Genomic DNA, 72089 nt, shown 5'->3' on the forward strand with positions numbered 1-72089 from the left:
GGTAATTACATAAGTTTTATTAATTCTCGCTCTCATCTAAGAAAGAGAAGCAGAGAAAGTGTTTCCAAACAGCATGTTAAAAAAAGTAAAAAAACACGCAATAAATAGTAGTAACTGGTTTTATTATGTTACCAGTAAACAAAATTATTTTTTCCTTGATTTAATTTCCAGCATTTCTTAATTAAGCTCCAGCTTCTCTATAACTGTTGACTAATGATTAATAGAGTAAATTTCACATCATATTAAATTTACAAAATTAAAACCATATTTTAACAATAAGCTAAATAATCAAGTGATGACAAGGACAACAAAAAAAAAATGTGTTTGAAATTATAAAAAAATTTAATTAGTTATTGTTGCTATAAATAGTAAAATTCATACTTTGTTTTGTTCTAAATTGTCTAAAGTAAAATCAAATTAACAGACATTAACGCTGCTTGACACTAGCAAGTAAGTTTACTGCTCGCTGAGCATCATTTCTTACATTTCAACAACGATTAATTTCATTTTGTCTAGATCTACCTCTTTCACTTGACAACAACAATTTTCAAGTTGCCTATTAGCATTCACATTAATAACTTCTTTGAGCCTAATATTATCCACTTCAATTTCACTATTATCATTAAACATATTAGCAGTAATATTACTATTGTTACAACTGAATAATAAAAAAATGTAAAAGAATCTTACAAATTGTGATCTATTCTAATCAAAGACTATATTTAAACTTAAGATTTATTGAAATCCATATCTTTTTATGTTTATATACAAATGTCGTTTTTCAAAAATATTAAACAATATTTATTTAAATCAAGCATTTTTAATTTAAAAGAAATTCTAGACTACAATGCATAAAATAATTTAAGCAAGTGATCAACAAATTACTGACTATAATTTGTTGATCACTTTCATGTCAACAAATTACAGTCAGTTTTCCATGTCAAGTACATAAAATATATATCTAATATAAAATAAATCCAATATATAAAAAAAAAGTAAACTTAATCAGTAACTCAAATCAGTACCACTTATACTGTGTGAAGTGACTAAAAAACACTCAAGTTCTTTCTAATTACACTAAAAAATAAATCAATCTTGCTTAGCTTAGTTGCCTAGTTCTTAAGAATCTGAAAACAAATAAGTAAAAAACCAAGAACAAAAGAACATTTATTTATTAAAACTACTATATTTAAACAAATTAAATTAAACAAAGAACAACATCAATCCTCCTTAGAGGCTAAGAAAAAAATTTTCAGCTCAAATTTGCTTGCAGGCCTTGCTTGAAAAACCATGTGAATAAGAAACACATTTAGAAAAGCCTAGAAACTACTTAAAAATGACATATGCAACATTGAAGTTTAGACATTGACTGGACTAATTATTAGTATATATTTTTAAATCATGCAAATTTACAATACTTTGTTCTTCTATATCACATAAATCTATCATACGATAAATCTAAAATGAAAAAATGTAACAAATAAGTATATACAAAGAAAAACATCATATATGAATCGAAAATCAATGCATCAATAGATTATTGTCGATAACAATAAGGGCATAGAAATAGTCGTTCAGGGAAGTGCTAAAAATAGTACCATATAAGCTAGCAATTCCACGGCTCAACAAAAAACATTTGACGTTTGACGGAAAACACGTAATTTTCATAAACTTTACTCTCTTTTATTTTTTGTATAGTTAAGCAAGCACCTTGAGGTTTTTTGCATCAGTTAGTATTACTCAACCTCTATCCAGCCATATACAGAAAGTACTATGGTTATTTATGGTTTCACTTAAAAATTATCCATATTCTGAAACCACTTTTGAGAAAAATACTAAAAGCGGGAACGTTTTTTTAGAACGAAGCTTTTGGAGGTTAGGTTTCCTTAGTACTAAAAAATATCCAATTTTTATAAAATTTTCCGTATATATTAAAAAAGGGATGAGGAATCTAATGGAATGTGGAGTCGTTTGAACATTCATACAAAAAATTTTAGTTCTCAGCGTCAGTGGCGTACCAACATGTTTTGGGGCCTAGGGTGGCACATATATATATATATATATATATATATATATATATATATATATATATATATATATATATATATATATATATATATATATATAGACTACATTAATGAATGTATGTATAACACATTAGCTTTCTCCACTTTCTTGAAAACGTTTGTAATAAACAAAAATTAGCAAATACCATCTTTATCATTATCTATCAGTTAATATGTTTACATATATATATCCATTAACGCCATTTTATCACTTATAGAAATTCATTTGTGTACACAAATGACTAAAACATTAGTTTTGATTATTTATTTTAAATGATAATACAATGATGTACAATGTACAGTAAAAAAAACAGATTTACAGCAAAGAGTTACCTCTAGAAACACATTAAAATGCTTTCATTAAATACATTAAAACACATTAAGAAGCCTTCAGATGCCTTCTCAGCCTCTTTACTTCAGGCAGCATTTCTTCCTTTTCTACATCATTGAAAGTTTCTGAAAACTGATGGGCATTTCTGAAATCTGATGGACATAGGTTACAATTTCTTCATCAGTTGCCTTCAAAAGATTACCTGTATGTACAACAGCAAACTTTTTATACACAGTGTTCATCGAGGTCAAACGTTTTTCTAATTCTACATGAAAGTGATCAATGCACTCGAACATAGCACGCTTCAATTCTCCCTTTGGAGTTAAACCTGCATCTTTAGCAATTTCTCCTGGCATCATCTTTTTCACTCGCTTGCGTTTTTTGCTTTCAATATCAATGCCCATTTCAGCAAAGTCTGGGTCGCATATTCTACAGCATTATGTACCAGAACTTCTCGACTCTTTACTAAAAAGGTCTTTTCAGCTTCACAACACACTTTTCCAAGCTAATACCTTAGATTTGAAGATATTTTTGGGTATGATTCACCTCGAGTAGAATGTGGTACCACAAATGCAAGAAGCAAAGGAAATTGAAATTACAAATGTTTGTCATCAACACCTCCGCTGCTCCTCTCGTATCTAGGTTTTCAGAAGCATCACAAAGCTTTTCCACAGCCTTAACCAACTTTTCGAAATGTTTGAAGATTGGTTTTACGGCATCATGATGAGCACTCCACCTGGTATCATTAAGTCTCTTCACTGTCACTCCAACGGTTTCTTTTAGGACCTCCCATCTATGTGTTGAACATGAAAAAAACGTGTACACACTTTCCAAAGTTCTAAAAAATGTGACACAAACAGAAACACTACCAAAAGTATGTACGCCACATAAATTAAGCGAATGGTTAGCACAAGGCACAAATATTGCTTTTGGATTAAATTCTTTAATTCTGGTTTGTACTCCTGTATGACATTGTCGTGGCATTTTCGTATTCTTGGCTTCGACAAAGCTTTAAATCCAAGCCGTCCTTTTCAAGAGATTGAATAATTTTCTGTGTTATGGAGTCTGCCTTTTTCCCACTTAGAGAAATAAAACATAGAAATGATTCTTTCACTCCCACGTTCCTGTTGTCAATTTTCACATACCTTATGACCTGACTCATTTGTTCAGTGTGGTATATATTTGGCGTGCTGTCAAACAATATGGTATAGAATTTAGCTTTCTTGATTTCACAGATTAATTCTTGTTTTACAGCATCGCCTAAAAGAGATACAAACTCATTTTGCACTGCAGGCGATAAATAAGAAACTGGAATCAATCCTGATTCCGATGATTGCTGAAGCCGTATGCTGTGCTCCTTTAAAACAGGATCATAGTTTGAAAGGAGGCTGACAATTTCCAAGAAATTACCACGGTTTTCAGAAGCAAAGTCTTCCCTGTGGCCTCGAAAAGGCAAATTCTGCTTTGCCAAAAAAGTTTTATATCTAAGAGACGATGCAAAATGTCTCTCCATTTCTTCTTCCATTACGTCTTGGTGAGCAGCGTCAATAGTTTTGTTTTGGAGAAGCCTTGCTTCAAGTGTTTTCCATTTGTCTAAATTGTTAATATGCAATTGAGTGTTTTTGTGATCTGATACTTTAGGATTCAATTTCCACCAGCTATTGAATCCTGTGATGAAACTTGATTTGGTCGTTGGATTATCGTTCTTATCAAACAACTTGCAACAAAAGCAAAACAGTGATTTTTTTTCATGAGAATAGACCATCCATTTCCTCAAAATCTGTTCTCCACTTGGAAGCTTCTTGTAAAACCAGCTTTTTGTCAGCTGTCTAGTTTGACCCTTTGACATTTCTCCTGGTTTATGAACTGGATCAAATGGCCCCTCCAAGTTCTGGTAAATATCACTGCCTTGTCTTATAACATCGGCTCTGAGATAATCTGGCATTGGAGTGGGCCAGTTTCCAACATCATAATTTAATGTTAAATCTTCTAATTCGTGTACTGAATTTGCGTCTGATTCAGAACGTATCGAATTGGTTATGTCTTCTTCTTCTTGCCTTTTGTATTGTTCTTCTTCTCCATTTTCTTGTTCTTCATTGCTTGTTTGTTCATTCCGTCGGCCTTAGCTTGTACTTGGGCCTTCTTAAGATTCAGGGCCCAAGCGCCCAAGGGCCAAAATAACTTGTCCACAACGTAAGATAATTTTATTTTATTTTAAGCATTTATCTTTCTTAAACAAGAATTTATTTCTTAAAGTCAGATTTTTTTTTCTTGTTTTTTAGAATTTTTTTTCTTAAAAAAAGATTTTTGTTCTTGTTTCTAGAATTTTTTTTTTTTCTTTTTAAAAAAAGTTTTTTTCTTCATTGCTTTCAGGACTTTTTATCCTAAAATACGATTTTTTTCGAGTTTCAAGAGTATAATATTTTAAAAAAAAGTTTTTCTTTTTTAAAGAATTGCTGTTAAGTTGAGTTTTTTTCTTAAAGTAATTTTTCTTCTTGTTTTACGAACTCTATTTCTTATAATTAGAATTGATTTAGTAACTTTTGTTATTTAAAAAATACTTTATTTATATTTTCAATATTTTTTTCCTTAAAGAAAAGAAAAAAAATATTTCCTTGAAGCAACGTAAAAATTTAAACATTATATTAAAATTATAATAATATTAAATAAAAAAGTTCTGAAAGAACTAAAACATTTAAACAACAGTTATAGATGAAATTAAAGACTAGTTAGTTGAATGTTGGAATGTCGATTTACTGGTTGTGTTTGTAACTGCAATAATCTTCCCATAAACTGCTCATTTGGCTCAAACATGATTCTGTTGATGTCAAGTCTTTGAATAAAATATAATGCAAAATTGTTAATACTGTTAACGAATGGTCGTCATTTTCCATGTCAATGATATAATGTATTCCAACTAGTCCAATCGCCACATTAAAAAATGAGCTCCGCTCAACTATCTTTTTACCGCACATAACGATTGCCTCATCTCTATCGTCTATTATGTATAGATAAGAATTTTTTATCTGAAAATAAAATTAACTAGCTCGAATCTATGCTATAACTATAATTTTTATCTAATAATAAAATTAACTAACTCGAATCTATGATGTAACTTTTCATAAAATTTAATAATATCCAATAAATATACAAAATATAAATAAAAATCTATGTTCTTTCATACTTAAAGTTTTTTCTAAAATAATATACCCTATTTTTCCTTTTTTTAAGTTAGTCAAGTATTTAATCAAGTGCATTGAATCAAAAAATTTCAATAATTTTTGAATCAGAAAATTTCAATACTTTTTAGTAAACAAACACATGAAAGTAAGTTCGAAATTATATGTTAGAAAAAATGTTATATGTCTTATTTACAAAAAAAGTATAATCCAAGGATTTCGGAGGAGTAAATGTATAAAAAATTTAAAAATAAATACATGTCAATATCATGATTACTACTGTCATGAAAGTAGTCATCATGAATGCATGCGTCCCCACCAGTATGTGCTTTGGGTGGTGGTGGACTAGGCACATTCAACTTGTGTATTCCAAAATTCAGGAGTATGTCAATTTCTTCAGTCAAGCTTTCTTAGGCTAAATCAACTGTTACAGAAGATTTTAACACACATGCTACCTCACTAACAATCTGAATTGAATTGAAAAAAAAGGAAGTGTAGGAACATTACAACTTTAAAATGCAGAGAAAACCTAAAGAATATTTTATCATGATAAACACCTTACATATATCAAACATAAAATTATTCCATATATTTTTTGTAATAATGGCAAGATATGAACTGCAAAAGAAATAAAATAAAATCTTATCACTTCCACATCAGAGAAACATAGATGTTTTTCCGAAATTGACACAATTCTATCAACTCTATTAACTGGACCTTTGTTTATCCAGCCTCGTCTTTGTATAAATGTCGCATTCAGACATGACGCCACTGTAATCATGTCAGTATGCTGTTTAAACCATTCATGTTTAAGCGCAGCTTCAAGTTGCAAAACCATTTCATCAGTGATTTTTGCTGTAAAAATGATTTAAATTAAGTTAAATTTAGTAACACTAATTTAATAATTGTAATGCAATTACATAACAATATAATTATTATATTTGTAATCACAGCTTGCATATATGAAATAAAAAAGCGTTGGCCATATTTAGATGCCACAATTATATTGCAACAAGTATTTACAATTTTATTAAATTTACATTATGTCCGTTTAGTATAACATAAGACTTTTACAATAAACACGTTGCGCAACTATCCGTATAATTAAGCAGTGCAGAAAAACTTTACTCTATTTTAATAAGAAAACGTAGAAGAAAAAAACCACGCACGAATGCTTTGATGTAACAATGGGAAGTTACGACGGAGAAGAAATTTACGAATTTGTAGGTTTATATATTTTAAATACCCAAGCTAAAATAATCTAAATTAATCAATTAGGTCTTTATCGCGACGACGGTTTAATGATAATGCTTAAAAAATCAGGGCCACAACTCGATAAAATTAGAAAAGATATTATAAAAGTTTTTAAAAACATTGGCTTCCAAATTGAAATAAACATAAATTTAAAAAAAGTGAATTTTCTTGATGTCTTGTTTAACCTCTCAGAAAGTTCCTTTAAGCCCTACAAATAGCCTTTTGACGAATTATTGTATAATAATGTGAATTCGAACTATCCCCATCAAATTCTAAAACAAATTCCAATTTCAATTCAAGAAATAGAAACATAATTTGGTTCAACCCACCGTACAGCAAAAATGTTTCAACAAATATAGGTAAAATTTTTCTAAGATTAGTAGACAAACATTTTCCTCTCTCTAATAAATTATATAAGATTTTTAACATAAATACCATTAAAGTAAGTTATAGTTGTACAAAAAATTTAGAAAGAATTATAAAAGGCCACAACTACGCGTGAATTAATAAAAATGAACATATAAAAGAAAAAAAACGCTGATTATTGCAATTGTAAACAAAAAATAGATTGCCCTCTAAATGGAAAACGCCTTTTGAAAAATGTAATTTACAAGTGCATTGTTTCCTCACAAAATAACCCTGATAAACAATATATTGGCTTAACCAAGGGGCAATGGAAAAAACGTTATGCCAACTACAAACAATCGTTTAAACACAAAAATATTCTAAAGATACTATGCTGTCAAAAAAAATTTTAATTTACAATGGTCTATTCCAAAATCTGCCCCTGCCTATAATAACATTTCCAAAAAATGTATGCTATGTTTGCAAGAAAAATCTGAAATAATTACTCATTTAAATCAGGAAAATTTATTAAATAAAAAATCTTAATTAATTTCTAAATGTAGGCACGAAAATAAGTACCTCTTTAAAAATTATAAAAACAAATGACTAAATTAAACTATTCCCATTCCAAAGAAATTTATTTAATAATTACTTTCTGTAACTTCCCGTTAAAAAATATAGTAGGGGAGATGGGGGCGCATTGATCGCCGTAGCAGTGTTTTGAAAATTGCGCAGAACCTGAAAGAGATGTAAAAACTTATTAACTACGAAACACATGTAGAACTATCTGGCTTTTGGAATATATAAATATTTTGATTTAAAAAAATGATAAACATGAATAATTTTAACTTTTAAACAACCCTCTCAAAAGATCAATGTACCCCAAACTATGGGGTACTATGATCTCCGACTTGGGGCACATTGATCTTATATGCGTAATATTATGTAAACGTTTAACACTTCTATAACTAAATCTTGTAAATAATTTAGTCAAAGGGTAATATTGTATAACATATAATACATCTAAATTTTTTAATTATTTTTTAAATATAGCAGTTAAACCCACTAGTCTAATTTTTAATTAAAAAATGTATAAATCACAGCAGCTATAAGCTACCCGCTTTATATACGTTTAAAACTTTACAACAGCTTGAAATTTATAAGAACTGAAATATAAAGACTGAAATAAGAATACAACTTTTAAGTTTACAAAACTTGTTAAAAGTACAATATTTTGATTAAGAATATTTCATCATTTGTGAAAGTCAAGTTGTGAAGCAGCTTTTGGTTTACATTGTTTTTTATTCCTAAGCAAGTAATTCTTAGTTTCTTTCTTATCTTTTGTGGAGACTTTTTGTTGATTTTTGGTTTGCTTCAAAATTTTCTTTTCTTTTGACAAACGAATTTCATTTCTGACAGGAGTATCAGTCAAGATCCTTGTTTTTAACTGCCTACTTTTAACTTTTTTTTTTCTGGCAGATGCTTTTGGGTAAGGTTTTAAAAACTCAGGTGAGATTATAGAAGCAACACTTGTTGACACTTTGTTTAAAATACTTGTTTCAATATTTACTATAGTTATTTCAGACTCTATGTGATTAACATGTGCTGGTATCATTTCAGATTCCATGTTGTTGACAGGAGTGATAGTAACTGTATCTGGAGCAGCTCTATCTGTAACTGATGATGGTAAATATTCGTCATCTTTGAAAATTTCAGAATTGAATGGCTCAATGCCAGCTACTCTAAATCCTGTCTGTATTTTAGATGGTGAGAAAGCTTTTGTATACGGTTCTCGAACTATTGAAACAATATCATAAATGGTCATTGGTCTTGGGTTTGAAACCATTCAATTATCACATGCAGAATTGTAAAACCTTTTCAATGGTTCAAAAACAGTTCTATCTAATGGCTGCAATTTATGGCTGCAATGGGGAGGAAAACTTATCATTGTAATTCCGTGTTGAATTGCAAGCTCCAAGCCTTTAACAGAAATATGACTTTCATGACTGTCGAGAAGTAACAAAACTGGAGATTCCTGAGAACAGTTTGAATATTTAACAAAATGTTTAATCCATTCTATGAAAATTTCTGAGTTCATCCAAACAGAAGGATTTGCAAATCCCACACATCCAGGAGGTCCTTCCTTAATCATGTAATCATGAAACTTTACCCTAGGAAAAATAAATAATGGAGGAATGGAATTTCCAATAGCATTAGAGGCACAACATGCAGTTACCAATGTTCCTCGTTCTGCAGATGTGATTCTTCCAACTTGTTTGCTTCCTCTACCAGCTAAAACCTTTACCGGCTTTTGAACGGTTGTTAAACCAGTTTCATCAACATTATATATACAGTTAGGATTATATTTATATCGATTTCTTACCGTTTTAAGATTTTGAAAAAACTCTCTTACAGTGTGTTTGTTAAAAGCTGTTGATCGAGTGAAGCTCGTTGCTTCAGGTGTTCGTAGAGACAACTCTGGTTGTCTTTTCATAAAACCTTGCAACCAATCAATGCCTGCAATTTTATTTTTGATCCACGATGATGGGCATATCTTATTGTTTTTTAAAGCAAATTCATATGCCAATAATTGCGTTGACCTAGTTGAAAGGCCATAGTTCATTTTTGATGCAATTAGTAAATAACTTGATAAACTTTTTTCATCTTCTGCTGTAAAAACTTGTCTATTGTTGTAGTTAGGCTTGAAAGCTTCATTTGGATTAAGCCTCTTTTTACGACAATATCTTTTTAAAGTCATTCTATCTATGTTAAACTGACGTGCTACAACATTCAGTTGTGTTCCTTCTAAAACTTTATTAACAGCTACTTTCATTGTTTCACTTGGTATAGCAACTTTATTTGTTTTTTTAATTCTATTTCTAACCATTTTAAGGTCTGTAAAAAAATATATCAATAAAAACATATGTTTTTAATAAATGCTAATATTTAACATAATAATATTATGTTAAATATTTTTTAATTATTATGTTAAATATTATTCTTTTGATATTATAAAATAATAGTATTATTATTACTAGCTTATAACATAAGTAGATTTAAAAAATGAAATGCTAAAAGCTATTGTTTGTTTATATATAGTTTTTTTTTAAATTATAAATACAATTCCATTCGTTTAACTGTATTGCTTATAAACAAAAACATGGGGCACTTCGTCTTCTATGGGGCACTTTGATCCTCCGATCAATGGGCCCCGCATAGTCAAAGATCAATGTACCCCAATAGGTATAGGTAACATATTGATAGCAATATCTACTGTATAAATTGCAGCCAAATAAAAATTATATATTATATTATACACCTAACACTTACAAATTTAAAATAAAATTGTTGTTAACCCATACAGACATCTAAATAAAAATATATTTGAATTATAGTACGATTTAAAAAAATCACTTTTTATGACGAAAAACAATAATTTCTTTATTTTTTTTGACGCTGATAACCTTATGAAAAAATATTACGAATAATCAATTAGGGAAGCATAATGCTTAATTAAATTGCAACCTCACTTCTAGTAAGGCAAAAATGAACGAGTAAAAGCCAAAAGATCATACTGCCCCGGCGATCAATGCGCCCCCATCTACCCTAATTAAAATTTTTTTATAATAATTTATAACTTCCTGTAAAATATTTTTTTCTATAATTCGAATTTTTTTTTAGATTTAGTAATTCTTCCCGATGATCCAGCAATGGTGAAACTTCAAGTTGAAGGAAAAAGTTAGATAAGTGTTTTTTACTAATTTATATATATATATATATATATATATATATATATATATATATATATATATATATATATATATATATATATATATATATATATATATATATGTATATTATATATATAGTTTTTCTATTTTTATTTATATGCATATTTTTGTGTTTTTTTATTTTATAAAATTTTGTGCTTTTTGGTTTTATATTTTTTTTTATTTTTTACCAATTGTGCGAAGAGATATCAAGAATTAGGTAAGGTTTAAAGTATTACTATAATTAAAGATAATGTTCAAGATTAGTTAGGAGTGTTTTGTAAAGAAAAATTTATTAAAGAAAATATAAATAAAAAAATTACAGGGCTTTTACACAAACACCACGTTACAATTGCTACAGTTACCACTTATATGTTGAAATTATATATCAAATTACCCTGATCACAACTATTGGCTCAATTTTTATATTGCTAAACATGTGGTGGCATCTGCTGTTTCATATTGCACTCATGATGGTTTGAGTGAGTGCCAACAGCAGTTGTTAAATTAGGTTCTTTTCCGATAGACTTGCTGTTTCAATTGAGAAGATCGAATTTATCGGAAAAAATTTTTTTTGGGGTGTCAAGGAGTTATATACATGTTTAAAATACTCCCATAATTTAACAGATGGAGGACAGTAGGCAAAGATATGAATGTTTTCCTCAATTTTACCACAAGTTTTGCATTTGTTGTTTTTAACGATCTGTTGCCTTGTGCTTTTGGCAAACAAGGACGCTGAAAGTAGACTTTTGAGTAAAAAACGAAAGAGGATATTTTGTTTTGGTCCGCATGCGTGAGAGGTAAAGTTTTTTTTCCAAATTTGGGTCCACGGCATTGTTGTTTTTTTTATACCGTTTCAGAAAATTTTTGCTTGCACAACTGCCTTTTTGTTTTTCTGCCAAATTTTTTTGTTATTTTTAGGGTGATGTTAAACAGGGAGCCGTTTTTGTCCAACATTTTAATTATTGTTTTGCATTAATGAGACGTTTTGTTGTCCCAATGTTTTGTCTTAAAAAGTTCCAGTTTTGGTTGTGGTTCGTAAATTTTTTAATTGAACTTGCCAACCAATACTTTGTAAAGTAGTAATAACCGTGAGTTTCATCCTCTCAGCATTCTTTCAGTTGAAAGAGCCTTTTAAGACTAAGTGCAAGAATTTGCTCCTTCGGAGATTAAATTCCGAGACCCCCGCTTTTGACGGGTATAAAAAAATGCATCTTTCTTGACCGAATTGAAATTGATATTTTGCCACAGATTTTCAAAAATGGCTCTATGCAATCGTTCTATTACCAAATCGGGAAAGGGCAACACGTTTGCCAGAAACCACACTTTTGACATTGCTAGCGTATTTATCAGCATAGTCTTTCCCCGAAGTGACAAAATAAGTAGTCACAGAAACTTGAGTTTTTTCTCAATTTTCTTTAAAGTTACTCTTCTCTATTTTCTTTAGAGCTACTAGTTTATCTGTTTTATTATTCGAAAAATTCAAATTAAAATCACCCAACAAAGAAACGTGTTTTTTTACGAGCTTTGGTAACATGTACTTTAAGTGGTTTTCAAACTGATTGTAATTAGATTGTAAGACTGGTTGATTGATATTGATTAATAGAATTAGTAAGAATTGTAATTATCATTTGGCGGTCTATATAATGCTGTTATAAATGTATTTTTGTTTATTTTATTAATTATTGCAATGGTAAATGACTCACAATCAACGTCATTTACTTTGAGGTTATCTACATGCTTAAAGTCAAAGAGTTTTGGACAAAAATAGATACGCCCGCGCCAATACCGTTTACTTTCGGTTGATGGTTGGGTTTATATCCTGATAAATGAAAGTTAGATTTAATCGTGTCTCGAATACACTAAATTTCTATTAGACAAATAAGGCTAAACTTGTTATTTATATTATTTAACATTAATTTTAAATTTTCAAAGTTTTTATTAATGTTACTAATGTTTAAATGCAATAATGAGAAAGAAGATGATGAACAATGAAGAACGTGTTTAACGTCGTGAACATTGTAAAAAGCCGTTTCTACTGAAATTTCGTCAAAAAAGTTAATGTTTTTATCATCGTCATTAATTACGTTTAGGGGAGACCGGGGCTAGTTGGCTCGGTTTTTACTCTATGAGCTCTGTAGCCCTAACAGTACATTTTTTTAAAAATATTAAAGTGTAGTCTTAAAGAGTATGGATTAGGGTATCTTATAAAATTTGCACTCATTTACAAAAAAAAATTCTTAGGGCCTTTCCGGGCCCTCAAAAAAAAAAAAAATTTGCGCCAACTTACCCCACCACGGGGTAAGTTATTGCAAACTATAAAAATGACTTTTAATGCACTATTAAGTGCAAAATTAATAGAAATTTTTTTTAAATTAATTTTTGCAACAATTTTATCTCAAAATTTAATATTACCTTTAGCTGGTACCAAATATTAGTCCGTATAAAAGCCAAACAGTAGCCCACCTTTTATCTGTGGAAAAAAAAACTAAAAAATTTTTTTTTTTAATTTTTTCGTAAGAATAAATATTTTCAATATTGTTAAAAATTAAAAAAAAAAATAATAATAGTTTTATAAAAATAAATATTTTTTTCCATAGTAAATGCTATGAGCCAACGTACCCCGTGAAAAATTTGTCAACTTACCCCGAAAGCTTTTTTTTTTAATAAACAGTCTATAGATCCTGAAAAACGGCAGCTTTGAAAAAAAAGTTTAACTGGATATAGTAAACCAATTGTGACTGGAACTTTTACAATTTTTTTTTCATACGATATAACATTTTCTTTGTAAAGTAAAAAAGAAGCGATGTTCTAAAAGTTACGTTTTTGTCCAAAAAACGCATAAATCTCAATATCTCCCATGCGCATGCGCGAACCCTGACAAAACTACAGTGAATGATGAAATTGTCAATAAGGAAGTTTCTGAGTAATTTTTGTCACTTTCTGATGAAAGGCTCTAAAAATAAACGCAGTTCGTCAACTTACCCCTGCGGCCAACTAGCCCCGGTTTCCCCTAGTGTGTTTTTTCTTCCTGTTATGTCAAAAACATTAATTATGTTGGCTTCCTCCTTTTTAATAATAACAACTAGAAATGTTATTTAAAACACAAAAATACCAAAGGAAAATAAACTCTAAACACTCTTATGCTATTTTTTTAAAATCTTTAACTACTAATTTATCATAAATGACGACAGAATATTTAACGTTGTTCCTGTGATTTCGCATTTCTTCAAAAAAGTTTTTCCATAGGGTTAGGATATGTAAAGAGTAGTCCTCATTTATAAATATAACTGTTTCTTTTTACTTTTGTGAGTTCTTTAATAGTTTTTATAATTCAATAGTTTTTTTACGGTTGATCGAGGTTTACTTTGTCCAGTGTTTCCTGTCCTATGTATCCTTTAAATAACTACGTCGCTTACATTTAGTTTGTTTTCAAAAATACTTAAAAATTTTTCTTCACTTAATTCTCGGATTTGTGGCTGCTCATCTAATTTCATTGCCAGAAGAATATTTTCTTGATGACCTAAGAATTCATTTGTTTGAATAACTTTGTCTACTACCTTAGGTAATGCATCTGACTGATACTGTGATTTGACCATTGTACTGCATAGACGCCTGCTGCCATGAAAAATAAAAGATTCCTTCTTGATGATGAACCACATAAGGGCATAAACGAGCATAATGTATATTGCTATAGTTACTAAATTTGATGAAGGACTGGTGGTAGAAATATATAATCTGAGGACCCTGTTGGCTGTAGTAAGCCATCTAGAATGAGCCAGTTCTCCAGTGCTATTCCAGATTGACAGAACAGGTGCCACTTAGTACAGCTGGCAGATGTCAAAAAGTAAAGCTGATCTGTACTGAGCACTTATCTGTCTACTTCTGGCATTTCTACGTTTTGATTTATTTGTTGAAAATCAACAACCCTAAAGATCTTACAAATTTCAGAGGACTTTCCAATAGAACCTGAATAGTATCTAAGATCAGATGTTGATTCATCCAATTCTGAAAACAAATGACTTATTGGAAGCTCATTTGCATGTAAAAAATGAATTACCCATTGTAGAGGGTCTGGTCTTTTATGCCATTAAAATACAACGCCTTTACTTTGACTTCACTAACTTTCGAGTTATCCTTGACTCCTTATCTTGCTCCGTTCAATAATAATTTTTTGTCATCATTTGAAATAAATGTTAATATCTTCAAGTACAACTAATGCCAAAGCTGCAACAGATCTGTCACGAGTCCATGGCGGTCGCAGACTAATAAAAGATAAGGAAGAGACAATCGCATTTGTTTTCCTGATGATAACTATGATGGTGGAGTTTTTTTATCTATAGCAGGCCGTTTTAAAATACTGGGTATGGCAGTAACGAAAGAATCAAGTTGCACTGCATCATTAAGGTTTGAAATCTGTTTGCTCAGGGTATACTGGATTTTAGTAACTTTTTCTCAGTTGATCCAATATCCATTTTACGTTCAATCCTTTGATCTTCCAGAAAAGTGTGCTTCATAGCTGGTACCATATTAACTTTGGCATAGTAGTACTTTTCTAGATCTTTTCATTGGCAAAGAGTTTGTCCTAATGAAACTGAATGCTATTTTTTTCATTTTCTCTGTCAGCAATTGGAATTTATTGCAGCTTTTTGCTGTGCTCAAATAGGTTATAAGCTCTCTTTGTCGACACTGTAAATGATGACACGGTAGGTATGTTGCGTTTTAACCAAATTTTTATCCCCTGCATTGCTGTTGAAGCTGCTTCATTCTTTTTGTTGGTTAGTAAAATTTCATTATATATTTAACTTTAATATTATTTGAAAAAATGAAATTTAGCATAGTTAGCTTACATTTTGTCGCAAAAACATCATATGTCGCATCACATCTAGTCCTGTTGGCAGTCGCACCTCAGAAAGCGGCTTTAAAAAACCAAAAGAATGGATGTTCTGTTTTAAATCTTAACATTTTATTTACTGATATATATTTAGAAAAGTTTTATTATATTGTAGTATTATCATAGTATAAGTAAACATTGCAAAGTATTAACCTCTATTTAGAAACATGTCAACACAAGCAATATTCAATTAATATAATATAATAAAAATATTCTTAATAAATATATTATACATTATAACGAATTTATTATTCAATTATAAACAGTATTATTATTTACAAACAAAATATTCTTATTAACATTTAAAAATATGGTTTGTATTGAAACTTCGAGTAGAGCATGTATTTTAGTAAATTTTTTGCCTAATATTCAATTTCTTCAATTGAAATATCTTTCTTTAAACGTGTATTAAAAAATTTAAATAGCTTTTTTAATACAAAAGTGATTATTTTGGTCATAATACTAATGAATAATTCAAACATATCTAGTATGTTTTCACTTTGTAACTTCTACTTATAATAATACATTTTTATGTAAAATTATAAGTCAAAAATTAATGCAGGAGGAAATTCTTGTCCAATTTTGCTCATTTCGGTCTCGTTTTTGTGATTTTCTTAAAGCTTATATAAAAATCAGGGATAACTTCCAAAAAATGTTGTTTTCACTCCACCCTATCCAGGAATGTTTCTCTTTTAATAGGTTCCGCATAACAATCCGGACTTACAGTAAGATATTCGGATAATAATCGCAGCAACAGTGTAATACGAGAAAGCTTTAACTTAGTCAATAAATAGGCGTGAGGAGTAGGTACAAACGGCGGGGCGGAGCGGATCAGCGGGGCGGATCATTTAAACGGTACAAACGGCGGGGCGGATCATTTAAACGGTACTTAAGCGAATCATATTTCATAAAATAAACACAAAAAATACAATTTAGATATAGTTTAATTTCATTAAAAAATATAATATTTAGAAGATTTTTCCATATTATAATTTTATTAAACTTTATTATATTTTATAAATTTTATGAACTCAAAAAACAAAGTGACCCTCCAATTTATATCCGCACAATTATATTAAGTGATCCGCCTAATATTTTAATTGTTTGTATCAAATTCTAAAAACTATAATGATTGTAGTACCAAAAAACAACGTGATCCGCCAATTTGTATCAAGTGATCCGCCAAACTTTATGAAGTGATCCACGGAATACTTTCATTGCTTGAATCGAATTCTATAAATTTTAATGGTTGTTCTACAAATAAAACAACATGATCCGCCAAATTATATTAAGTGATCCGGCAAATATTTTGATTGTTTGAATCAAACTCCTTTAATTTTAATGATTGTTCTACCAAACAACAACGTGATCCGCCAATTTGTATCAAATGATCCGCCAAATTTTATGAAGTGATCCACCTAATATTATGATTGTTTGAATAAAATTCTATAAATTTTTATGGTTGTTCTACAAAAAAACAACGTGATCCGCCAATATGAATCAAGTGATCCGCCAAATTTTATGAAGCAATCCGTCTATTATTTTAGACGTTTGAATCAAATTCTATAAATTTTAATGGTTGTTCTACAAGAAAACAATATCATCAGCAAATTTATATCAAGTGATCCGCCATAGTTTATGAAGTGATCAGCCTAATCTTTTGATTATTTGAATCAAACTCTATAAGTGGTAATGGTTGTTCTACAAAAAAACAACATGATCCGCCAAGTTATATCAAGTGATCCGCCAAATTTTATGAAGTGATCCGCATAATATTTTGATTGTTTGAATCAAACTCTATAAGTGGTAATGGTTATTCTACAAAAAAACAACATGATCCGCCAAATTATATCAAGTGATCCGCCATATTTTATAAAGTGATCAGCCTAATATTTTGATTTTTTGAATCAAACTCCTTTAATTTTAATGATTGTTCTACCAAAAAACAACGTGATCCGCCAATTATATCAAGTGATCCGCAAAATTTTATGAAGTGATCCGTCTAATATTTTGATTATTTGAATCAAACTCTATAAGTGGTAATGGTTGTTCTACAAAAAAACAACATGATCCGCCAATTTATATCAAGTGATTCGCCAAATTTTATGAAGTGATCCGCATAATATTTTGATTGTTTGAATCAAATTCTATAAATTTTTATGGTTGTTCTACAAAAAACAACGTGATCCGCCGATTTGTATTAAGAGATCCGCCTAATATTTTGATAATTTGAATCAAGCTCTATAAATTTTAATGATTGTAGTACCGAAAAACAACGTGATCCGCCAATTTATATCAAGTGATCCGCCTAATATTTTGATTGTTTGAATCAAACTCCTTTAAGTTTAATGATTATTCTACCGAAAAACAACGTCTATTATTTTGGACCTTTAAATCAAATTCTATAAATTTTAATGGTTGTTCTACAAAAAAGCAACATGATCAGCAAATTTATATCAAGTAATCCGTCATATTTTATGAAGTGATCAGCCTAATCTTTTGATAATTTGAATCAAACTCTATAAGCAGTAATGGTTATTCTACAAAAAAACAACATGATCCGCCAATTATATCAAGTGATCCGCCAAATTTTATGAAATGATCCGCCTAATATTTTGATTGTTTGAATCAAACTCTATAAGTGGTAATGGTTATTCTACAAAAAAACAACATGATCCGCCAATTTATATCAAGTGATCCGCCATATTTTATAAAGTGATCAGCCTAATATTTTGATTTTTTGAATCAAACTCCTTTAATTTTAATGATTGTTCTACCAAAAAACAACGTGATCCGCCAATTATATCAAGTGATCCGCCAAATTTTATGAAGTGATCCGCATAATATTTTGATTGTTTGAATCAAATTCTATAAATTTTTATGGTTGTTCTACAAAAAACAACGTGATCCGCCAATATGTATCAAGTGATCCGACAAATTTTATGAAGTGATCAGCCTAATATTTTGATTGCTTGAATCAAATTCTATAAATTTTTATGGTTGTTCTACAAAAAACAACGTGATCCGCCAATTTGTATTAAGAGATCCGCCTAATATTTTGATTATTTGAATCAAGCTCTATAAATTTTAATGATTGTAGTACCGAAAAACAACGTGATCCGCCAATTTATATCAAGTGATCCGCCTAATATTTTGATTGTTTGAATCAAACTCCTTTAAGTTTAATGATTATTCTACCGAAAAACAATGTGATCCGCCAATTATATCAAGTGATCCGCCAAATTTTATGAAGTGATCCGCCTAATATTTTGATTGTTTGAATCAAACTCTATAAGTGGTAATGGTTATTCTACAAAAAAACAACATGATCCGCCAAATTATATCAAGTGATCCGCCATATTTTATGAAGTGATCAGCCTAATATTTTGATTTTTTGAATCAAACTCCTTTAATTTTAATGGTTGTTCTAAAAAAAAACAACGTGATCCGCCAATATGTATCAAGTGATCCGCCAAATTTTATGAAGCGATCCGTCTATTATTTTGGACCATTGAATCAAATTCTATATATTTTAATGGTTGTTCTACAAAAAAGCAACATGATCAGCAAATTTATATCAAGTGATCCGTCATATTTTATGAAGTGATCAGCCTAATCTTTTGATTATTTGAATCAAACTCTATAAGCAGTAATGGTTATTCTACAAAAAAACAACATGATCCGCCAATTATATCAAGTGATCCGCCAAATTTTATGAAATGATCCGCCTAATATTTTGATTATTTGAATCAAACTCTATAAGTGGTAATGGTTATTCTACAAAAAAACAACATGATCCGCCAGTTTATATCAAGTGATCCGCCATATTTTATAAAGTGATCAGCCTAATATTTTGATTTTTTGAATCAAACTCCTTTAATTTTAATGATTGTTCTACCAAAAACTAACGTGATCCGCCAATTATATCAAGTGATCCGCCAAATTTTATGAAGTGATCAGCCTAATATTTTGATTTTTTGAATCAAACTCCTTTAATTTTAATGGTTGTTCTAAAAAAAAACAACGTGATCCGCCAATATGTATCAAGTGATCCGCCAAATTTTATGAAGCGATCCGTCTATTATTTTGGACCTTTGAATCAAATTCTATATATTTTAATGGTTGTTCTACAAAAAAGCAACATGATCAGCAAATTTATATCAAGTGATCCGTCATATTTTATGAAGTGATCAGCCTAATCTTTTGATTATTTGAATCAAACTCTATAAGTGGTTATGGTTGTTCTACAAAAAAACAACATGATCCGCCAATTTATATCAAGTGAGCCGCCAAATTTTATGAAGTGATCCACCTAATATTATGATTGTTTGAATAAAATTCTATAAATTTTTATGGTTGTTCTACAAAAAAACAACGTGATCCGCCAATATGAATCAAGTGATCCGCCAAATTTTATGAAGCAATCCGTCTATTATTTTAGACGTTTGAATCAAATTCTATAAATTTTAATGGTTGTTCTACAAGAAAACAATATCATCAGCAAATTTATATCAAGTGATCCGCCATAGTTTATGAAGTGATCAGCCTAATCTTTTGATTATTTGAATCAAACTCTATAAGTGGTAATGGTTGTTCTACAAAAAAACAACATGATCCGCCAATTTATATCAAGTGATCCGCCAAATTTTATGAAGTGATCCGCATAATATTTTGATTGTTTGAATCAAACTCTATAAATTTTTATGGTTGTTCTACAAAAAACAACGTGATCCGCTAATTTGTATTAAGAGATCCGCCTAATATTTTGATTATTTGAATCAAGCTCTATAAATTTTAATGATTGTAGTACCGAAAAACAACGTGATCCGCCAATTTATATCAAGTGATCCGCCTAATATTTTGATTGTTTGAATCAAACTCCTTTAAGTTTAATGATTATTCTACCGAAAAACAACGTCTATTATTTTGGACCTTTAAATCAAATTCTATAAATTTTAATGGTTGTTCTACAAAAAAGCAACATAATCAGCAAATTTATATCAAGTGATCCGTCATATTTTATGAAGTGATCAGCCTAATCTTTTGATTATTTGAATCAAACTCTATAAGCAGTAATGGTTATTCTACAAAAAAACAACATGATCCGCCAATTATATCAAGTGATCCGCCAAATTTTATGAAATGATCCGCCTAATATTTTGATTGTTTGAATCAAACTATATAAGTGGTAATGGTTATTCTACAAGAAAACAACATGATCCGCCAATTTATATCAAGTGATCCGCCATATTTTATAAAGTGATCAGCCTAATATTTTGATTTTTTGAATCAAACTCCTTTAATTTTAATGATTGTTCTACCAAAAAACAACGTGATCCGCCAATTATATGAAGTGATCCGCCAAATTTTATGAAGTGATCCGTCTAATATTTTGATTATTTGAATCAAACTCTATAAGTGGTAATGGTTGTTTTACAAAAAAACAACACGATCCGCCAATTTATATCAAGTGATCCGCCAAATTTTATGAAGTGATCCGCATAATATTTTGATTGTTTGAATCAAATTCTATAAATTTTTATGGTTGTTCTACAAAAAACAACGTGATCCGCCAATTTGAATTAAGAGATCCGCCTAATATTTTGATTATTTGAATCAAGCTCTATAAATTTTAATGATTGTAGTACCGAAAAACAACGTGATCCGCCAATTTATATCAAGTGATCCGCCTAATATTTTGATTGTTTGAATCAAACTCCTTTAAGTTTAATGATTATTCTACCGAAAAACAATGTGATCCGCCAATTATATCAAGTGATCCGCCAAATTTTATGAAGTGATCTGCCTAATATTTTGATTGTTTGAATCAAACTCTATAAGTGGTAATGGTTATTCTACAAAAAAACAACATGATCCGCAAAATTATATCAAGTGATCCGCCATATTTTATGAAGTGATCAGCCTAATATTTTGATTTTTTGAATCAAACTCCTTTAATTTTAATGGTTGTTCTAAAAAAAAACAACGTGATCCGCCAATATGTATCAAGTGATCCGCCAAATTTTATGAAGCGATCCGTCTATTATTTTGGACCTTTGAATCAAATTCTATATATTTTAATGGTTGTTCTACAAAAAAGCAACATGATCAGCAAATTTATATCAAGTGATCCGTCATATTTTATGAAGTGATCAGCCTAATCTTTTGATTATTTGAATCAAACTCTATAAGCAGTAATGGTTATTCTACAAAAAAACAACATGATCCGCCAATTATATCAAGTGATCCGCCAAATTTTATGAAATGATCCGCCTAATATTTTGATTATTTGAATCAAACTCTATAAGTGGTAATGGTTATTCTACAAAAAAACAACATGATCCGCCAATTTATATCAAGTGATCCGCCATATTTTATAAAGTGATCAGCCTAATTATTTGATTTTTTGAATCAAACTCCTTTAATTTTAATGATTGTTCTACCAAAAACTAACGTGATCCGCAAATTATATCAAGTGATCCGCCAAATTTTATGAAGTGATCAGCCTAATATTTTGATTATTTGAATCAAACTCCTTTAATTTTAATGGTTGTTCTAAAAAAAAAAAACGTGATCCGCCAATATGTATCAAGTGATCCGACAAATTTTATGAAGTGATCCGCATAATATTTTGATTGTTTGAATCAAATTCTATAAATTTTTATGGTTGTTCTACAAAAAACAACGTGATCCGCCAATTTGTATTAAGAGATCCGCCTAATATTTTGATTATTTGAATCAAACTCTATAAATTTTAATGATTGTAGTACCAAAAAACAACGTGATCCGCCAATTTATATCAAGTGATCCGCCTAATATTTTGATTGTTTGAATCAAACTCCTTTAAGTTTAATGATTATTCTACCGAAAAACAATGTGATCCGCCAATTATATCAAGTGATCCGCCAAATTTTATGAAGTGATCCGCCTAATATTTTGATTGTTTGAATCAAACTCTATAAGTGGTAATGGTTATTCTACAAAAAAACAACATGATCCGCCAAATTATATCAAGTGATCCGCCATAGTTTATGAAGTGATCAGCCTAATATTTTGATTGTTTGAATCAAACTCCTTTAAGTTTAATGATTATTCTACCGAAAAACAATGTGATCCGCCAATTATATCAAGTGATCCGCCATATTTTATGAAGTGATCAGCCTAATATTTTGATTTTTTGAATCAAACTCCTTTAATTTTAATGGTTGTTCTAAAAAAAAACAACGTGATCCGCCAATATGTATCAAGTGATCCGCCAAATTTTATGAAGCGATCCGTCTATTATTTTGGACCTTTGAATCAAATTCTATATATTTTAATGGTTGTTCTACAAAAAAGCAACATGATCAGCAAATTTATATCAAGTGATCCGTCATATTTTATGAAGTGATCAGCCTAATCTTTTGATTATTTGAATCAAACTCTATAAGCAGTAATGGTTATTCTACAAAAAAACAACATGATCCGCCAATTATATCAAGTGATCCGCCAAATTTTATGAAATGATCCGCCTAATATTTTGATTATTTGAATCAAACTCTATAAGTGGTAATGGTTATTCTACAAAAAAACAACATGATCCGCCAATTTATATCAAGTGATCCGCCATATTTTATAAAGTGATCAGCCTAATTATTTGATTTTTTGAATCAAACTCCTTTAATTTTAATGATTGTTCTACAAAAAACTAACGTGATCCGCCAATTATATCAAGTGATCCGCCAAATTTTATGAAGTGATCAGCCTAATATTTTGATTATTTGAATCAAACTCCTTTAATTTTAATGGTTGTTCTAAAAAAAAAAAACGTGATCCACCAATATGTATCAAGTGATCCGACAAATTTTATGAAGTGATCCGCATAATATTTTGATTGTTTAAATCAAATTCTATAAATTTTCATGGTTGTTCTACAAAAAACAACGTGATCCGCCAATTTGTATTAAGAGATCCGCCTAATATTTTGATTATTTGAATCAAGCTCTATAAATTTTAATGATTGTAGTACCAAAAAACAACGTGATCCGCCAATTTATATCAAGTGATCCGCCTAATATTTTGATTGTTTGAATCAAACTCCTTTAAGTTTAATGATTATTCTACCGAAAAACAATGTGATCCGCCAATTATATAAAGTGATCCGCCAAATTTTATGAAGTTATCCGCCTAATATTTTGATTGTTTGAATCAAACTCTATAAGTGGTAATGGTTATTCTACAAAAAAACAACATGATCCGCCAAATTATATCAAGTGATCCGCCATAGTTTATGAAGTGATCAGCCTAATATTTTGATTGTTTGAATCAAACTCCTTTAAGTTTAATGATTATTCTACCGAAAAACAATGTGATCCGCCAATTATATCAAGTGATCCGCCATATTTTATGAAGTGATCAGCCTAATATTTTGATTTTTTGAATCAAACTCCTTTAATTTTAATGGTTGTTCTAAAAAAAAACAACGTGATCCGCCAATATGTATCAAGTGATCCGCCAAATTTTATGAAGCGATCCGTCTATTATTTTGGACCTTTGAATCAAATTCTATATATTTTAATGGTTGTTCTACAAAAAAGCAACATGATCAGCAAATTTATATCAAGTGATCCGTCATATTTTATGAAGTGATCATCCTAATCTTTTGATTATTTGAATCAAACTCTATAAGCAGTAATGGTTATTCTACAAAAAAACAACATGATCCGCCAATTTATATCAAGTGATCCGCCATATTTTATAAAGTGATCAGCCTAATATTTTGATTTTTTGAATCAAACTCCTTTAATTTTAATGATTGTTCTACCAAAAACTAACGTGATCCGCCAATTATATCAAGTGATCCGCCATATTTTATGAAGTGATCAGCCTAATATTTTGATTATTTGAATCAAACTCCTTTAATTTTAATGGTTGTTCTAAAAAAAAAAACCGTGATCCGCCAATATGTATCAAGTGATCCGCCAAATTTTATGAAGCGATCCGTCTATTATTTTGGACCTTTGAATCAAATTCTATATATTTTAATGGTTGTTCTACAAAAAAGCAACATGATCAGCAAATTTATATCAAGTGATCCGTCATATTTTATGAAGTGATCAGCCTAATCTTTTGATTATTTGAATCAAACTCTATAAGCAGTAATGGTTATTCTTCAAAAAAACAACATGATCCGCCAATTATATCAAGTGATCCGCCAAATTTTATGAAATGATCCGCCTAATATTTTGATTATTTGAATCAAACTCTATAAGTGGTAATGGTTATTCTACAAAAAAACAACATGATCCGCCAATTTATATCAAGTGATCCGCCATATTTTATAAAGTGATCAGCCTAATATTTTGATTTTTTGAATCAAACTCCTTTAATTTTAATGATTGTTCTACCAAAGACTAACGTGATCCGCCAATTATATCAAGTGATCCGCCAAATTTTATGAAGTGATCAGCCTAATATTTTGATTATTTGAATCAAACTCCTTTAATTTTAATGGTTGTTCTAAAAAAAAAAACCGTGATCCGCCAATATGTATTAAGTGATCCGACAAATTTTATGAAGTGATCCGCATAATATTTTGATTGTTTGAATCAAACTCTATAAATTTTTATGGTTGTTCTACAAAAAACAATGTGATCCGCCAATTTGTATTAAGAGATCCGCCTAATATTTTGATTATTTGAATCAAGCTCTATAAATTTTAATGATTGTAGTACCGAAAAACAACGTGATCCGCCAATTTATATCAAGTGATCCGCCTAATATTTTGATTGTTTGAATCAAACTCCTTCAAGTTTAATGATTATTCTACCGAAAAACAATGTGATCCGCCAATTATATCAAGTGATCCGCCAAATTTTATGAAGTGATCCGCCTAATATTTTGATTGTTTGAATCAAACTCTATAAGTGGTAATGGTTATTCTACAAAAAAACAACATGATCCGCCAAATTATATCAAGTGATCCGCCATAGTTTATGAAGTGATCAGCCTAATATTTTGATTGTTTGAATCAAACTCCTTTAAGTTTAATGATTATTCTACCGAAAAACAATGTGATCCGCCAATTATATCAAGTGATCCGCCATATTTTATGAAGTGATCAGCCTAATATTTTGATTATTTGAATCAAACTCCTTTAATTTTAATGGTTGTTCTAAAAAAAAAAACCGCGATCCGCCAATATGTATCAAGTGATCCGCCAAATTTTATGAAGCGATCCGTCTATTATTTTGGACCTTTGAATCAAATTCTATATATTTTAATGGTTGTTCTACAAAAAAGCAACATGATCAGCAAATTTATATCAAGTGATCCGTCATATTTTATGAAGTGATCAGCCTAATCTTTTGATTATTTGAATCAAACTCTATAAGCAGTAATGGTTATTCTACAAAAAAACAACATGATCCGCCAATTATATCAAGTGATCCGCCAAATTTTATGAAATGATCCGCCTAATATTTTGATTATTTGAATCAAACTCTATAAGTGGTAATGGTTATTCTACAAAAAAACAACATGATCCGCCAATTTATATCAAGTGATCCGCCATATTTTATAAAGTGATCAGCCTAATATTTTGATTTTTTGAATCAAACTCCTTTAATTTTAATGATTGTTCTACCAAAGACTAACGTGATCCGCCAATTATATCAAGTGATCCGCCAAATTTTATGAAGTGATCAGCCTAATATTTTGATTATTTGAATCAAACTCCTTTAATTTTAATGGTTGTTCTAAAAAAAAAAACCGTGATCCGCCAATATGTATCAAGTGATCCGACAAATTTCATGAAGTGATCCGCATAATATTTTGATTGTTTGAATCAAATTCTATAAATTTTTATGGTTGTTCTACAAAAAACAATGTGATCCGCCAATTTGTATTAAGAGATCCGCCTAATATTTTGATTATTTGAATCAAGCTCTATAAATTTTAATGATTGTAGTACCGAAAAACAACGTGATCCGCCAATTTATATCAAGTGATCCGCCTAATATTTTGATTGTTTGAATCAAACTCCTTCAAGTTTAATGATTATTCTACCGAAAAACAATGTGATCCGCCAATTATATCAAGTGATCCGCCAAATTTTATGAAGTGATCCGCCTAATATTTTGATTGTTTGAATCAAACTCTATAAGTGGTAATGGTTATTCTACAAAAAAACAACATGATCCGCCAAATTATATCAAGTGATCCGCCATAGTTTATGAAGTGATCAGCCTAATATTTTGATTGTTTGAATCAAACTCCTTTAAGTTTAATGATTATTCTACCGAAAAACAATGTGATCCGCCAATTATATCAAGTGATCCGCCATATTTTATGAAGTGATCAGCCTAATATTTTGATTATTTGAATCAAACTCCTTTAATTTTAATGGTTGTTCTAAAAAAAAAAACCGCGATCCGCCAATATGTATCAAGTGATCCGCCAAATTTTATGAAGCGATCCGTCTATTATTTTGGACCTTTGAATCAAATTCTATATATTTTAATGGTTGTTCTACAAAAAAGCAACATGATCAGCAAATTTATATCAAGTGATCCGTCATATTTTATGAAGTGATCAGCCTAATCTTTTGATTATTTGAATCAAACTCTATAAGCAGTAATGGTTATTCTACAAAAAAACAACATGATCCGCCAATTATATCAAGTGATCCGCCAAATTTTATGAAATGATCCGCCTAATATTTTGATTATTTGAATCAAACTCTATAAGTGGTAATGGTTATTCTACAAAAAAACAACATGATCCGCCAATTTATATCAAGTGATCCGCCATATTTTATAAAGTGATCAGCCTAATTATTTGATTTTTTGAATCAAACTCCTTTAATTTTAATGATTGTTCTACAAAAAACTAACGTGATCCGCCAATTATATCAAGTGATCCGCCAAATTTTATGAAGTGATCAGCCTAATATTTTGATTATTTGAATCAAACTCCTTTAATTTTAATGGTTGTTCTAAAAAAAAAAACCGTGATCCGCCAATATGTATTAAGTGATCCGACAAATTTTATGAAGTGATCCGCATAATATTTTGATTGTTTGAATCAAATTCTATAAATTTTTATGGTTGTTCTACAAAAAACAATGTGATCCGCCAATTTGTATTAAGAGATCCGCCTAATATTTTGATTATTTGAATCAAGCTCTATAAATTTTAATGATTGTAGTACCGAAAAACAACGTGATCCACCAATTTATATCAAGTGATCCGCCTAATATTTTGATTGTTTGAATCAAACTCCTTTAAGTTTAATGATTATTCTACCGAAAAACAATGTGATCCGCCAATTATATCAAGTGATCCGCCAAATTTTATGAAGTGATCCGCCTAATATTTTGATTGTTTGAATCAAACTCTATAAGTGGTAATGGTTATTCTACAAAAAAACAACATGATCCGCCAAATTATATCAAGTGATCCGCCATATTTTATGAAGTGATCAGCCTAATATTTTGATTTTTTGAATCAAACTCCTTTAATTTTAATGGTTGTTCTAAAAAAAAACAACGTGATCCGCCAATATGTATCAAGTGATCCGCCAAATTTTATGAAGCGATCCGTCTATTATTTTGGACCATTGAATCAAATTCTATATATTTTAATGGTTGTTCTACAAAAAAGCAACATGATCAGCAAATTTATATCAAGTGATCCGTCATATTTTATGAAGTGATCAGCCTAATCTTTTGATTATTTGAATCAAACTCTATAAGCAGTAATGGTTATTCTACAAAAAAACAACATGATCCGCCAATTATATCAAGTGATCCGCCAAATTTTATGAAATGATCCGCCTAATATTTTGATTGTTTGAATCAAACAATATAAGTGGTAATGGTTATTCTACAAGAAAACAACATGATCCGCCAATTTATATCAAGTGATCCGCCATATTTTATAAAGTGATCAGCCTAATATTTTGATTTTTTGAATCAAACTCCTTTAATTTTAATGATTGTTCTACCAAAAAACAACGTGATCCGCCAATTATATCAAGTGATCCGCCAAATTTTATGAAGTGATCCACCTAATATTATGATTGTTTGAATAAAATTCTATAAATTTTTATGGTTGTTCTACAAAAAAACAACGTGATCCGCCAATATGAATCAAGTGATCCGCCAAATTTTATGAAGCAATCCGTCTATTATTTTAGACGTTTGAATCAAATTCTATAAATTTTAATGGTTGTTCTACAAGAAAACAATATCATCAGCAAATTTATATCAAGTGATCCGCCATAGTTTATGAAGTGATCAGCCTAATCTTTTGATTATTTGAATCAAACTCTATAAGTGGTAATGGTTGTTCTACAAAAAAACAATATGATCCGCCAATTTATATCAAGTGATCCGCCAAATTTTATGAAGTGATCCGCATAATATTTTGATTGTTTGAATCAAACTCTATAAATTTTTATGGTTGTTCTACAAAAAACAACGTGATCCGCCAATTTGTATTAAGAGATCCGCCTAATATTTTGATTATTTGAATCAAGCTCTATAAATTTTAATGATTGTAGTACCGAAAAACAACGTGATCCGCCAATTTATATCAAGTGATCCGCCTAATATTTTGATTGTTTGAATCAAACTCCTTTAAGTTTAATGATTATTCTACCGAAAAACAATGTGATCCGCCAATTATATCAAGTGATCCGCCAAATTTTATGAAGTGATCCGCCTAATATTTTGATTGTTTGAATCAAACTCTATAAGTGGTAATGGTTATTCTACAAAAAAACAACATGATCCGCCAAATTATATCAAGTGATCCGCCATAGTTTATGAAGTGATCAGCCTAATATTTTGATTGTTTGAATCAAACTCCTTTAAGTTTAATGATTATTCTACCGAAAAACAATGTGATCCGCCAATTATATCAAGTGATCCGCCAAATTTTATGAAGTGATCCGCCTAATATTTTGATTGTTTGAATCAAACTCTATAAGTGGTAATGGTTATTCTACAAAAAAACAACATGATCCGCCAAATTATATCAAGTGATCCGCCATATTTTATGAAGTGATCCGCCTAATATTTTGATTTTTTGAATCAAACTCCTTTAATTTTAATGGTTGTTCTAAAAAAAAACAACGTGATCCGCCAATATGTATCAAGTGATCCGCCAAATTTTATGAAGCGATCCGTCTATTATTTTGGACCATTGAATCAAATTCTATATATTTTAATGGTTGTTCTACAAAAAAGCAACATGATCAGCAAATTTATATCAAGTGATCAGTCATATTTTATGAAGTGATCAGCCTAATCTTTTGATTATTTGAATCAAACTCTATAAGCAGTAATGGTTATTCTACAAAAAAACAACATGATCCGCCAATTATATCAAGTGATCCGCCAAATTTTATGAAATGATCCGCCTAATATTTTGATTGTTTGAATCAAACTATATAAGTGGTAATGGTTATTCTACAAGAAAACAACATGATCCGCCAATTTATATCAAGTGATCCGCCATATTTTATAAAGTGATCAGCCTAATATTTTGATTTTTTGAATCAAACTCCTTTAATTTTAATGATTGTTCTACCAAAAAACAACGTGATCCGCCAATTATATCAAGTGATCCGCCAAATTTTATGAAGTGATCCACCTAATATTATGATTGTTTGAATAAAATTCTATAAATTTTTATGGTTGTTCTACAAAAAAACAACGTGATCCGCCAATATGAATCAAGTGATCCGCCAAATTTTATGAAGCAATCCGTCTATTATTTTAGACGTTTGAATCAAATTCTATAAATTTTAATGGTTGTTCTACAAGAAAACAATATCATCAGCAAATTTATATCAAGTGATCCGCCATAGTTTATGAAGTGATCAGCCTAATCTTTTGATTATTTGAATCAAACTCAATAAGTGGTAATGGTTGTTCTACAAAAAAACAACATGATCCGCCAATTTATATCAAGTGATCCGCCAAATTTTATGAAGTGATCCGCATAATATTTTGATTGTTTGAATCAAACTCTATAAATTTTTATTGTTGTTCTACAAAAAACAACGTGATCCGCCAATTTGTATTAAGAGATCCGCCTAATATTTTGATTATTTGAATCAAGCTCTATAAATTTTAATGATTGTAGTACCGAAAAACAACGTGATCCGCCAATTTATATCAAGTGATCCGCCTAATATTTTGATTGTTTGAATCAAACTCCTTTAAGTTTAATGATTATTCTACCGAAAAACAATGTGATCCGCCAATTATATGAAGTGATCCGCCAAATTTTATGAAGTGATCCGCCTAATATTTTGATTGTTTGAATCAAACTCTATAAGTGGTAATGGTTATTCTACAAAAAAACAACATGATCCGCCAAATTATATCAAGTGATCCGCCATATTTTATGAAGTGATCAGCCTAATATTTTGATTTTTTGAATCAAACTCCTTTAATTTTAATGATTGTTCTACCAAAAAACAACGTGTTTAGCCAATTATATCAAGTGATCCGCCTAACATTTTGATTGTTTGAATCAAACTCTTCAAAGTTGAATGATTGTTTTACAAAAAAAAAACAAAAAAAAAACGTGATCCGCCGATTTATATCAGGCGATCTACCTACGCCAATTTTCAATTTTAAACAATGAGGTGGCATACCTGAAGGAGTTAAGCTGTTTCATAACTCAACAGGAAAATAATTTCTTTCATTAAGGTCTTCAGTATCAATTTGATCAACATTTTGATAAATTTTGACCTCACCCGGCAGATATTGAAGCACAACTTCATTGATTGATAATGCAGATTTAATGTTTATTGCTTAAAAACAAAATGTGTCTTGACAATACAAAAAAAAAAAAAAACGCAATGTATTAAAACCATATAGAAATAATATTAAAGTTTACCTTTTATAAATATTACCCGTAAAGAAAATTATTCTTATCTTAATTGTTTTGAATTGGATTTCATGTCACAAACTGTTAGAATATGATCAATAAAGTAAATTTCAAATCTTGATAATTTACTAAATTTAAACCATACTTCATCAGTTGGCAAACTAAACCAAAGTAATGATGCAAGGTAGAAGAACGCGGTAGAACTAAAGAAATAAATATTATAATATTATAAAATAATATTATAAAAAGTAGATTGTGAAATAGATACATGACATGATAAAATATATAACCAGTAAAATATATTTCTACCAGCTTCGGATGACTAAAGCAAAACTAAATAACTGTTAAATACATACATATATATATATATATATATATATATATATATATATATATATATATATATATATATATATATATATATATATATATATATATATATATATATATATATATATATTAGTAGAAAATCACTTAACAAATATTTTTTTTTCTTTTTCCATTTTACACTGTGTTTCATCAACAAAGATTCATCAGAAATGTTTTTTTCTTTGTTGATGAAACACAGTGTAAAATGGAAAAAAAATTTTGTTAAGTGATTTTCTACTAATATATAATTGCTCTGTTCTTTTAAGAACATTGAGCACTCTATTGTATAGAATACTTTTTAAAGTTGTTTTAATATATATATATATATATATATATATATATATATATATATATATATATATATATATATATATATATATATATATAAATATAATGTTAGTGTATTCTACAAATAGAGTGCTTAATGTTCTTAAAGAACAGAGCAATAATAAATTAGTAAAAACACTTATCTACTTTTCTACAACAATTTGTTTTGTCATCGGTAGGCTCATCTGATGGTGATACAAATTGTTGAAGAAAATTATGTCAGTGTTTTTACTTATTTATATATATATATATATATAATGTATATATATATATATATTTAATAAATATATATGTATATATTATATATATATTTATATATATATTTATATATATATTATATATATATATATATATATATATATATATATATATATATATATATATATATATATATATATATATATATATATATATATATATAAATATATATATATATATATATATATATATATATATATATATATATATATATATATATATATATATAGGGTAAAGGAAGGTATGTTCGTGATAAACTAACTAGATGTGTAATTACAAAGTCAATTTCAGTAATTTTACTTAATTACTTTAATTGTTTGATGTACATAGAGTAAAGTTACTAGAATCTATGCAGTTTTGGGATTTTAAGTCCTTTGATAAGTTTTTATAAAAGCTCAAAAGTCATTGAGAAAAGTTAGGTAATTTTGTGATATGATATTTAATTTCGTGATAGTGGTTAGGTAATTTCGTGAATACACAATAATATTTAAATTTTTCTATATTAATTAAGTATAACATCTGGTATAATATAACAAAAAATATCAACACTTGTTTTGAATTCATAACTATTCAATCAGACTTTAAGTTCATAAAATATAAATATAGTCAGGCTTATAAGTTAACAAAATTATAATAATACTTTCATTACTTTATATTTATATATAAAAAAAATATACTTTTAACATAGGTAGCTTAGAAAATAAAATAACAGACCTACAAAAAACTCTTAATATAATAACTATAATATTAACCATACTTATATCTGATTAACTTATTTTTCTAAATCACATTCTTGTTGACAACATGTATCACACATAAATACTTCACCAATGTCCTCATATGTTTGACAACTCTCATGATAAGGTACTAAACAATAGGAACACTGCACCCATTTTTTTCCATTTTTTTTTTTTACATCACTGTTGTAACTTTTTTTACAAACACCGCACTCCCAATCATCATCTTTTGAAGCATTTTTATTTTTTTTACTTTTTTTAGAACATACAGGAATAGAATCCTTTGAAGTTAATGGAATAGGTTGATCAGGAGGAGTCAGACACTTTGCACTTGAATCCCTTTTTGGCCTATTAGGGTTAGGTGTGGTTGGCTCTACAGATGGAATAGTTAACAATGTTTGTATAGCAGTATTACTGTGTGGTTGAATGATTAAAAATGTAAATTCATTTGAGGTGAAAACGTTAAGAAAATGTGTAACTGCGATAAGGAATCATAAGTTATAGGAAGTTAATAAAAAAACAAAAGTTTTACCATTAAATCAAGCATCTTTTCTAGTTTAATATTTAATAAAAATAATTTACTTACCTTAAAACACAAGTCTGGAAATAAAAATGTTGGACAAGTACTCCAAACAAATGTGCTGAACGCACGTTAAATAATGCTAAAGAATGTAAAAACTGATAGTAAACAATTGACGTATCACACGCACCCAACGACTATTTGTGAATCGACAGTAGTACCCCGGGGTACCATTTGACGCAATTTCGATGTTTTTGACTAATAGGTATGTTCGCTACAAATGCCGAGCGAAATATCACGAAATTACATATATCACGAACATACCTTCCTTTACCCTATATATATATATATATATATATATATATATATATATATATATATATATATATATATATATATATATATATATATAATATATATTCAAGGATTTATTGGGCATTAGGTGGAGGCAGTAAAGGTCTTGACATATCAAAGGTTTTCCATAAAGAATTGCACGCTTCTTCATAAGCTTTCATCATATGTTGCTTTTGAGAAAGTTTTTTAAATCATTGAAAAATGTGAATTTTAAGTTATCCTTGAAGGTCAACAGATCTTTCTCTTTTCCAATAACCTCTGGGGTTCCACAACTTTTTATGCTCGGTCCAGCATTATTTCTTTTTTCTTCTTTATCAATGATCTTTTGGACAATTAAATAAAAATTTAAAGTGGCTATATTTGCTGATGATCTTGCCTTTCAACAATGTCGCATCCTATAACATCCATTATCATATATAACTCTCAACACTGTGTTAACTCTAAACACTGTTTTTACTCTAAACACAGTTATAACTCCAAACAATATTATAACTCTCAACACTGTTCTTACTCTTAACATTATTCCAACTCTAAATATTGTTATAACTCTAAACACAGATCAAACTCTCAACACTGTTTTAACTCTAAACACTATCCCAAATCTAAACATTATTCTAACTCTAAACATTATTCTAACTCTAAACACTGTTTTAACTATAAACACAGTTATAACTCTAAACACTATTATAACTCTAAACACTGTTCTTACTCTAAACATTATTCCAACTCTAAATATTGTTATAACTCTCAACACTGTTTTAACTCTAAACACTATCCCAAATCTAAACATTATTCTAACTCTAAACATTATTATAACTCAAAACATTATTTTAACTCTAAACATTATTCTAACTCTAAACACTGTTCTAACTATAAACACAGTTATAACTCTAAACACTATTATAACTCTAAACACTGTTCTTACTCTAAACATTATTCCAACTCTAAATATTGTTATAACTCTTAACACTGTTTTAACTATAAACACTGTTCTAACTCTAAACACTATGCTAACTCTAAAAATTATTTGAACTCTAAATACTGCTTTAACTGTCAACACTTCTATAACTCTAAACACTTTTCTAACTCTAAACACTCTCCTAACTCTTAACACTGTTCTAACTCTAATTACTGTTCTAACTCTGAACACTGTTCTAACTCTAAACACAAATATAACTCTAAACACTATTATAACTCTAAACACTGTTCTTACTCTAAACATTATTCCAACTCTAAATATTGTTCTAACTCTAAACACTGTTCTAACTATAAACACTATGCTAACTCTAAAAATTATTTGAACTCTAAATACTGCTTTTACTATCAACACTTCTATAACTCTAAACACTTTTCTAACTCTAAACACTATCCTAACTCTAAACGCAGTTATAACTCTAAACATTATTCGTACTCTAAACATTGTTCTAACTCTAAACACTGTTCTAACTCTAAATACTATTCTAACTCATCTAGTCATTCTAGTTAAAATTTCAACTAGTTTTTTCAATATATTAAAATTTACATTAACAAATATCTTAAAGAAAAGTTGAAAGAATCTGAAAAAGTTTTCTACAAACATTTAATGCATTTGTAAACTTTGCGCAGACTTGCCTTGTACTCTGTAAACATTGATTCGGATAGACCTACACAAGAAGAATGAAACCATTCATTACAATTTAAACACTGAATCATTGAGTCTGTCGATTTAAAAATGCTACGACACACACAATACAAAGAATATTTTGAGGTTCGAACTACATTTTTTCTAACAGTTCTATAGCTATCAACAGGGAACTGTGTTATTCTGTAATTTTCAAGACACGTCAGCAAATGTTGGCGCATCAAGTCCTCCCTGTATCTAAAGTTACAAGGATCTTTTCCTAAACACAGAGTAACACAATTTGCTATTGCGTAAAAGCCACACAAAAGATCTTTCTGACGGACTACATTGCTTATGTTAAGCTCTATTTCAACAGACTGTAAGCAGGCAAATTTAGAAATTGAGTAAATGCAGTCTTTACTCGGAATGAGTTGCAGACTACAATAAATGTTGATTTGACTATCTTTACAATAGTGGTTAGAGGCAGTTACCCAATGTCCTATTGTTGAATCATTAAAAATTTGAACAAAAGCCCTGCTAGAAGCATTACATAGACCAGCAAAGCACAGAATCGGGTCTTCAAGACCTTTAATATCTGGAAATTGGCGCTTACACAATAACATTGCTGCAAAAATAATTTTATCATTGAGAAGCCCCATTGGATTTAAAATAAGGCTTCGATCAGCATTGGTGAGATTCAAATTTTCAAATTGAAGCCATGTCTGCACATCTGCAGTAACCATTGAATTTGTATCATCACAAATTAAAATAGGTGTTTCAAGTGTAGTTGGTTTCATATCTGTATTCATAACTGATGATAAAAATGGAAAATTTGATAGAGAATCTTCAGGCGTTGGGACACAGTTGTCATCAAATTTCACTCTCTTTTGCATCCTTTTTAATACAAACAAAATAATAGAAGAATAGTAGAAATGTAGGTAACATTGTTTACAAATATAATAGAAGATAAAAAAAGATGGATAACACCTAAAAAGTTAAAATGCAAATAAAGTTATTTACATTTCATTTTGAGATAACGGAATCTCCGTACTTAAACTTGCTGCAGAGGAAAGGATACCAACATGCAAAGTTTGAGACGCTAAGTCAACACTTTGATTCATGCTCCAACCATTTAAATTTCTAATGTCAAGATTGGCAGTTGCATCTGGTGCAGGGATAAAACTTAAATCGCCTTTTCTTGGCATCTTACATCCTGATTTTTTGTCACCTTTTTTACTAAAAATAATAAAAATTTTAAAAACTGACATTCTAGTGTAGATAAGATGTTACCTTATTGCATTCTCTTTTCTGGGATGTAACCCGAAAGACAAATCAGTCTATCATTTGAGAATTTAAGTCACTTGTTCCTTCTTATATATCTATAAACATATACAAGCATATATAATATATATATATATATATATATATACATATATATATAAATATATATATATATATATATATATATATATATATATATATATACATATATATATATAAATATATATAAATATATATATATATATATAAACATAAATTTATGTATGTATGTATGTACGTATATATATATATATATATATATATATATATATATATATATATATATATATATATATATATATATATGTTTGCATACATAAATAAATTATTATATAATTAAAAGTTTAAAGATAAATAGGACAAGTATATATATTAAAAATAATATCAGAGCTCCAGGCTTTAACTCCTAGTGACCTTATAGTTTTGCCAGGATCACTTACTTATTTAATCAAGTTAGATATTAAGATAAATCACATTTGTTTGAAACATATAACCCAAAATGTCATCAATGATTAGAATTTATACTTGATTGTATATTTTTAACTACTAACATTGTACTCGGAGATGCCAAATATTAAATATTTATTTAAATTTTTACCCCATTTATCCAGACCTTATTTAGACCGCCTCATGTTGAATAATATTGCAGATTCTTTACTTATATTCTTAAAATGTTTCCTCGTTTATTAGGATTATTTATTTATTAGGCACCTCAGAGTAATTTAATGTACCGTGAGTTACACCGCAATTTGGTCAAATTTATGATTTTTCGTTCACTACATTCAACTCCAATACTGCGTTTAACAGCTAGTATGTGACAACACATTGTTGAAGAAGGACACGTGCAGTTTTCCTTTGGATACAGCTTCACAACATGGGCATTTCCGTCAGGTGCAGAGACTGTAAAAACTTTAAGGCTTGGAATTTGTACAACATTAAATGTATTAGAAAGCACACATATTGATGGAGGTATGAGTTGCTGGATTGGTATATTGGCAGCTGCTTGCAGCTCTGCAATAACAAGCTCTGGATTCTCTACTTTTGGTATGTCATCTGTGTTATCTAAATTATTTAAATTTTCAATTTAAAACATCATTATTTACTTGTGAGAATATCGCACATTTGTAAATATTTACTAAATAATTATAAAATCCAAGGAAAAAATAATTACAAATAAGGTTTTAAGCAAACAAGTATATATATGCGACATACTGATTAGGAGACTGCTGTCAATGAGAGTGTAGGGTCCAAAACCACTACAACTCCGCTTAATTTCTGTCAAATAGAAGGTCTGAAGGCGATGCATTGCAACAACCATTGAATCAACAGGCGCTTCTTTCCAATCCTGAAACTTTTTAATAACAGCATTTAGTGATTCCGATACATTATTTGTAATTATATTATCTGTTAGACCAACAAATCTGAGGTAACCAATATAAGATAATAAAATACGTGAGTGTAAGTGGTCAGAAAAATAAATTGAGAATGCTTCGCTCCAAGAAGGTCTTAATGTATCAATTTTAACTTTTAAACAGATCTCACTTTCACATCTGAGAAGTTCCTGCATTTGAGATTTGTAAATAACTATTTCTGCATGACAAGCACTGCGTTTTTTTAACCAAACCTCAATATCAGACAAAATGTGATTGGAGCAAGATACCAGATTCCATTTTGGTAATACTTTTTTTATTGCTTTGCTAATCCCACTCTCACCGTCTGTTACAATCACAACCTGATTTAGAACTGGTAATTTTTTTTTTAAAGATTTGAAGAAACTTTTATGCACAGTATCAAACTTCCTGTCATGTAAAACAAATGCTACAGGCATGCAAGGCTTCTCAACAAAACAACTTATTTTAGCCACTAGAATGGATAAATAAAAATCTCCTAAATTAAATGTTGTATCATATGAAAAAAAATTTTGAGAGCACATGGCAAGTTGACTAATTAAATTTTGCATTCCAAACAAAACCGACAAGTCAGGATAAGTGGATATGGACCACACAAAGCCTGGAATCATATATGCCAGTTCATGTAAAGTTAAAAAAGATTCAGTGCCTAGTTTCATACTAGCGGCTTTTACACTACGCATGTACTTAAACTGTCTTGAATTTCTTGGTTGAAATTGGACCTGGCTATCCTTGCAATCGAGAAGAAGGTCCTTGTAACTGTGGGAATCAGCAATAGCATCTCGCACAGAAGAAGCTGTTGGTAAGAACTTGATTGGTTTTCTGGAATTACCTGAAATATATATACATGTACACACACACATATAAATATATATGTATATATATATATATATATATATATATATAAATATATATATATATATATATATATATATATATATTTGTATGTGTGTGTATACACTGGCGTATGAAGCATAAAACAGGGGAAGGGGGGGGGGGACTGAACCAGACAAAGTTTAGAATGAAAAAGAGAAGGGGCTACACAACATGAATTTTAATTAAAAATATTATTAAAGTAGGTTTTATTTAGTAGTAAACTTACCTAAACCTTTTAAAATAAAAACAAAAACCATTATCAAAATGCAAGATATATATTTACCATGAGGAACTAAAATTGCAAGGTCATGGTTACCGATGTAATGGATAACAACAAGATCTGTCCGACTCAGATCACAGTACACAAACTTCTGGAAATCATTTGAAATTCCTGTTGGTGTAACTGTGGCAAAATGGATCTTTGTGTAAAGTGGTAAACCCCGAGGAATTTTACTGGACCCATTTTGCTTCCACCTATACCCATCTGCTCGCCAATCATCTAAAAAATAATATAAATATATATATATATATATATATATATATATATATATATATATATATATATATATATATATATATTTGCATATACAATAAACAACCACAATATTTACATGCAATATTACTTGGCAACAAATAAGGAGAATTTAAACTTTTGTGTGAATTAAAAAGAGCAAGTGTAGCGAGAATCACCAAAACATAGTTTAACAACTCATTAATTGTACAGTTAGAAGGTTCCACAGTATAAAATAAAAATAGATTTGGCAGGCAAAAGGGTTGAAATTGCTGGAATTATTGGAATTCATCATTTCAATTAAGTGACAGTAATCAGGACAACCAAAATTGTTGAGTTAAAAGAACAAAAATATGCGCAAACAAACAAAGTTTAAAACATGCAGAGGTAACAATAAAAAATACAGCTGAGAACAAACCAAGTTTATACTGAGATAATAATTCATTATAAACAGAATAGAAAATTTATGGAACATATTCAGGTTGTCAGCTAGCCTAATCATTAGCCAAATGACAATGAGTATACTGTAGAAATATTAATGGTCCCAAAATTTAATATCTTTTTTTTTTAGTAGTTGTAGTAGTAGTAGTAGTAGTAGTAGTAGTAGTAGTAGTAGTAGTAGTAGTAGCAGTAGTAGTAGTAGCAGTAGTAGTAGTAGTAATCCTGGGTGCCCTCTTTTTAAGAAATTGCCAAGCTCTGGTGCTACAAACTTTGCCTTCATGTTACAATATTGCCCGCGTAACAATATTATGTTGCACGGAATGCTCTCATCTTACTCATGTTAAGTTACATAGTAACATGAGGGCATTTGTCATAAAACATATTTATTTTAAAATAAACGATTAAGCGAGCAAATTGGTCAATTTAAAAATGGCAAAGTTTGATGTATTAGTAGAACGATTAAGATTGATATAGTAATAAATTTAGATTGATAATAAAGTTAAAACGATAACATACTAACAAAAATATATTTATGTTGAACATACATGCAATAATATTTAAAATAAATTGAATAATGATATTGACAATATATTAATTAATTAAGATTAATAATAAAGTTAACTAATACCTTAATCTAACTTTGTTATCAACAATAAACACAAATTTATTGCTACCTAGGTAGCAATTACTCTGTGTTTATTGTTAAATCAACAATGTTATTGTTATAATGTTATAAACTTTTTGTCGGGTAATTATACTAATTAATAATACATTTGAGTTCCTCAATGATGTAAGATCTATGCTTTTTTTGGTACTCTAATTAAAAGAGATTTATAGAGATAAAGAATAGAATCAGGAGTAATAAAGTGGCAAGCATGATAAAGAGATACAAAGATCAAAAGTAAGATCTGATCCTAGAAGATAAAGGGTAGATGACTCATTACGTACATTACTGTTCATAAATGTAGGAAGATCTAGATTTTTGTGATAAGGATTTGCTGAAAAAATTTAGTCTTATCTGAATTAGAGATGATTCTTTCTCAAAAATAAGAAAAAAATATTATTATTTTATTTTAATTGAAAAACCATAAGTTTAATTTTATAAAATTATAACTTTGAAAATATGTCTCACCCATTTTAGCCCTTGATGTTTGGGTTACATGAGGGCTCCAAACCGGGACTATAGATATATTCTTGTTTATTATAAAATATATTCCTGGCTAACACCCCAACATTGCCACAAGTCAGCAAATGTAAACAGTTTCAAGAACAAATTAGACAAATAATTAGTATTAAAAAAATTAACTTAATAAGTTTTAATAGTAATAAAATTTTTTAATACAAAAAGTATAAAAAATTTAAACAAAAATTACTTTTGGACTTTTAACCCTTCTAAGTCTTAAGTCTTCTAAGTAGTTTTTGTTTAAATTTTTATTATTTTTATTAGTATATACCTACATTGTCAAAAGTGAGTTGTCAAAGTGAGTTTCTAATTCATTCGCTGTTAACACATAGCTAAATTTTATATACTACTACTAATAACTGTTTTTAAGCAAGTACAATGAAAGTACATTGGTGCTCACATTTAAAAATCATAACAAAGATACTTTTAAATAGCATGTATAAAGGTCATTTAAAAATCTGCAGACTTTTTTAATATTATGTTATACATAGCATAATATAAAAAAGACATAAGCATGTAAGTTTGCTATTTCACAATAATAAATAAATCTTCAAATAAATTATAATAGGAAAGACAATTTTTACCTTCAAAAATATATTGCATATTAAATGATATCTTGAAAATATTCAACATAATATTAAATGACATTTAGATGTCCATTCAAATTTATCAATAAGATATCTTGCTATACTGTAGCATAGCCTTAAGTAAAGGATAAACAATGCCTAAGTAAAGTTGGATATTACTTTAAAAATATTTAAAAAATAAAAATATATACAGTCTTGTAGGCTACATGTAGGTCTACATTGTAGATTACAAGTATAATTACTTTAAATGTGTTTAAAGTAAAATCTAACTTTACTTAAGGCATAGTAATTGATTTTCACTAGTATAACCCAATAGCTATGCTATATACTACATTATGCTATTTTAGTATACAAATATATTTACAAAATACAAATACTATAAAAGTATACTAAAATACTGCTGCCTAACCTTTACCATGATTCACTTGTATGACATAAACTTCGCCTGCCTTAGGATTATTGAGAGTAGTTGGTCTACCTTCATTATTGCTCTTGGCAATAAGATTTGCAATAAAATCTATCTTAAGATGATTTAAGCAACCTGTCAAAACTGGAGTAGTCATTTCTTTAAAAAAAAATTTAGCAATATGTTTGCTAAGGTTGAATTCGATTGCAGAAATCTAACTATTAAAAGTGCCGTGTTACTTGAATGATCCGCCCCGCTGATCCGCCCCGCCCCGCCGATTGTACCTACTCGGCGTGAGACACTGTTTTAAAGTAAAATAACTGAAGTGATTTAAAATATAGTATAATAGACTTTCAGCCTTATTTAAAATTTTCTTTTTGCATCCGGTACCAACAAAAATTGGAGTTAAACAAGTATGTCTTTATTTTAAGGATTGTGAATTTTGAACATTTCTAAATTTTCATTTAATGTTAACAAACAATTTGTTTGTTAACATTAAATGAATATTTAGAAATGTTCAATATATATATATATATATATATATATATATATATATATATATATATATATATATATATATATATATATATATATATATATATATATATATATATATATATATATGTATATATATATGTATATATATATATATTTCTATACAAATTAAATACCTAACATATTATGTTAGGTATTTAATTTGTATAGAAATATATATATATATATATATATATATATATATATATATATATATATATATATATATATATATATATGTATATATATATCTATACATATATATATATATATATGTATATATATATACATATATATATACATATATATATATATACATATATATGTATATATATATATATGTATATATATATATACATATATATATATATACATATATATATATATATATATATATATACCTAACATAATATATATATATATATTATGTTAGGTATTTAATTTGTATAGAAATATATATATATATATATATATATATATATATATATATATATGTATATATATATCTATACATATATATATATATATATGTATATATATATACATATATATATACATATATATATATATACATATATATATATATATATATATATATAAATATATATATATATATAAATATATATATATATATATATATATATATATATATGTATATATATATATATATATATATATATATATATATATATATATATATATATATATATATATATATATATATATATATATATATATATAGTACTTATTTTAATATCACATGAGTAACACTTAATGCACATTATCATTTAGTCAGATCTTTTTTCAAGTAAGAAATGGTATAAATTCTCTCAGCTTTTCTTTTGTTTACTTTTTCTACTCTCTCGTATACATGATTACACATTTATACACGACTGACTTGGTATTATCAGAATTTGATTATTTATGGCAGAGTTTTTTTACCAACAATTATTTCAGAAAGTGAACCATTCAAGTAAGGTCATCATTTAAGTTGAACCATCTAATTCAGATCATTCTAAATCATCTAAGTGTTTATAAAAATTTTTTATTTTATTTAAAGTTAGTACATGCAGCTCTCGCTCAAACTTTCTTTTTTCTTTTTTATCTATTTTTTGCCTTTAGCATGTCTTTTTTTTTGAAATTTCTGCTCTCAATACAGTGTGGTTCAGTCAATTTATATTTTTTTTTTGCAAGCCTTGTGAATCGAACATATAAGTGACTTTTTTTAGAGAACTTGTATATATATATAATGGGGGTTGCTTAGGCCCATTTTAAAAACAAGTAAAATTCTATTTAAGTCATTTTATTTAAAAATTGTCATAATTTGTCATAAATTTAAGTTTGTTCAATTTTTTTTACATTCTCATGCATCAAATGAGAATGTAAAAAATAATTACGAAAAAAAATTGTGATTGGAGCCTAGGAACAAAAATACCACAAAAAGTTAGCACTTCAAAATACTTTTAGCAGATTTAATACTTAAAGACCTTCCAGGTCTTTAAGTATTAAATCTGCTACAACTCCTTCCTGGCTTATGTCAATATCTTCAGCTTCATCTTCATTGACTTTCCAATATCTTATTGTGTATGTAAATGATTTTTTCTTTGTTGCTAACTTTTGATTAATAATCCTACCGAAAAATAAATTTATATTTCCATCATCAAGCTCCCATTTATGGCTTAAAAGCTGCCCTATCAAAGTTTCATTCTTCAAAATTCTACCTCAAAATTGTTTTTGTTTTTCATCAATATTATTAAAAAGAGTATGTGTTATTTTTACATGACCAGCTATTGCTTTTTTAACATCCTTCTCTAGTTGCTTTCTTTCTAGTAGTTCTTTTTTTAAATTAGTTTTGGCACATCTTTTTCCTATTTCTTCATACAAAAGATTATTAAAATTTTTAGAGGCTTGACACTTTAAAAGTTTTAAAGCTCCTCTCTGAATTGCAAACTGAATGAGGTCTTCTTGTTCTGGCAATGTTTTTTTGTCAATCCATGTTAATGTTTTGTTTACTCTGGCTTTTATTTTTGAATCCAGGAAGCTAAAAGTAGCATTAGGAGCGTGACATAAAAAAAAATTAAGCATGCCCAAGATCTATTCATTCTCCTTTGTATGTGGTGGAGCAGATAGTGTTGTTTTTATTATTTCTTTAGATGGATTTGAGAGATTACCAGTCAAATACCTGGCCATTTGTCTTTTAATAACTGTCTGTGTGGAGTTTATCAAAGCTGATAAAATCTTTACCAAAATTTTTTTATTTTTAATGACACAAAGGGATTGGTGTACCTTATCTTCTTTAATATTCAATATTTGACTAAATACATCCACTTCTGTATAAAGAATTGATTCTGGATTACTTTCAAAGCTGGATAATTTCTTTATTGCTTTCTGGAAAATGTCCCCCTAACAAAAAAAGATTAAATTTTTATACATTGTTTTAAATTCCTTTATTACTTTATTAAGAAACATTAAAAACTTACCAACTCAAGATTACTTTTTCCTGTTGCATTTTTATAAACCAGACTCATGGCCCAGTTATTATTTTTCCACAAGTGTCGTATCGTTACTTATGTCTTAAAGCTAGAGTTTGCAAATTTTATTTTTAGTGTTGCTGAAATAACGGGAAAAAAAAATTCATGTATAATACAAAGTTGTAATGGAATTCTATTTAACTTTATATTCATCTAAAAAAATATGTACCTTTCAAGAAAGTTTTTTATAAGTTTTTCATGTGTAACAACAATCCCTGACATATGGAACAAGACATGAAATCTGTTACCAACATATCGAAGGAATAGGCCTGGAGCAACATTGTTTTTTTAAAGATAGCTTTTGAATGCAACAGGATCTCCTTTGAAACTATACCTGATTTTCAGAGAGAAAAAAATTACAATTTCATATTTTCAAAACAATTTGTGAAACAATAAAGAGAAAAAAAAATGTTTTTAAAATTATTACTGAATATTTTATAAAGTTATACATATAAAAAATAGCTATTACCTTTGCTTCAAAATATTTTTGGGGACTGTTACGGCAATCCCATAAGTTCCTTTAGCTGGTTTTACCTTCATCTCGTTATCTATTGTTCTAAGAGCTGATAATGCCTCTAAAGCGATAGATTCCAGTGGATGAACATTGTAGTGTAGTTGTATTAATTCAATGTCCATCTCCTCCTAAAGCAGGTTACTCACACAACTATTAACAGGTGCTCTGTCTGACAGACAACTTTTGATTTTTTGAGTGAATATGTCTAAAACTTCTATTGCTGGCATTTTTTTGAACTCTGCAAATGTATTAGCAAGTACTTTTAACACACTAACTATATGAGTAGTACAGTCAAATCCTGTACCCCCATCAAGTTTAGCGGTTGATAAGGAATAAGATCTCTGTAGAGGATAGGTACTGATATGAAACGCGTTGACATGTTTGTTTAAAATGGTGGTCGCGTCGAACACCAATGTTACACATTCACAATGAAAAAGTGCCTCACCAGCTTGAACCAATGCTAAAACACCTGGCTCAAATGGCATTCTTTTTACTGTGGATAAGTGGGGTGTTTCCTGTAGTTCTGTCTTGTGTAATGTTTCAGAGATTTTTTCCAACAAAAATGATACACTTTCCACTGGCACATTGTTAACAATTGCAGCATAAACACATTTTTTAATAAGCAATAGTTTAAGTAGGAGAGGTAATATTACTAGAGGTAGGAGACATTTTGGTAGAACAGGATAAAAATTTATGTTCAAGTGATTAAGCTTTAATTGTTGGTATGTCTATTGAAATTTCCCTTGATTGACAAGCTACACCAGGCTCTGTATTTAAATCACTAGTGATTAGGTGAATATTTACATTGGATTTATTTATTTTTCTTTCATATTTAAATGGCTGTTGCAAAGTATTAACAATAGCAGTCTATGACTGGGTAGGGTTTCTTTTTAAGATTTTTATCGTTTTATGCAAGTGTCTTATATTGTTAGTGAATATCTTAAAATCAGATGCATTTTTAGGTTCAATGTTAAGTTTTTTTAGTTTCAGACAGGTTTTTGATCATTTGAATTTATTTTTAGAAAAAATGTTGTAAATGTTACCATTTAGCACAGACTTGGATTGCCATTTATATAAGTTAATTAAAAGGCAAATATCTTCTGTAGTCTTTTCGTCCATATTAAAATAAGAAAAAAATTAGCAATAAAAAGATACAGAGTTTTGTAAGACAAAATCGCGCTCTCGAAAATAAGTCGTTTTGTTGGGAGCAACTGTAAGCAACATTTTTAAACACAAAGGAGATTTTTACATATTGAATGTTTTATATCAAATGAAAGATCTATAAATAATTTATTTGAGCATGTTAATTTCATTTAGGAGCATTTGTATTGGTGTAATAAATTTTTCATATGAAAATTATCTATTTTTGCAAGATTCGTTAACAGTGAAAATCTCGAAATTAAAAAAAAAATTAGCATTTTGATCAAAATTTGTAAATTTAGAAAATATTATTTTTATTTTCTTCTTGTCCAAAATATAAATAAACTTAATGATGAATTATAATCCAAATAACTTATTAACTTTTACACCTTTGATTGCTTTATATTATCTTTATTATTATGTACAATGAGCATGTGATTACTAAAAATTTATTTGACGACATGTTTCAACTTAATATCTTCCCTATTATCAACAAACTACTAGGGTAACTTCCAAATCTATTACTGCTTTTGATAACATTTTAACAAATTTAATACAAGATACTTCCCTAAAATCAGCAATAATAAAACAGATATTTTTGATCACTTTCCAATATACTTCTTTTTGTCACTAAATTCCACAAAAATTAATAATTCAAATATCTTATGTTATAAAAGAATTATCGATGAAACATCTACTCTAAAATTTAAGGACTTGCTATCGGCAACAAATTGGCAAAAGGTCTACCAATAATGTAAACTAGGAAACACAAACTCTGCCTACATCCACTTTATAGATTTATTTATTCTACAATATAATAAAGGTTTTCCAATTCAAGAAAAAGAAATTGATGCAAAACCTAAAATTTTATATTATTCTAATCAAATAAAAAAATTTGAAAGAGTCTTATAAAAGACATGGGATATTACGAAGGAAATATTTGGTAAAAGTAAATCTAATTTTAACAAAATGCCTTCTAGAGTAATAATTAGTGAAGGTGAATAAACAATTAGTGAGATATTTCCAATGAATTTAACAACTACTTTGCCAGCATTGGTGCTGATCTTGCATCAAAAAATCAATACGCAAATAATACATTTAAAAGTTAATTAACAGGCTCATGCTGCTTTAAATTTCAATGAAATAAATCAAGACAAAATTGAAATAGCTATAAAATTACTTAAAATTAAGTCCCTTGGGATTGATGACATAGCTTGCTAAGTAGTGTCAGATGTTTTTTGAGATATGTAATCCAATTTACCAAGTATTTAATTCATCAGTTACAACAGGTGTAGCATCTGATAAACTAAAAATCTCTAAAATTATCTCAATCTATAAATCAGGAGAAACCAATACTTTACACAATTATAGACCAATCTCAATCGTTTCGGTATTCTTGAAACGTCTAGAATGAATAATCTATAAAAAATTAAATGAATATTTAAAAACTAACAAAATTATCAATAAAAGTCAATATGGTTTTTATAAAATGGTTTTTAAAAGCTACACTCAACTGAGCATGCAATCCTTGACCTCTTAAATAGGATAAGTATATCATTTAAAAAAAAAAATTCACATTAGGGATCTTTATTGATTTGTCAAAGGCATTTGACATCGTCAACCATGAGATTTTACTAACAAAAATTAAAAAGTATGGTATAAAAAATTTAGCTTAAATTGGTTAAATTTAAGCTTAAATTTAAAAACAACCTTAATAACAGAAAGTGTGTTATTATAGATAGAACTAGTAAATCAAAAAAAATTAATTTTTCAAATCCATGCTTTATGCAAGCAGAATTCTATTGGGCCAAGAAATTCTTTTTTTGTTATCTTTTGTAGAAGGAAAAGTTACTGTTTTTGTTTTTTTTAAATTTAAAAATTACTGTTTTTGCTAAATTTTTGTTTTTTAACTTAATAACTTAAGACTTAAAAAACAATAGGTTTTGAATCGCTGCGCTTTAATGTCTTCGAAACTGCAAATAATTTGCAAATCAATGAATTTTGTGACGTAATACGCAATTCATATCAAATAAATAAAATGTATGGGAAAATACAAATTAAGTTTTTGTTAACTTAATTAACTTTTTTTGGTCAAATTTTTCCATTTCCTTATATTGTCATCGAAAATAATTAAGTGTGCAAAATTTGAGCAAAATTGGTTGAGAAAAAAGCTTTCAAAAATTGATTTCAAATTTTGTGGCGCACAAACATATATAGAAAGTAACCTTATATAAAGCATAGAAAAAGCAACTCAAATTTACTAAAAACAAAATGTGGTGTACCCCAAGGTTCCATTCTTACTCCTCTTTTGTTTCTTATTTATATAAACAATCTTCCAAATGCCTCTAATATCTTTAAAACTATAATGTTTGCTGATGATACAAACTTATTTTACTCATCAAAGACAATTGAAGACCTCTTTGAACAAATGCTGAACTAAAAAAATTAATATATGGTTTAAATCAAATAAACTGTCACTTAATATACAAAAAACTAGTATATACTATTCCACTCTAATCAACAAATTAAAAAAATATCCCTGAACCTACCAACAACTAATAAAGAAAATATAACCATCAAAAGAGCTCTGAATACAAAGTTTTTAGGAGTTCTAATTGATTAACACATCTCCTAGTTCTAATTGATGAAATTAGAACTCCTAAAACTTTTTGTTCATTAACAAAAATATCAAAGAACATAGGTTTACTTTACAAGGCAAGAGCATTTTTGTCATAAAAAAGTCTAAAACATATCTACTTTGCATTCATTCATAGCTATCTAGTCTAAGCCAATTTAGCATGGGATGGTACCCATAAATCTAAATTTGAACCACTTTACTTACATCAAAAACACGCTTTACTTACATCAAAAAAACGTTTTACTTACATCAAAAAAACGACTAATATACAACAATTACAAGTTTACTCATGCTCAACCCTTACTGAAACAAATAAACACACTAAATATTTTTCAAAATATACTTTTTATGTTTAAATATAGTATAGTTCCAGAACATTTACAACACACTTTTTTTAAAACAATATAAATAAATACAATACCAGAGCAACAGGAAACTTTAAGATAACGTTCGAAACTCTCAAAATTCTCAATTACATATCTTAGTCCCTATTTATTTAACAAATAAGTTTCCAGAAACGAATCACTATCAAACTTAAAAAATGAAGACTCTCTGAAAATGGAGCTAAAACCTACATTAATAAAATTAAACAACTAAAAGGAATTTTTTTAATTTTAAATAAAAAAAATAAATGTAACTGAACTTTTAGTACAAATTGATAAAAAAAAATTATAATAACAATAAAAAGGTATATATATATTTAGCACATAGATATATATCACGTATGCAACTGATTTTTTATGTGTATTACATGACTCGGAAAAAGGTACTCGATGACAAGAATGACTTAAGTCTTCTGCCAGCTTTCTATAACTACATACAAGTAATTCTTTTTATCAATCTACACATATACACAAATTTCGTTTTTATCATATTTATACACAAACATTATTTTCAAATGTGGTAAATAAACATATAGCGAAACATCTAAACAATAAAAAATGTTGCTGGAGGTATATTTAAAATAATTTATTATTCTATATGAAGAGTAGGTAAAAATGATGTCAAACAAACTTTTTGACTTAGGCTCTATGATTTTTTTAATTATTACTAGGCATGATTGTTTTAATGACTAATAAACTTGGTTAGTTTGTACATTGTTGCTAATAAATCTCCTAAGATTGCAACATATGATTGCAACATAAGATTGCAACATTTTATATTTTTTTAAAATATTATGAAGTATACTATTTGATTTAATTTTGAGTTTTGTTTTTTAGTATAAATGGATAAAGTTCTACAATATCCTCAATTTCAAATTAAGTTGTCTAAACTACTTGTTCAAGATTGGTTTGAGATTGGTATTTACTTAAAAGTCAAACCGTATATTTTAGAAGCAATAAGAAATGATTCTATAAATTTATCAAAACAAGAATACAAAGCATGTGAAATGATAAAAAAATGGTTCAATTTTGATGAAAAACCCACGTTTGAAAAGTTAAAACTTGCCATTTTAAATATTCCAAAAAAAGATCTATTGAAGGAGGTGGAGGTTCTTGCAAGTACACATTTTTTTTTTTAATTATTTGTATTATATAAATTTTTCAGATTGTCGTTTGTCACTCTCATTATATGTTTATTTTTTTGGTATTATTTTAACTTCCTCATCAAATTCTTTGCTTTCAGAAAAATTTGATTATGATGATGATGATGATGATGATGATGATGATGATGATGATGATGATGATGATGATGATGATGATGATGATGATGATGATGATGATGATGATGATGATGATGTTGTTTTATTTTTTATAAATTTGGTTATTTTAGATTTTTGTAAATTGACTATTAAGTTAAATATTTTTGTATATTTTATTAGATACGTTTTTAAATGATTCTTCAAATTCACCAAGTAATATTAGAGAAAGAAATAATTCTTTAAACAGTGGTAAGTATACAATATGTACTATAATAGCATGTTGATGATGATGCGGAAGTATTTTTTGGTTATTAATTTAAATTCCTCATCAAATTCTCTGCTTTCAGAAAATTTGAATGATAATGATGATGTTGACGATAATAATTACAGAAATACTATTCATTAAAGTTTAATCATAAATTTTAGAATAAATATAAAAGACAAAATTTTAAATTTAAAATTAACATTTTAAATCTGCTCACACAAAAAAAAAATTAATTATTATAGTTGTTGATGACAATGACAATGATTATAATTTTTTAATAAAATATTATATTATAAAATTTTTTTTATACTTTGAGTTTTTGAATAGTGTTATACCAATTAAAAATATATTTATGTTTATTTAACCAGGTAGGTTTTCCACAATGATTTCAGTATTACCAGAAGTTTCTTTGAATACAATTAAGTCTTAATTAAATAAATAAAGAAAACAAACGATGAAAATAGTAATGATAAGAATTACCATGAGTATGTTGAAAAACATGATCAAAATGATGATGATTGCAATGGTCATGATGATTACGTTGATTATCATGTTAGGTTAAATATTTAATATAAAACTAAATAATAAAACATTTGCATGAAATTACGTTTAAATATAAGTTCATAAATTTTATGTTTAAAAAGTTCGAGAATTGAACTTATAATTAAACATATTTAAATTATCTTATTTGAATTTATCAAGTTTTTTTGTCATACAATCCAGTTTTAAGATCTCTAAATATTTTATATTTAGAGATTTTAAAAGTATATTTGGTATGGTTAGTCTTTTAAAAACTAAAATAACAAATACATATTTTTATGTATAGTTAAATAATTTCATACAGAAGAATGATTTTCATCGGTTAAATAAAAATGAATAGAAAATGGAGTATTGGCATTAAATACTAATTAACATATAATTTTTTTTTTTACTTTACTATTGAAAAGTTATCAATCAAAAAATCGTCAAGTGTTTTTAATAAATTGACATTACTGAACAATATAGTAGAACTTATTAAAAACATGTTGTAACATTGTTAGTCTTTAATAGCTATCAATTTATTTATTAATTTATTTATTAACACACACCCTGTCTTATGGCTCTTGGTTGAGTAAAGGCTAGAGATAGTGTCTTGATAAAAATACTCATCTTTTGGGCAGATATATATGCATCCGGCTACTGTCTTGTAGACTGATGACCTTCACACCCCTTCTTAATATATTAGGCTGTTGTAGTATGTATTCATAATACGTTGTTTCCAGTTTAGGATTTTGAATGTTGGATCTTTCTGACTTAATACCTAAGTTTTGCTTGTGTCTCATTCTATTATCTCCTACTAAGTTTTAGATCTGCACCCTAAGTGCAGGTCTAAAACTCAGTTTTATGGTTTCTGAGGCACGTTGGTTGTCAGGTTTCCTGATCTCTGTGGTAGCTCTCAGAGAGGCTGAATTCATTGACAGCTGTAAGATATCAGGTTACTAACAGTGCCATATTGTGCATGTCTGGTGTCCCTGTTCTTACTTTCAGTGTGCATTGTCCATGCCACTCTTGAAGCCCTTTGTTACAGCTTTAATAATAGTAATGAGGCAATTGCATAGACTATTAAATAGTATACTGAATACTATATGTTCTAAAAGTCAAATTCTTTAACAAATCCAAAATTGACTAAAGTACCAAAAACTATAATACCATAACATAATAATACCTATAGCATTCAAAACCATTGCTATCACTGAGTTCTCTAAATTTATAATTCACAAATATTTGTGGTCTTCAAAGTAACTCTTCTTCTGTTGAGTGTTGTCTCTTGCAAAGTTTACCAGACCTACTTGCTCTTTGTGAGACTAATTTGAGTTTAGCTGTCTCATATGGTAATCTTCCTTTAATTGAGTTTAGCTGTCTCATATGGTAATCTTCCTTTAATTTGTGGAGACTAATAGTCACATTCATGACCTTGGCATTTACATTTGTAACAATTCACCCATTTATTGGAATATATATATATATATATATATATATATATATATATATATATATATATATATATATATATATATATATATATATATATATATATATATATATATATTCACCCATTTATTGGAATATATTCATCCATTTATTGGAATATATATATATATATATATATATATATATATATATATATATATATATATATATATATATATATATATATATATATATATATATATATATATATATATATATATATACAGTAGTGGCCAAAAAATTAAGGCACATCATAAAAAATAACTCAAAATTTGTAGTGTAAATTTTTTATTAAATAAACACAATAGAAAATGTTAAAAAAATAAACAAAAATAGATAAAAATTATCAAAAGTTGTTAATATTCAATAAAATAATAGTTATAGCACCAAATTATAGCAATAGTACAGTTTAAATGACTTGAATGTTCTAATTCAATACTTTGTCGGATGTCCCTTATTATCAAGCACAGCTTGTATTCTTCTTGGGATTCTATGTACTAATGTTTTACAAAACTCTCGAGTGATTTCATTAGTCCACACTTCTTTAACTTTTTGAAGATGTTCTTCAGATTTTGGCTGATGTGCTGCAACTTTCTGCTTCATTATATTCCAGCAGTTCTCGATAACATTAAAATCGGGTAAACTTGAGGGCCAATTAGATAATAATTTAATTTTTATCATCAGTAAACCACTTCTTAACTGTTTTAGCTGTATGACAAGGTGCTGAATCTTGCTGGAAAATGCTGGTTTTAGTAATTTCCGTGTGCAGTTTCACTTTATCTTTCGATACACTTAGATACTTTGGTGCATTTACCTTTTCACCTTTTTTAAAGATGTGCGACCCGCATCGGTCTTGCGCTGTGATTGCTCCCCATACCATGACTAAAGGAGGATGTTTTACTGTTTTTATGGTATACTTTGGATTCAGGCGTTCTCCCACAGGTCTTCTAACATAATTATAGCCCGTGCTTCTAATCTGTTAAAACGTACTTTTGTCTGTAAACATTACGCGTTCCCACCATTCCGGTGTCTTGTCTTTTAAACTCTTACAAAATTTAATCCTAGCTTGAAATTGAGATGGAGTTAATAAAGATTTTTTAGCTGGTCTTTTTGCAACTAGACCAAAGTCATAACACAACCTTCTTCTAATTGTTCTCGAACTAATAGTAAGTCCCCTTTTAATAGCAAGTTGTGATAACCTTGCAGATGTTGTGTGGGGCTCACTATTAACAACATTCTTTAAAAAATGGTCTTCTCGTGATGTACTCACACATTTTCTACCATAATTTTTGCGATTTGAATAGTCTTGAACACAAGTAAAGCATTTTGCACGAGACATCTTGATATTTTTAATTGTTTTGCTATACTTCTTTAAGAATAGCCCTCCGAAAACAGTGCATTTATTTTACCTTTAACAATGTTATTAATATCACGCTTTTTACCCATAATATCACAACTATGGCAACCTGACGGTGTAAAATAAATCAAAATATCTTCAAAAATTAAAATATAATAAAAAAGTTATTTGTATCCAAGGTAATAATGCCATAAATAAAAAATAAGTTAAAAAAGTTTAAAAAACGTAGCCTGCCTTAATTTTTTGGCCACTACTATATATATATATATATATATATATATATATATATATATATATATATATATATATATATATATATATATATATATATATATATATATATATATATATATATATATATATAGATATAGATATATATATATATACGTATATATATATATACGTATATATATATATATATATATATATATATGTATATATATATATATGTATATATATATATATGTATATATATATATGTATATATATATATATATATATATATATATATATATATATATATATATATATATATATGTATATATATATATATATGTATATATATATATATATGTATATATATATATATATATATATATATATATATGTATATATATATTCCGGTTTAACTGGAATATATGTATATATATATATATATATATTCCGGTATATATATATATATATATATATATAACCGGAATATATATATATATTCCGGTTAAACCGGAATATATATATATAAATATATATATATATATATTTTTTTAAAACCGGTATAACCGGTTTTTAAAAAAAATTTAATCCTGTATTATGATACAAAATTATACAAATTATTTAACATATATATTTTTAATAACAAATTCACTTTTAATAATGTTGAAATGTTTTATAAGTTGGTAGTTAACAGAAAACAAAGAAAAAATTTGAACAAGAAAATGGTTGAGACTTTAAAAAATTGTAAACTAAATAAGTAAAGAAAACAAAATGACAAGAAGTATTGTGTTTATATTCTAAAGTATTTAAGATGTAAGATGTAAAGATGTAACCAAATGACAAATGGGACAGAACCACAAACTAGGGAGCTAGAGCAATTCTAACTGCATTTACAATGATTTTGAATTAAGTTTAAGTGAAAATGAGTATAATTGGAAGAGCCATCCTAAGTATGACAACAGTATTCAATACAAGGATGAATACGAGATTTATAGAGCTATATAATGGAATGAGGTGTAAATAAACAGGAGCTATCTTAGAAGAGAGATCACATTCAAGATCGGCTGCTTTTTTGAAGTATTTAAAATCTCATAACTTTTTTGAGCAAGGTATTATATTGTCATATTAAGCAAGCAGAGCCACTTTAGTGGTAACAAAATTTTAAAGATCATTCATATAGTTGAGAAACACAAGAGTGTGGTGGTTCTATAAGCTATTCAAGATTCTTGCATACTTTACTTTTTATTTGATTATGGGCCTTTTACTACTTTTTTCTGAAAAAAAATCCATTTTTATATTTACTTTTTTTTTTATTTTTATTGAAAGGTGTTTTAGTATTAGTCTTTTAAATTTAATTTCAATTTGATTTGAGATTTCATGATTTGAGATTTCATGATTTGAGATTTCATGACCTGAGAATAGCAGGTTTTGGCGTTAGACAAAACCTTTTTACAATTGTTTCTAGTAATACACAGACATCTTTTTTCAGGAGAATTGTCAGCTTTACTGTAGTTGTAAGAGGTACGATAATAGGGGGATTCAGGTGATGAAGAAGAATGAGGTATCAGTTTTAGAGAGATCAATTATTAAAGTTCCATTCTTTGAAAAAACTTACAACAGTGTTGCTTGAGATGTATTACTTTTGCAACAGTCAACAGCTGCTTTTCACTCAAACTAGAGACTATGACAGGGAGTTGCTCAACATAAGTTTTAATTGTCGATCTTGCATCAGCTTGCAATTCCAATTAACAACTATGGGAGCATCTTCTTTAAAATCAGATTTCAGTTTTTTAACAATCTAGGTGCAGTGATTTGTGCACATTATGATTTATCATAAAAAATACATATTTATATAAGTAAAAAAAAGCAACAGTTTATTAATACTTATTATAAAAATTCATTAGAAGTTTTTTGTTACTTCATTAAAAACCGTTTTGATAATAGAAAAGCATTTAAGATCAAACTTATTTAATTGTAACAGCTTTCTGAAACATTTGTCTTTTTTTTTTCTACGAAATTTTGTTTATCTTTTCAAATGTATTAATTTTAATTGTTATTATTATTATATTAAAATTTCGTTAAAGAGACTTTCGTTGTCGTAGAATGTGATTGAAAAAGAATTTATTTTTAAATAAATAATTTTTTAATAACAACTATTATAAAAATGCACTCAAACAATTTAAACAATTTATATATTAGTAATTAAAAAAATATATACAACTGCCAATTCTACTTAGAAAAAAACAACCATTATCAGTAAATTGTTTAAAAAAAGTGTTTCGCTAATACAAAAACATTTGTTAAGAAGTTTTTATGTCATTTAATTCACTCAAGCGTTTTCGCTAATATAAAAATATTTGTTAAGAAGTTTTGATGTTATTTATTTCACATTAAAAAAATTTTTCGATCAGCTTTTAAAATGTTTTTTAAAATTGCTGCAGTCAAAGTAAAATATAATTTGCCCGGTCATATAAAGACAAGAGATTGCACGTCTTCCTGTGAAAGACTGAATGGGTATATTTCTTGTAGCGCTTTTTTGCTTTATTGGATTTGGAACTATATCTCCAGGGAAAGCACCAGAATTCTCTTCACATAATTCCTTGTTACTAGTACCACTGTCAGACGTTTCCAACTGGACTAATGCAGAAGGTGTAATGCTTCTTCAGCTTTGTAGGTGTACCAAGTTTCAGTGCGCCAATTCCAGAGTTTCCGAGCTTTTTCTTTGCTCAATTAGTGCTTTTTAGCAGCAAGGATCTTGTCCATTGATTCCATTACTCCTATTTTACCAGTTTCTCTGTGCAAGAAGAAAATCCTTGTCTTCTGTTCCTTTACTTGTAATTACAGTTACATCATTTACACCAGCTATATCAAACGGATTTTTTAGATCTTTATTGAAAGTTTTTCCTTGACAATTCGGTACATCTTTTAAAAGATGCTTAGAAACTAGTTGAATTTTTATGAAAGTAGGTGCCATCATTTTTATGAAAGTAGGTGCCATCATTTTTATGAAAGTAGGTGCCATCATTGCCAGGATTTTGCTTTTTGTAACTTTTTTTGATTTTGCTGTCCATTTTTGCTTAAGTTCATCGTCATTTGCTAATTCAAAGCTTTTCAACTAGATTCCACTTACAGGTACCCAGTAACTCTCGATTACACACTACTTAATGCAGTTTCAAGGATTTACATCTTTCAGGATGGTTTTGATTCCATGTTGATTGTACAAATCTATTTTCTTTTTGGAGTAGTACATCGTTACTAATTGCTGCCAAAAGATATCTGCCTTGCTGTGTTTTTATATAATAATATGTTACCTATCAATTCTAATTAAAGAATCCAGGATTTTTTGATGGAAATTTTTTTTATTGATAAAGACTATTTTTGGATTTTTTCGGCACCAAACAAACTTTTTTCGCCTTGGATATTAAAGCAAAATTTGTTTTAATCATGGCCTACTTAAACACACAGACTTCTAAATCCTCTCAAAACCTTTTAAAAAACAAATTTTATACTTAAAAATAAAATTGTGGCCTTTTTTTAGTAATGGATAACCCTTAAGTTATAACCCTTTCAGTTATTATGGTTAATAACTTTTTAAAACAAATATTTGAGAAAGTTTAGATTTTGTTTAGATTTGTCAGTAGTAGTTTTTAAAATTCAAAGTACTGTAGAAAAAATTAAAATTCACAAGTTTTTAAAAAGAAGTTTTAAAACTAAAAAAAAATCCAATCAACTGATTAAAAATATGAAAGGAAATATTTTTATTTTTTTAAGTTCAACAATTTTATCTTCAAGATTACACGCTGCTTAGTGCAGTGTTAAGGATTTACATCTTTCTGGATGGTTGTGATGCCATTTTGATTGTACAAATCTATTTTCTTTTTGGAGTAGTGCATTGTTATTAATTGCTGTCAAAACATATCTGCCTTGCTGTGCTTTTATATAATAATAGGTTTAAACCTATCAATTCTAAAAGAAAGATCCAGAATTTTTTGGTGGAAGAGGGGGAGGGGGTGAATAGTGATAATGTATCAACAAAGATACTGTGGGAGGGGACTATGAGCTTTTGTTCCTCAATATAACGAAATACATTTTTACCCTCAACTTTTTAGACTAGACTATTTTTGGATTTATTTGGTACCAAACAAACTTTTTTTGCCCAGGATATTATAGCAAAATTTGTTTTAATCAAGTACTATTTATACACACAGACTTCTAAATTCTCTCAAAACTTTTTAAAAAAACAAATTTTATACTTAAAAATAATATTGTGGCCTTTTTTTAGTAATGGATAAAACCCTTTTTGTAATTATGGTTAATAATATATAGTAATTATGGTTAATAATTGCCTTTTTTTAAAACAAATGTTTGAGAAAGGTTTTTGGAATTTCAAGTACTGAAGAAAAAATTAGAATTCACGGGTTTTTAAAAATAAGTTTCAAAACTAAAAAAAGTTCAATCAACTGATTAAAAATATGAAACAAAATATTTTTATTTTTTTAAGTTCAACAATGTTATGTTCAAGCATAGTTGATGTGCCCTTATAATCTTGATCAACTAAGTAATAAAGGTTTGAGATTTTCTTTTTCAAACAATATCACTTTTTTTTATCACCTATCACTTTGCCACTTAGATCATTAGTTTTCTTAAAATTAATTTTTTTTTTTTGTATGTAGATAATTTTAACCCTCATAAATGAGAAAATTCATTTGATCAGCTATCCCCCTGATTGATTCATTTGCTGAAAAAATACTTTTAACTACTTTAATTATTTTGTCTGTTATAATTTGTTTAAAATGCAACTTGCTCTCATTCCTGAACTTTTTAAATGGTGTTCTATATCTTTGTTTCCAGCATACACTCAGTAAAATAATAACCTGTTTAAGCTTTTATCTGCTTTTATAAAACCATCATTTCAAGACTTCCATTGTCATCATTCTTTCTGCCTCATTATGCGATCCCAGGTCTACCACATAACGTAACACTTTTGATAATAGAAACCAAATATTCTACAGATTCTATGAATGTAGCTTTGTACTGTGTTTTTACACTCACATCTGATTTCATAAACTGTAAAAAAAATTATCAAACAGAATTTTTGTGGTATTGGTTATATAAATGGTTATTTAAATTTGCTCAAGTTTTTTTAGAATATCAGTTTTTTGAGTTTTGTAAGTTTTATTTTTTATTGTTCTGGTTTAGCTACGATTACGATTACGATTTTGACTCAATTTTATTCACAAATAAAACACAAATGATACATAGTTTCAAATAGACACTATTGAACCGAATATGTGTTGGAAACCTGAATATTCGAAAGAATTCTTTCTGCGTCTCGATATTTCTGACCCCCAAAAAAATGCATGTAGTACCACTAATGGTGGATGACAATAATCTTTAAATGCCTTGGTAATGGATTCTTCAAACATAACATAAATAGGTACATGTAAGAGATCGTGGGTGGTTGTTAGTTGGTTCAATCAGCTTTGTAATGCTGCAATCAGATATAAAAATCTACATATAATACAGGGTTATAGATGTGCAAGGTGAATCATTAAAGCTCTAGAAAGTTTTTTTGTTAAAAATTGTAATTTTTATTAGAAAATTATTTTTTTAAGTTTTTTAGTTAATAATCACATAAAATGAGAAAAAAAAAGTACTTAACGTATATTATTAGCTTATAATAATACTATAACATATACTATTAACATATATAATACTATATGTTATAATATACTTTATGTGTATTACAACGTGTAGTATTAACACATCTTTTTTTATTTACGGAATGAAATGATTAAAAAATTAATGAAATGTTAAGCTGTTGTTGTATGTAAGATTTTTAGATAACACTGGTTAATATAATAACTGCAAATCTTTTTGTGTTTTGAATGCATGGTAAGAGCCTGGCTGTTATTTTATAAGTATTAGTTGTTGTTAACTAACAAATTTGAAAACTTCATACCAGTACCACATAAAATATTAAGAAAACTTGGATAAGGCTTTCAGCCTTGTTGGAAGTGAATTAGTATATAAAAAATATTTTTTTTATGTTAGTTTAAGTTAATTCTGCAAAAGCCTCGATTGCATAGTATACATTTAAAAATAAAGTTATCAAAATAGTAACATATATTTGTTACTGAATCTTTTAGGCTTTAGTAAAAAATTAACTTTATCATTACCATAGTTATATTATATTTAGTAAATAGTTTAAAAATATTGTTGAATATGTAAGCTTTTATTTAAATATAGTTTTGAATGTGTTTATGAAAATATAGAGTAGAGATATTTTTAGTTTTTGATATTTACCATGTTTACCATAGATACATAGAGATGGGTGTGGTTTTTGATATATACCATAGATACATGGAGATACAAAAATATTACCATACTCACAAAAACCAGAAAAAAAGTTGTATAGAAGTTTTTAAACAATCATGTTTTGGATTTAGATCAGCCAAGACTTGTTTTGTAAATATTTTATTGGCCACATCATTTAACTCAGTTTATTATGCCATACTAAATGCTACTAAATGCAGATCTAGGCATTATCATCAATTTGAATATTGTCAAGTAGTGTTTTTGGTTAAGTCATTTGTTTAAAGACAGTTGTCATTTTTTAGATTTTAAGCAACATGAAATAAAACAAGATTTAAGCGTTTATCTCCTTATCTTTACCAAGAATTTTAATTTTCTTTTTCTTACTAAGCATTTATTACAAACTTAGCATTTATGTTTCTTTAGTTTTATTATTATTTTGTGCAAAACTGTAACTTATTTAATTAATATTAGCTATTAATAACTAATTAATCAAAAAAAAATTATTATTTTTGAACAACTTCGTTATAAGTACCATATATTATATTATTAAGAAAATTGTTTTGTTTGATATTATTTTGTTCAAAAATTATTTATATTATTTTATATAACTTATTTATATTATTATATAAATAAGTTACATAAATAATAGTAAATTAATAATATATATTATTAAGAAAATTACACAGCTTCATTTGAATTGGAACTATTTTAATTCAAAGTAAAGGCTTTATTACCACTGTTCTTTTGTTAAGTTTTACCACTGTTCTTTTGTTAAGTTTTTGTGTTCCTTTGCTTACAAAAAAGATTTTTTTCCCCCTACGGCCTGTGGGCTAACTTTTTTGTTCCTGGATAGTTCTCTCATGAATTCTGCAGGATCTACAAAAGAACTATCTATAAAATGCTATTTTGGTTTAAATGACTTTGGAAATACAATATCCCAAAGTGTTTTATGTTGATGCCTTTTTTTTTTCTTTGAATGCCTTTCTTATCTAAAATATAAACTTTAACATTTTAGATAGTGACAATAGGCCCAACAGTCTTAGTCTTTAATCTTTTTCTATGTGAGAGTTTTTGTTTGTTAGGTAATTACTTTAATATATCATTTAGAAACTTCAAATTTACCAGAAAGTGCTTACAGAATTTCTGTCAATAAAGGTAATTGTAATGTTTACTTTATTTAAAAGGCTCAACATTTACTGAAATTTCCAAAATATTTGTTTACAATTGAGTTTCAGTGTGGTTTGTTTACTTAAAAAGTACAATAGAAATGGTGACAGATTTTATTTCAGTGATTATTTATTTTTAGTATGATTTTTATTACATTGTGGAAGAATGATGATGATGATGAATTAAATTTATTATTTTTAAATCAAAGTTTTTATAGAAATTAATTTTTTCAAAAGTGTTTTCTATAAAATTTGAAATCTTAAAAATTCAACTTTTTTCATTATGAATCTTAGTAAGCTTAGTTTTAATTTTTTTTTTTTTTTTTTCATCGTAAGTACATTTTTTGATCATTTTTTTCTGCGTTATTTATTTTTTAAGCTGATTGCATAACACAATTAGCTTTAACTTATAAAATACTCGCTCAATAGTGTTGAAAATTTGTAACTATATTTTAAGGATGATGATGGCTAAAACACTAAAAAATTAAAGCTTCTATATAAAAACTCAATTTCAAAATGGTGTAACACTTTTTATAAGTTTTCTGATGCTCCGTACAAAAGAAGTATGTCTTTAGATGCCTAAAAGGTATGATTTTGAAATTTTTTCCTTTATTTCTATATATACCAAATTCCTTGTTACAAAAAAACTGCAAGGGTTTTTCAATGCAAATAAATCAGATTCAAAAAAGAAAAACCATGCAGTTTTTTTGGATTATGTTTGTTATATATAGAACATTAGGAAAAAATTTCAGAATCATATCTTTTAGGCATCTCAAGATAAACTTTTATTTGTATGTGGTGTCAAAAAAGTATTACACTGTTTTAAATTTGATTTTTTATTTAGAAGCATTCAATTAGCAATCAAAAAGGAGATTGGGACTGAGTATAGATATCTCTGAAACCTTAAGGAGTCAGACATTAAATTTTAGTGAAGTTTTCTTTCATAAATCATTAAAATCCGAGATGTGATGTTGCTGAAAATAATTTTTTGGATTGATTAGACACGAATTGACTTAAATCTCCTCGGTAGTACCTTGCTCAGTTTGTTTATCTGTGCAGAGACCGTTGTTTGAGTTTTATGAGTTTGTGCTTTAGAGCTATAGGTTTAAAATAGGGTTGTATCAACAATAGAAGTATAATTTAAAAATGAATTAAGTATCCTATTTATGGTAGCGGTCACCTTGTTGACCTTGCATTGGTGATGATTATTGGTTGGAGTTGAGGTTAGGCATTTGGTAAGCTATTGAGTTGGTGAATACAAAAAAAAGTAAAAAGTATGTTATAATTCATAAATGTAGTAATATCACACTTTTGTTCATGTGATTAACCATTCAAAGGTTTTTAAATTTTTTGTATTAAAATAAATTGATAAAATAACCTTATATAAATTTATGAATACATGTATAGCAACTTATAAATAATTAAAATACTGTCAATAGATGGTAATTTTAAATTGCTCCTCATTTATTTCTATCATCTTATAATATTTGGTGTTAAATGCATAACCCATCTTAAACTTTGATTAATGATTTTTTTATTAAAGTATTAAGTTTTGAATAGCTCATTAAAGCATTATTGAATATTTTGAATTTTGCATATAGCTCTGTCATATCCATATATATAATCATACACTAAAGTGGTTATCTTGGAAACCATTATAACCATTGAACCACTTTTTTACAAACTGTTATTTTCCACTACATTAGGACTGCAGTTACAAAGATGTAATGTTGAAAAACAGACAGTATTTTTTAATTAACAAAGACATAAGTTCATAGTTTAAAGACCTGATAAATTTCAATAGACATAAAAAGTTTTTGTTTTATAAAACATAACAGCTTTAACTACACAAAATCATTTCATCTGTTTTCAGCTAAACAATATCTTTTACAACAAAAAATGTTTTGATTTTTTATTTAAAAAAAAATTGTAAAAAGAACTAAAATGAATATTATTTGTTTTAATATCAATGTGCATTGAAATCAATTTTAAAGAAAAACTGCAGTTCTTATATTTTATTGTTTCTTTAAAAAAGTATATATATAATTTTTTAACATCTTTGCTTCCATCAATGCTGTTAGCAACCACTATTAGAGTTAGAAGTTGCTGGAAGAGAAAAGATAAAGTTTATAGAGCGAGATAACGATTGACAGACAACTTAAAAGCTTGCAAGTTATATGAATCAGGAAAGCAAGTTGAAGGAAGCAAATTTCAAAGAACTGATGTTCGAGGAAAAAAAACTAGACAAATAAGAGTTTTTTGAACACTTAAGAACAATCACAGTAAAAGGATTAGACTTAGCTCTTTAGAGCAGTCCCCATTATAGTATTTGTAGAAAAGAGAAAGAGAAGCAAAATTACAGCGATGTGATTATGGTTGGAGTTAGGCTGTTAAAGTAGTCCATCTATTTTTACAATGCGTTTTTGTGACTTGTCCAAGAAAGAAAGGACATCATTGGAAGATCCGCCCCAGATATGGCAACAGTATTTCATACAAGGATGGATTTGAGATTTAAAGAGATAAATAATAGAATCCGTAGTAAGATAGTGTGGAGCACGATAAATTGAATCCACCATAGCAGTTGCTAATTTTTCAATGGATTTGATATATGGTTTCCAAGAAAGATCTGAAGTAAGAGTTATTCCTAAAAGATGAAAGGTAAATGATTTATTGTGTACATTACCGCTCATAAATATAGAAAGATCAAAATTATTTTATATATTTATATAGTGGATATTCCCCTTCCCCTTTTACATAAAGGTGTTAGTTGTTTCACACTCTAATCTTTTGCCTTTTTCTGAAGATCAAAAGATTAGGGATCTATCTTAACAGCTTTACAATCAGTTCTTAGTATCATTACTTCCATGTCAACCAAACTGGGCGGCCCTGTTAGTCACCTGTATGCAATCACTGAAATAATAAATATTGTGTCGCAGAAACAATATTTATTAATTTCTTTGTGATAGGTGAGCTATGACTGCCTCTAATTTACACCACAACAACAAAACATAGAGAAGGCCCACTCGCTGGATGTGGTTATGACGCTTAAAACATTAAGACCACACTGAACTCCAATGTTCATGTTTTTTCAGTTAGTCTATAATTCACATCGGATCAGCTCTTGTATACAATGTGGTTAAATCTAAAATCTCTTTTGGCAAAATAAAGTGACATTACTTCACTCTTAGAGTGAAGCAATGTGACTAAAAGTAATCTTATGTAATGGTAACATGCCTTTTGTTACTATGGTTAATTCTTTTGCTGTAGAGTTTACTTATTCAAAAAAAAAAAATAATAATAGTATAATATTATAATAAAACAAGTAATTATGTTGTATCACTAATGTTATAATAACAAGTTATTTTAAGAACTTTTGTTAATTTATTCCATAATTAACAAGTTAAGTTAAGATGTAGAATACACAATTTTTTAAATAGAAAACTGTTATAAAAAGCCCTATTTATAACATAAAAAACTCTTAAGTAACATTTAGTCCTAGTTTGATAAAATAATACCCTTAAAGTGAAAAACTACTAGTCTGCTTGTTTTATTATTAAAAATAGCATACAACCATAGTTTTTCAATTATTTGTTAACCTAAAAATTACCTAATAAATTATTATTACGATTGAACACTGAATCATTAAATTTCTTTAAACAAAATTTGCAATCTGATAGAAGTTAAAATGTAAAAATATTTTTTGTTTTAACTTCACTACTATTATAATTATTGTTAATAATATTTAAAAATTTATATTATATATAAAAATATATACAATATATTAATAGACACGAAGAGTCCAAGTGGAAAACCAGTGATGTCACATGTTAACAATTTTTGAGTTATTATTCCCACTATGTTATTGATAAGTTAGTGCATCTTATTAAAGATGAATATCAAAAAAAAAAGTTAGATCATATTTAAATTTCCATTTGTAAAAAGAGGTCACAAGAGGTAAACCAGTTTTATCCAAATTGTTCAAGTGGTAAATCGGAGATGTCCACGCTGTATATGAGCCCTTTTTACTATTATTTGCATAACACCCAATAAATTTCATTTTGCAAAAGAAAAATAAAGAAAAATACCAACAAAAAATAACAACAGCAAAAAACGACCTCTAGCCTTTTCAGACCATATTTTAAATAGTGTTATTGATCATATCAAGTCTTTTAAAGGATGAAAAAGTTATTATGCATTACATGACACTAAAAAGCTTTATTTACCAGAGGATCTTAACTTATCAAATATGTATACAAGGAGTGCTTCTCGCTGAATAAAGTTTATCGAGAAAGCTACAGGCACTTTAATAATGTGTGATTATTTCAGAATATTGATAAATATTATCTAATTTTCTACTTTTTTTTTTACCAAAAAAATATTTGTTCACTGCTTAGGATCAAACAGTGCTCACTTATTTTGTTAGGATGAAACTTACGATAAAAAGGGAGCAGATAATGTTGCAAGCGTGCTGGAACACTATTTTGACTACATTTTACCAAAAGATGTATCACATTTGCAGCTTTTTTGTGATTCATGTGCTTGGCAAAACAAGAATTGGACTATTATTTGTTTTTTACAATTTAACGTGGTGAATTAGAAAACATTTTAACAAATCATTCTATCGTTCCCGATAAGTGGTCACTGTCATATGGAGTGTTGCTGTGATATGGTATAAGTTAACCAAATGGTTCGAGCAGAGCTACTAATAAATTGGATGGAAGAGTTTCATAAGTGTCGTAAGAACTCATCACCATTTTAAGTTATTAAGACTAAGTTAAACATGTTCCTAAATTTTTCTTAACATATCAAACCATTTTACCTAGCTAAATGTCTGATACCAACACACCCTATTTGTGAAATTATTTTTTCCCAAGAATTCCATATTGGGTTACAATACAGACTCAGTTGGAATAAACCTTTTGAAAAAGTTGTTATATCAAAAGCTTTTGGAAAAAAGAAGCAGATATAGCAAAAAACCCTTGCATGCTTGTAGAATGAGAGACTGCCTATCAGCTGTGCAAAGTATGGTGACCTTCAAGTTTTAAAACATTTTTGCATGCCTGATGCCCAGCAATATTTTAACAATCTGCCTCACAAAGGTCAATTAAGTGATGATGAATCAGTATTAGAGTTTTGTGAACTTGAGTGTATTTAAATTAAAAAACAGTTATTGATTAAAGGAAAAAAGGAAGTTTTTGTTGAATTCTTTTCTTTTGTTTCTTTTGTTTTTCTGCAAGTCCTGACTGTGGCAATTGTTTGAAATTAAAAAGATTTTAAATTCAACTTAAAAGAAATGTATCAGAACATATTATAAGCAACATATTTAACCTTATTTTGAATTCTAAATCAAAATCTCAATTTGAATTCTAAATCAAATCAGAAAGGAAAAACCAGTGATGTCAAAAAGGTACACTTAGTTTCCAGGATTCAATGAGCATGTATAATTTGAATTCCTAAAAAAATATTTTCATGTTAATTTATCATGTAATAGATCATTTACAAAATAGAACTGCAAATAACATAGTGAGATAAGTCTTCAAACGTTACTTTTTTGTTTTCTCAAAATGAAAAATGTGACATCACTGGTTTTCCCCTTGCAGTTGCTTATATAATCATTGGTTATCAATAGTTATTATCATTGGTTTCTGCTAAAAATCTATTTTCTAGGAAAGCTATCTGAAAAATAATATAAATAAATAAGAAGAACAAAATAAGTAAAAAAGTTTAAAGTTTGACAAAACAAAGTTAAGACCAAAAATGTTAATTAATTTAACTTACGTTACATTGTAATGTAAATTAAATGGGATTTAAAATTTTATACGTAGTTTTTGCGAATTGGTTTTGTTAATCGTATTGAAACTTTTAAAATTGTGAATTTAATAGTTATTACAAAAATAAATAAACTTATAAATAAATAAATAAAAAGAAAATGCCTCTAGGCAGGGGATTTTTAATTGAATACAGTTAACATCTGCCCAAGATAAGTTATTTTATCAAGACATCTCTACCCTTTACTTAATCAACAACAAACTCCAACATAAAAATCCCCTATTTTTATGTTGGAGTTTGTTTCTCCTGAATTGAGTTTCAGTTTTGTTTGTTTTAAAAGTAAAATAAAAATGATGATCTTATTTATTTCAGTTGTTGATATTGTGACTTTTATTACATTAACATTATTAAAATTTATTTTAATAATTCGTTAGATTGCGGTAAAAAATACTATAAATTAACGTCATTATTTTGTTTATGTTCTGTTAAATAAATATACACCAATTTTTTTATATATTGTTTAGAAACTTCAAATTCAACAGTAAGCTCTACAAAATTTTCTGCTAAGAAAAGAAAATTTTCTGGTAATTCATATGTTTTATTTAACATTAACAATCAGGATTAAGTATGCTTTGTTAACCTTAAAATTATTTTATAAATGGTGATGGATGTTTCACATGAATTAGAGACAGATATTTCAGTGATTATTGTTAATATGACTTTTATTAAATTGTAAAAGAATACTGTAAATTAAATTTAGCATCATGTTATCTCAGATTGCTTTAATAATGTTACAATCATTAGTTTTGTTTACTTTTTCAGTTGCTCTTGTAAATGATCATTGGTTATCAATGGTTATTATCATTGGTTGGGTCAAAACTTCTAAAAACTCTCTTAAGAAATTGATTGAATAACACAAATTTGTTATATTCATTTATACCTTATTTTGATTTTACTTATAAACATGATATTTAAAACAAAACAAAAAAATTAGTTGTTTTAATCTTGTTTAAAAGTAAAAAATTATGACCAAGACCTCACTGTGTCATTGTTAGTATTATGCTCAATTTGTCTATCCATGCAGAGGCCTTGTTTGAGTTTCTTTAGTTTGTGTTTTGAAGCTATAGCTTAAAGAGAGAATTTTGTTAACAATAAAAAATATATTTTGTTTTATAAAACATATTAGATTTAATTATAAAATTTCTTTTATTTGTTTTCACTCTAATAATATCTTTATTCAGCCTAAAAATAAGTTTTTAAATTTAAGTGAAAAGATAAATTTGTAACAAAAATTTGTTAAAACATTAAAATGATTATAGTCTATACTCTACCATAATTGTATATTGAAATTAATTTTGAACTACAGAAAAATTTTACAATATATATATATATATATATATATATATATATATATATATATATATATATATAAATATATATATATATATATATATATACATACATACAAATATAGAAGAACAATATTAAATACAATTTTTTAAATGACTTTTTCAACGACGACTTAAGAGAAACTTTTTAATAAAAGTTTACATGCTTTAGATATTTATTAAAAAATATCAAAATATTTAGCTTTTAACCCTTAAAGGACGGGAAAAAAAAGTTGGGGTATTAAACTACCCCAACCTAAAATATTTTTAAGCAGAAAAGTTTAAATTTTTCAAAATTGTGTGCTTACAACAAAAAGAATCTTTTTTGTGCATCTCTGAAATTGCTTGGTTATATAGGTAGTTTTTTGGAATTATTTGGCAAAGATTACTATTTGCAACTATTACCGGAAGGTTGTTGATCCCTTCAAAAATTATATTCTTTTATGTGAATCCCTATTTTTATAAATTAGGTGAATTTACAAGAACAAAATATAAGCGTTATATGCTTCAACATTCAAAAACATTGTAAATGTTGATTGGTAACTCTTTTGACAACATGAGTAGCATCTGACAAACTGGTATAATGTGTCAACTCCACCTTTAATCACAGACACAGAAAAATCCATTCAACATTAAATTAAGATTTCTCTAAAATAATAAATGCTTTTCATTCCTCGCACGGTGTTCGCAAATGGCGGATGCATTTTTATAATGGTAAAACAGAAAATTTAAGATAAATATAAAGTATATAGAAAAAACAAAACTATATACAAAAATATTATTTATTTTATAAGCACAAATATATCATCAACGATCATATAAATTAACTTGAAGCAAACAGACACACAAAAAATCATTCAAAAAGGAAAAATATATATAAAAATAAAAAAAGAATTTCAAATTTAAAAAAAAAAAAAAAGAACACTTCATAAACTTAAATATAAAAGAAAAAAAACAAAAGAAGTAAAGTAAAATGAAATAAGCTAATAAAAAGAAAAGATAAGAAGAGTTAAATAATCAATTAAGTAAGAAAGAAGAAAGAGCATTGGTAGAAGATTGTTTTTTTTTTATAATTTTTATTTTTTCTTTACGATATAATTTGTAATCATGATTACATTAAATTAATTATTTTTCATGATTACATTAAATTAATATGATTACAATAAATTCATTAGTTAAAATACTCAAAAAATACTTTATACTATTGCAAAGTTAATCAATAGTTTCTGCTTGCCAGTTGTTCTTGTATACTTCTCTTGTATACTTCTCCTTTCAATTTAGACCAAAAGTCCTCAATAAGCCTGCATTCAGTTACGTTGGGAGGGTTGTCTTCCTTTTCAACAAAATTGTAGTTATTTTGTCTAAAATACTCTAATACAGATTTTGCGTAATGTGATGTTGCTAGGTCAGGCCAGAATATGTAGCTGTCGTCTAGATGATTTGCTTTGATGAAAGGAACAAGTCTTTTTTTGATGCACTCGCTCAGGTATAATTCTTGCTTAAGTGATTGCTTAGAAAGTACAAAAAAAGGTATAGAAATACATTTAGCCTAAACGCAAATCCTAACCAACACTTTTTACTCATATTTTTCAACTGGATCATATTTTACGCTTGGCGGTGTCAAAGCAGTCTTACTTGAGTAGAAATTTTGGTTTCCGTTAATGGTGCTATGCTTCAAAGTGAAATAAGATTCATCATCAATTATCCAATCGTGATTTTTATATTTTTCGTATAATCGACTGCATCTGGTTCTTATTTTGCGTTTTTGTGACTCTGTTCTTAATGGAATCTTTGTCTTTTTTTTGCATTTAATATCTGTGTGTTTCTTCAATGTTTTGCATATAAAAGACTGATCGCACACAAATTTTCTAGCTGCTTGTCTTTGTGAGACGCCATCCTTATGGTCAAACATGGTCTTCGGCTTGGTAATGTTCTTTTTTGTCATGTTTTTTGCGACTCGACCACTTCCTTTAACTCTTTGAG

General features: G+C 27.8%; 3 protein-coding genes across 3 annotated transcripts; all 3 read right to left on the reverse strand.

Annotated features, from left to right (window-relative positions):
* Positions 1 to 3340: 3340 nt before the first annotated feature.
* Positions 3341 to 6414, reverse strand: LOC136076944 (uncharacterized). Its single transcript, XM_065790926.1, has 3 exons — positions 6226 to 6414; positions 5155 to 5423; positions 3341 to 4454 (listed from the first exon to the last, which is right to left on the reverse strand). Exons 1-3 carry the CDS (start codon positions 6412 to 6414, stop codon positions 3341 to 3343), a joined length of 1572 nt encoding a protein of 523 aa, XP_065646998.1.
* Positions 6415 to 9021: 2607 nt separating this feature from the next.
* Positions 9022 to 15474, reverse strand: LOC136076951 (tigger transposable element-derived protein 4-like). Its single transcript, XM_065790949.1, has 2 exons — positions 15381 to 15474; positions 9022 to 10070 (listed from the first exon to the last, which is right to left on the reverse strand). The coding sequence occupies exons 1-2, from the start codon at positions 15472 to 15474 to the stop codon at positions 9022 to 9024; spliced, it is 1143 nt and encodes a 380-aa protein (XP_065647021.1).
* A 22254-nt stretch (positions 15475 to 37728) lies between these two features.
* Positions 37729 to 39988, reverse strand: LOC136076623 (uncharacterized). Its single transcript, XM_065789922.1, has 3 exons — positions 39777 to 39988; positions 38421 to 39449; positions 37729 to 38270 (listed from the first exon to the last, which is right to left on the reverse strand). The coding sequence occupies exons 2-3, from the start codon at positions 39298 to 39300 to the stop codon at positions 37921 to 37923; spliced, it is 1230 nt and encodes a 409-aa protein (XP_065645994.1). The 5' UTR covers positions 39301 to 39449; positions 39777 to 39988; the 3' UTR covers positions 37729 to 37920.
* Positions 39989 to 72089: the final 32101 nt, after the last annotated feature.

The sequence above is a fragment of the Hydra vulgaris genome, chromosome 02 (genome assembly GCF_038396675.1).
Source record: "Hydra vulgaris chromosome 02, alternate assembly HydraT2T_AEP".
In the NCBI taxonomy this organism is placed as follows: domain Eukaryota; kingdom Metazoa; phylum Cnidaria; class Hydrozoa; order Anthoathecata; family Hydridae; genus Hydra; species Hydra vulgaris.

Coding starts and splice junctions, on each gene's coding strand:
- LOC136076951 (XM_065790949.1), bottom strand. CDS start 15,474: ATGGTACCAGCTATGAAGCACACTTTTCTGGAAGATCAAAGGATTGAA. Junction 10,071..15,380: donor GAAAAAGTTACTAAAATCCA/GTATACCCTGAG, acceptor ATTTTTTTACAG/ACCTTAAAATGGTTAGAAAT.
- LOC136076944 (XM_065790926.1), bottom strand. CDS start 6,414: ATGGTTTTGCAACTTGAAGCTGCGCTTAAACATGAATGGTTTAAACAG. Junction 5,424..6,225: donor TATGTTTCTCTGATGTGGAA/GTGATAAGATTT, acceptor TTTTATTTTCAG/ATAAAAAATTCTTATCTATA. Junction 4,455..5,154: donor TGCAGTTACAAACACAACCA/GTAAATCGACAT, acceptor ACAATACAAAAG/GCAAGAAGAAGAAGACATAA.
- LOC136076623 (XM_065789922.1), bottom strand. CDS start 39,300: ATGCGTAGTGTAAAAGCCGCTAGTATGAAACTAGGCACTGAATCTTTT. Junction 38,271..38,420: donor TGACAGCAGTCTCCTAATCA/GTATGTCGCATA, acceptor TAAATAATTTAG/ATAACACAGATGACATACCA.